Source organism: Gadus morhua, chromosome 13 (assembly GCF_902167405.1).
Source record: "Gadus morhua chromosome 13, gadMor3.0, whole genome shotgun sequence".
Lineage (NCBI taxonomy): Eukaryota > Metazoa > Chordata > Actinopteri > Gadiformes > Gadidae > Gadus > Gadus morhua.
In genome coordinates, this window is record NC_044060.1 from 5,012,646 (window position 1) to 5,081,385 (window position 68,740).

General features: G+C 50.1%; 5 protein-coding genes across 9 annotated transcripts in view; 4 read left to right on the forward strand and 1 right to left on the reverse strand.

Annotated features, from left to right (window-relative positions):
* Positions 1–5,487: 5,487 nt before the first annotated feature.
* cdk2 (cyclin dependent kinase 2) lies at positions 5,488–9,362 on the reverse strand. Its single transcript, XM_030375440.1, has 8 exons — positions 8,908–9,362; positions 8,306–8,383; positions 8,082–8,199; positions 7,578–7,748; positions 7,364–7,465; positions 6,711–6,914; positions 6,239–6,345; positions 5,488–6,150 (listed from the first exon to the last, which is right to left on the reverse strand). The coding sequence occupies exons 1-7, from the start codon at positions 9,021–9,023 to the stop codon at positions 6,241–6,243; spliced, it is 894 nt and encodes a 297-aa protein (XP_030231300.1). The 5' UTR covers positions 9,024–9,362; the 3' UTR covers positions 5,488–6,150; positions 6,239–6,240.
* A 2,339-nt stretch (positions 9,363–11,701) lies between these two features.
* Positions 11,702–18,510, forward strand: pmela (premelanosome protein a). 4 transcript variants are annotated; one of them, XM_030375774.1, is made up of 13 exons: positions 11,702–11,847; positions 12,809–12,904; positions 13,146–13,292; positions 13,967–14,107; positions 14,618–14,779; positions 15,014–15,298; positions 15,456–16,123; positions 16,160–16,451; positions 16,576–16,737; positions 16,850–16,952; positions 17,094–17,299; positions 17,683–17,773; positions 18,124–18,510. In XM_030375774.1, exons 1-13 carry the CDS (start codon positions 11,790–11,792, stop codon positions 18,269–18,271), a joined length of 2,559 nt encoding a protein of 852 aa, XP_030231634.1. In that variant the 5' UTR covers positions 11,702–11,789; the 3' UTR covers positions 18,272–18,510. The 4 variants fall into 4 exon arrangements, with proteins under 4 accessions (XP_030231634.1, XP_030231636.1, XP_030231635.1 ...); XM_030375776.1 differs by having other exon boundaries at positions 15,456–16,087; XM_030375775.1 differs by having other exon boundaries at positions 15,456–16,024; positions 16,061–16,451.
* Positions 18,511–24,240: 5,730 nt separating this feature from the next.
* Positions 24,241–31,151, forward strand: prph (peripherin). The gene is made up of 9 exons (XM_030375098.1): positions 24,241–24,935; positions 26,866–26,926; positions 27,381–27,476; positions 27,938–28,105; positions 28,727–28,852; positions 29,635–29,855; positions 30,022–30,086; positions 30,215–30,288; positions 30,414–31,151. The coding sequence occupies exons 1-9, from the start codon at positions 24,364–24,366 to the stop codon at positions 30,495–30,497; spliced, it is 1,467 nt and encodes a 488-aa protein (XP_030230958.1). The 5' UTR covers positions 24,241–24,363; the 3' UTR covers positions 30,498–31,151.
* A 427-nt stretch (positions 31,152–31,578) lies between these two features.
* Positions 31,579–51,079, forward strand: timeless (timeless circadian clock). Its single transcript, XM_030375097.1, has 30 exons — positions 31,579–31,666; positions 32,393–32,497; positions 32,859–33,012; positions 33,203–33,317; positions 33,423–33,485; positions 33,975–34,076; positions 34,899–35,054; positions 35,596–35,729; positions 36,081–36,168; positions 37,277–37,453; positions 38,487–38,704; positions 39,341–39,444; positions 39,673–39,842; positions 40,301–40,423; positions 40,846–40,997; positions 41,446–41,543; positions 43,014–43,134; positions 43,617–43,818; positions 44,371–44,510; positions 44,778–44,863; positions 45,252–45,372; positions 45,967–46,049; positions 46,578–46,774; positions 47,493–47,709; positions 48,194–48,262; positions 48,646–48,764; positions 48,876–49,116; positions 49,246–49,303; positions 49,767–49,855; positions 50,557–51,079. The coding sequence occupies exons 2-30, from the start codon at positions 32,416–32,418 to the stop codon at positions 50,673–50,675; spliced, it is 3,798 nt and encodes a 1,265-aa protein (XP_030230957.1). The 5' UTR covers positions 31,579–31,666; positions 32,393–32,415; the 3' UTR covers positions 50,676–51,079.
* Positions 51,080–52,276: 1,197 nt separating this feature from the next.
* Positions 52,277–68,740, forward strand: part of LOC115556731 (transmembrane protein 198) — a 16,592-nt gene continuing 128 nt past the window's right edge. Inside the window, exons 1-5 of one of the 2 annotated variants that reach the window (XM_030373993.1) lie at positions 52,277–52,762; positions 64,419–64,686; positions 66,186–66,761; positions 67,306–67,454; positions 67,599–68,740. The exon at positions 67,599–68,740 is cut by the window's right edge and continues 128 nt beyond it. In XM_030373993.1, the coding sequence (XP_030229853.1) occupies positions 64,533–64,686; positions 66,186–66,761; positions 67,306–67,454; positions 67,599–67,748 (1,029 nt within the window). In that variant the 5' untranslated portion in view covers positions 52,277–52,762; positions 64,419–64,532 and the 3' untranslated portion in view covers positions 67,749–68,740. The remainder of the gene's footprint in view (positions 52,763–64,418; positions 64,687–66,185; positions 66,762–67,305; positions 67,455–67,598) is intronic. The other variant, XM_030373994.1, reaches the window with a different exon arrangement.

Sequence of the window (68,740 nt, forward strand, 5' to 3'; positions counted from 1 at the left end):
TTGACTTGCCTTAGGACAACGGATGTAAATTAGCAACTAAGCTAACTCCGGCATATTTATATTGATGCTCTGGCTGACATTGATTAATGTGCACTGTCCTAATCAAATAAATAAATAATAATAACTACATCAAGAAATGCATCTTCAAGAACTAACACGCGGGTTCGAACCCGTTGTCTCGAGAGGCTGCTGTGGTTGGCCCGTTGGCTCGGGGAAGCCATGGGATTCGCACAGTGTCAGACGGGCCGCTACCCTGGAGGAAGAGCACCGCCCCCCCCCCCCCCCCTCCCCCCCCAGGGCAGCACACCTCTGGGAGCCCCCGGGGGACGTGCGGTAGAGCTGCAGCCCCCACTAAATCAACAGCGTTCTAATGAGGTGTCACACTTGACCCCCAGCCACCTCGGCCCCCTCACACGGGCGTCGGGGAGGGGGGGGGGGTGCAATGAGACGCGCTCCGTCTCCGGGGCCCGGCCGACACGTTTTGATTCATGAGCGCCTGGGTCCTGTCAGGTCAGAATTACCCCCATCAAAACGCCACCATCAACGCATTCATCAACTCCACCCCCCCTGGATCCCACCCCTCTTTCTGCTCCACGACACAAGCGCTCTGCAAAACCAACACGCCTCCGTAGAGCGGCGCTCAACACATGCCGGGCGGCCCTTACGCTGCACGTCCTCCCGGTTCAGCTCTGCTCTAGTCTGTCCTCCTCTGTTATCCCTGGTTCAGATCTGTTCTGCTCTGTTCTGCTCTGTTCTGTCCTCCTCTGTTCTTCCTGGTTCAGATCTGTTCTGCTCTGTTCTGCTCTGTTCTTCCTGGTTCAGCTCTGTTCTGCTCAGCTCCACTCTGCTCTGCTCTGTCCTCCTCTGTTCTTCCTGGTTCAGATCTGTTCTGCTCTGTTCTGCTCTGTTCTGTCCTCCTCTGTTCTTCCTGGTTCAGATCTGTTCTGCTCTGTTCTTCCTGGTTCAGCTCTGTTCTGCTCAGCTCCACTCTGCTCTGCTCTGTCCTCCTCTGTTCTTCCTGGTTCAGATCTGTTCTGCTCTGCTCTGTTCTGCTCTGTTCTTCCTGGTTCAGATCTGTTCTGCTCTGTTCTGCTCTGTTCTTCCTGGTTCAGCTCTGTTCTGCTCAGCTCCACTCTGCTCTGCTCTGTCCTCCTCTGTTCTTCCTGGTTCAGATCTGTTATGCTCTGTTCTGCTCTGTTCTGTCCTCCTCTGTTATTCCTGGTTCAGATCTGTTCTGCTCTGTTCTGCTGTTCTTCCTGGTTCAGCTCTGTTCTGCTCAGCTCCACTCTGCTCTGTCCTCCTCTGTTCTTCCTGGTTCAGATCTGTTATGCTCTGCTCTGTTCTGCTCTGTTCCGCACGGGCAGGTGACACTTATGGAAGTAAGGAGACGACTGGTTTTGAGACCTGACTGAACACGTTCAGGGAGACTGAACTTGTGCAGTGCTGGTGCCCTTGGATGGATGGGCTGAGCGTGTTTGTCGAGGTGTCTACTTAAAGACCTTTGTGTTTCCCAGGTCTCGCGGATTTCGTTCTTTGTACTTTTTAGTTCGCCCCTCCCTCTAATCAGACGCCCCTTTAAACATACCTGGGTCAGATCCCCTTTTCTACTGAAGAACGTTCAGGAGGCTTCTGAACCTGATGCGCTTCTGCAGCTTTAGTAGACTGACTTTAGTAGACTGAACATTGATCGGCCCAGGGAAACAAGACTCGGTAACAACTCTTTCTCTGTTCATTGTACATCTGATTTTAGATCAGATGGAGATGAGTTGGACTGGGACCTTCTCCTCCACCTTCATGGCCTGACGACCTCATGAGACTCCGTCAGGGCCTCAGGTAGGTGGAGCAGAGCTCATGGTTCAACAACTCCATCACTGCTGTCATCACATGACATGAGTAGGATCGATGTCATAACCAATCCCTGTCCGTTGTGTCACTCAATACCACGCCCCACCTCCTGGTTCTCTGAGACTGAGGTGGACTCCTGCCGGCCTGGTTCTGCAGAACACTTTCCGATCTGTAATCCTTTCGGGACAATACAATAGCTGCCAGGTCGCCTTCGCCAAGGAAATGTTCCCCTCTGAAGCAACAAAGACGGTCTCCAAACCTTTTTGACAAGGCCTTTCCACTCATTTAGAAGACCCGGTTCATCTAGATTCACACACCGTTAGGGTGAGATGCCTTGCTCAGGGACACCTCGACACTCAGCTAGGAGGAGTCAGAGATCAAACAAGCAACCTTCTGGTTACAAGTCAACAAAAAAACGACCTTCTGAGCCAAGACTCCCACTCCTCTCCTGCCCCCTTCCTCAAGTCCTCATCAGCGTTTGTTTCTGTTCAACGCTTATGAAAATATCAACTACCTTCATCCTAAAGTACGGGAATGTATGAAATGATGATTGGGTCCGCAACGTTTTAAACAATAATATCCATCTTAGGGGCATCGTAATGCAATATCTTTGATTGTCTGTGTTTCTCTGTGCCTTCATTGGATCAATCATAAATAACCGGTTTGTAAGAAATATGAAACTGCTACTACCACAACTGCCTACTGATCACAACTGCCTTGATCAGTAGGCAGTTGTGATCAAACTGCCTACTAGAGCAGTTTGATCACAATCTATATTCCTTTTATAAATAAGTAACGCACCCTGTTCTCTTAAAGCATGTTGCATCTTTGCAAAATGCACAGTATTACAATAATGCAATTACAATAAAGCTCTAGTTTTAATAACAAGACAAACAGAGCAACTCACATTGGAAATCCTGTGGAAAATGTGTTGTTGAGCCTGTTTAGGATACTCATAATCAAGTTCATGATTAATCTAACTTATCATTATGATTATTAGCGCCACTACAACCACTACCTTGTTTACGTCATTGCCAGGCAGCCATTTGTGCGGTCACCATGGTGACCGCGGTGAGCTCAACACCTGAGACTAAGCTTGCCTGAAGAACTCCGAAACATAACAAAGCAAATGCTTTGTGCCGAGTGATTGAGGGATTATGGAGGGACTGCTCGGGCATTGGGCTGATAATGAAGTGTTGACACGGGACTAAACCGGAGACACAAGACAGGAACAGAACTGGCTAATGAGGGCACAACTCTGGCTGTGGGGCTCGGATACTTTGGGGAAGGACTTTTCAAACGTCCACGCAACTCGTGATCTGAGCCTTAGATATATATTTGTATGGATGGTTGAAAATAAAACTTCCATACAACTAACGTGGAAAACCTCTCATATTTATAACCTCTACTCATCCCTTAAGGGCTGGGATGCTTTAGGGAATGGCTTTTCAAACTTCAATACAACCCGTGATCTGAGCACTAAAGTTGTATGGAAGTTTGAAAATAAAACTTCCACACAACTAACATGGAAAACCTCTCATGTTTTATAACATCTACTGCTCCCTTAAGGGATAGAGAAGTTTTCCATGTTCCAAGATGGCCTTAGCAATGCACGTGGCTGACTCGAGCTGTGAGAGCAGTTTGATAGAGGTGAGGCCCCTGCAGGAGACAGGGGGGGCGACAGGCCTTTATGTAAAAGCAGCTCCTGATTTAGACACACAGCAAAACAAGAACTGTTCAGTCCCAAACAATGGAGCGCTTTCCCAAAGCGAGCGCCGGACAATCTAGGAGCAAATTGTGAGTCGATTTGAGTGTGCACGTGTGTGCACGTGACTCCTTTCTCCTCACCCACCAGCACCACCCTTCCACCAGCACCCACCCCTCCACTACCACCACCACCACCACCACCACCTCCACCACCTCTCTCTCCCCACATCCAACAAACCCCTCCACCCAGTCCCCCCTCCCTCTGCCCAAATAAAAAAAAACTGTACGAGGAAAGGGGAGAGAAATCATCCCCCGTTGAAGAACTTTACGAGATGCTCCTTTACACGGAGAGACTATCTCCATGGGGATCCCGGCGCGTCAGAGAGCCTTTTCTCTCTCCTCTGCACGCTCCCTCGCCCTCCGAGGCTCTCCCCCCTCACACCCCTGGACCAACCCAATTGTTTATCTTCCTCCTATTGAGGAGTTTCTCCATTCAAGGGGCTTTCACGTCTCCTCCGGGACCGAGCGGAGAGACCTCACTTATTCCCGCCCCAGGAATGTAGCGTTCCTTTGACGAAGCGGCAAGAATGCGGAGGCCGTAATTAAACCGTTGGTGGGGTACAGCCGAGCACGAGGAAGTGTTTATGTCCACCACCACCACAATGGCCGGCCCGACGCGGACACCCTGGCGTGGCGGGTATACGCAGTACATCACCTTGACACCGGGAGTAAAGGACACCCGGGACCGGGCACAAAGCCGGCCGGCGGAACGAGCGTCCCGCGGGGAGCTCATTCATTCGGGCTCTGCTTTCGTGACTGCGAGCTCCGCACAGAGCGGGGCTGTGTTCTCCTCGGGCAGGCCCAATCTGGCCCTCTCTCGGAGATCAGTTTATCCGTGGCATTTCATTCTCCCTCTCAATGAGGCGGTCACCACCACCACCACCACCAGTGTGTCCTTCTCCTGTTACCATGGCGGCCAGGGTCCCCTCGCTCCACAAGGAACAGCAGAGTCCCCAGTGACTTCAGGGCTTGAGGAGAGGTCACAGGAATGAGTGACCCATCTCGGACGGCCATCTTTACAGTTCCTAAGAAGACTACTGCAGCTTTCTCTGCACCTCACGCTAATTCATTGGTTTTACATACCATTATTGCAGTATATTATATTTGAAAGTGGCTGAATACTAAATATTGTATTATCAATTGATATATTGTATTATACATCAAGTCTTAATATATATGCCGGGCCACATAACCACGCGAAGACGGCCTATTCAACATACAATCTAGTTATGCTTTACCGAAAAGGTCAAAGGAAATGGAAATGTTGGTCTCTATATTTGCTTAGTTTGTGAATCTAATCATGCAATATGCAGAGAGCTCCATCTCAGTAACCTCCAAATGTAGGCTCTTGTAAGAAACTTTAGACGACAAACCTTGGTCGCCATCTGCTGGTCGGAGCCAGACACTGAATGGATACATGTAGGATACTAGTTCTGTCCCCTCCATCTTCCAACCAAGGTGGAACCCTGATACAACAAGAGGATGACGAGTTTCAAGATTGATGCTCAAAATGTAAAGTTCTATAAGAGCTCAGTTTCAGCTGAATACGGCGTATATACTAGTTAATTGAGAAATATTGTAGAGTATTGCACAATTGTTTATTGAGAATCTAAAACATATACCAATCAATGCATAGCTGTATTTTACAAAAGAAGCAGCTTTTCCAATGTTCCTGCATCCATACATATTCAACACACCAGAGTAATCGTAGTAACTTGGTAAGAGATTCTGTTGCCTCTAGGTTGTGATTCTTCTCATCTGACTATTGATCTTAAAAAAGACAAATCCATTCCTTGAGAAACTGGAGAGGTAGACTAAAATAGCTTAAGATTTGATAACATAACATTAGGAAATATTAAATAAAATGCATGCCAGTCATGCTTAAAACAATCTTTTATTGTGTGAAAGATGTGACGGTTTATACAAAAAAGATATTAAGTTCAAAATTAAATATGTCCCATTAGTGAGCTAGACGTATCTACCAATATATAAAAACATTAACAACATAGTACTGTTGTAAACTTTTTTTATTTTTTTACTGTTTATTTTAAGCATTTGTAAAAAACAATTTTTTTAAAAGTTTACAAATTCTCTTGACAAATAAAACCTAGCACCTTTACACAAAGCGCAAAGCTGAATTACAATAACAATAATAATAAAACGATGAACTCTGCACATTCTCGGAAAACGGTCCGGCAGAAGGCTGAAGTTCTCATGCATCCAGGAACGCCCAGGAAAACGCAACCGAGGAACAGAGCAGCAACCGTATCGGAAAACTTCTCAAACAACGTTATCCACCAACGGGCGGAGAGGAAACACACCCACACACCCACACACACACAAACAAACACAACCACACGTTTTTTAGAACTCTTGTTACTTTAACTGGCATCAACAGCGGGGTCAGGGAACAACGCCAGCTCGGGACTGACTTGAGGAACGCTGATGGAACGTCGGAATGAAAACGATCGTAGGAATGAGCGGCGAGAAGGCACCGGTTGAGTCTTGTCGCGACGGCCCCCCGTCCCCCGGTGGCCGCTGGAGAGAGACCGAGGGAACACACTGAGGTGAAGCAGCAGGGTCCCGTATTGCTCCGTTGTCGTGGGAACCAGAACTAGGTTTTTACCCTCAGAGTCGCAGGTGCGGGACGGGCATAGTGACGTCGCGGAAGAACCGATGGACGAGAGCGTTTTTGGCCGATATCCTCTTGTTGGGGTCGTAACTCAACATTTGCTGCAAAGATAAAGACGGCAAAGGTGAGAGGATTACCATGAGAGGGTGAGACTACAGATCAGGGCGTGTGTTAATAACACGGTGGGCGACACTGAGGGCGAGCAGCTCGCTAGTGTTGTTGTAGTTCCCTACTCAACCAGGGCGTGGTGCACGGCATTAAGGAGCGTAGGCAAGTTGAGGAGTTGCAGCCTAGTTTCTATATCCGAAAATAACAAAACAGCACTACTCTTGAAGGGCGACACACTGTCTCATAAAGGAGGAGACTGCACCGGTCGGGTACGACGACCTGCCACTAAACAAACGAACCCGGGCGTTGAGACCGACTTATAACCCAGTACCCGCTGACGGACCCTAACGGAGCTTACCGCCAGCAGCTCGCGGCCGTCGTCGTCCAGCGGGGGGACCACCTTGTTCATGTCCTGCCGCGCCCACTTGGGGAAGGAGGGCTTGTAGTCGGGCATGGAGGTGACGCCCGGCCACACCGTCTCGTCCGGCGTTCCCAGCGTCCGGAAGATCCGGAACAGCTGGTCGATCTCCGAGTCCCCGGGGAACAGGGCCCGCTTGGTGATCTGGGGGAGAGGGAGGAGAGGGAGGAAAGGGGGGCGAGAGCGTGGCCGTGAGATGAGAACGTCAGCCTTCTGTTGGAACGTTTTCCGTTTGGAGAACTTTTTATAATTATTGTTATTATAATTAAGCTTTACGATTTGTGTAGAAGTTCTAGGTTTTATTTGTTAAAATAATTTGCATACTTAAAAGAATATATATGTTTTACAAAAGCTTAAAATAAAACATGTTAAAAAATACTCATGTTTTTATATATTTGCAGATTGTAGTCCAGCAAACGAATGGAAAATATTTGATTTTGAACGCAATATCTTTTTATATAAATAGTCACACACTTTCACACAATAAAAGAATATTTGAAGCACGGCTTGGCGTGGGTCGCTGGACCCTCGCGGTCGGGCGGGCGCTACAGACGGGGGGACAGCGCTGCGGTCCACACCACTGAAGGACGTACCATCTCAGCGAAGATGCAGCCCAGGCTCCACAGGTCCACGGCGGTGGAGTAGTATTTACAGCCCAGGAGGATCTCTGGAGCTCGGTACCAGAGCGTCACCACCTGCAGGGGGAGACATCAAAGCGGTGAGGTTTAGAAACAATATGGCGTTACCCCACCCTAGGAGATAACAGCGGAGCTGGACGGAGCTGCCGTGATCCCCGACCCCTCTGACCTCATGCGTGTACGTGCGGACCGGCACCCCGAAGGCCCTGGCCAGACCGAAGTCGGCCAGCTTGATCTCCCCCTGGGCGTTGATGAGAAGGTTCTGGGGCTTCAGGTCCCGGTGGAGGACCCGGTGGGAGTGACAGAAGGCAAGGCCCTGCAGCAGCTGGAAGAGGTAGCTCTGCCAGGAGGGACATGGGAAGACCGTAACATTTAAATTTGCATTTACATTCAGGGCGTTTAGCAGACTTTTTTATCTGACTAATGTGTTAATAAGTACATTTGTCAAGAAAGAGAAACATTATATCGCTGTCAGTACAGTAAAGGTATTCATAGAACAAGAAGTGTTGGACTTCGACATCACTAACAATCGTTAGAGGTTACTAACAAAAGATATAATATGTCTAAGTGCCAGGACGTATAACATACAATAATTCTGTACCGTTCAAACTACACGTTCCAGCTGATCGCTCTGATCTTCTAGAGAACTCATAGGGATGAAGGTCGTGTGTACCTTCACCAGGGGCAGGGGGACGCCGGTGATGGAGGAGTCCATGAACTTCTTCAGGTCCTGGTGAAGGAACTCGAAGACGAGGTAGAGCTTATTTTCCGTGTGGATGACGTCCAGCAGCCTAGGGTGGGAGGGGGAGGGGGGGAGGGGATGGGGGAAGACAGGTCAGCACAGCATTTCACCTCGGCGCTACACCTGGTGCTGGCTGGAAACAGAGGAGGACCTACTTGACGATGTTGGGGTGACTGAGTTCTTTCAGGAGCGAGATTTCCCGGATGGCCGTGCTTGGCACCCCCTCCGTTTCCCTGGTAACCAGGAAGTATAAAACAACATGTTGGACTTTGACATCACTGGACACCGCAGCCTACTCGCATTCTGTGGCTTATCAAAAGATAAAGCTCTAGAGTATATTTCCATTACGAGACAAATTATAGCGTAATGATATTAGTATTAGGCTTACCCCAGCCAGCAGTACTGTTACTCCAGCCAGCAGTACTGTTACTCCAGCCAGCAGTACTGTTACTCCAGCTGAGCCAGCAGCACTGTTAGCCCAGCCAGCAGTACTATCACCCCAGCCAGCAGTACTGTTACCCCAGCCAGCAGTACTGTTACCCCAGCCAGCAGTACTGTTACCCCAGCCAACAGTACCGTTAGCCCAGCCAGCAGTAGTGTTACCCCAGCCAGCAGTAGTGTTACCCCAGCCAGCAGTACTGTTAGCCCTGCCAGCAGTACTGTTACCCCAGCAGTAGTGTTACCCCACAGTAGTGTCACCCCAGCAGCAGTAGAAGTAGTATTACCACAGCAGCAGTGTTACGCCACAAGGACTTACGTGTCTAGTCGGATTTTCTTGAGGGCAACCGTCTCGCCCGTGACTTTGTTCTTGGCTTTGTAGACCACGCCATATGTCCCCTCGCCGATCTTCTCCACCTTCTGAAACGAGTCCATCCTGAAGGCTCCTGGAGTCAACACCTCGACAGACACTAGCTACAGAGCGGCGTTACAACGACCAAAACCACCGAAAAATTCCCCGTCTAACTTGTTGTTATATTTTATTCTTTTACTTAAACGGCCCACAGCTGTAATTCCTCTATAAAAGACACTTCTCATGAGTTTTTTTGGACAAACTCAAATTGTCGATAAGTGTATTAGCTCTGCCATGGGTAAATGCTAACGTGAAACAATAATAAAGAAAGAAACGGATAAGCGCGCGTCAACTCTGAACGGGGTGGAACCTATCATCGGTTCCCGCGTTCTCCCGGGATGCGCTCGTTTTTGTTCACTTTCGGGACGCCTATGCCAGCCAGGCTGGGGCCAAAATTAGACAAACCCTGTATTGCTACACCTTTCCGTTCGTTTGCTAAACTATACATTATAGTAAAGCTTAACTATAAAACATACTATAAATTAAATTAAAGTAGGAACGTAGTTTTAGACCTATAGCAAGTCATTGTAAAACATCCTAATTGTCGGAGTTAGAGCGGAGTGAGCTGCAAGTGCTGGAGTTAAAAACAAGCATTCACGGAGCTGCACTTTTCACGTGACTTCAGGCCCCGCCTCCCTTGGAAAACTTGAGCAGCTGTCCCGTGACGTCACCTTCAACACAGAGGACGCTGATCCCAGACCACAATATTAACAATAACTGTAATTAGTGAATGATAACTTAGTATAGGCTGCATTACGGTGTTCAAGAGGCCTATCGAGTTTAAGACTCCTCAATGACAGTATTACTTAAACTCCTCCTAAGGTCTGGTTTTCGGCCTATTTTGGAACGTTGGACTCTTTTCAAATAAGATTATATATATAGCCTATGTAATTTAATAATTATATAATGAAGCTATATACTACCTTATCCTAGTTATGGTCAATGGCTCCATACAGAGAAGCATAACATTTCACCACAATTATTATCACCTCTCATTATTTTAAATATTTTAGGAATATTCTTTCTAAAATATTCCCGAAATGGTAAGTTTTTCTTCCTTAACAAATATAAATAAGAATAGGAATTCACTCCCTTTTTTCATGCAACAACCCGTTCCCATTGAGCACGTCTTGTGGCGAATACTTACTCTGGGGTGAGGCCTGGGTATTCGTGGTATTTCAAGTCAGGTGCTTCGCGGGGAGGACTTACCACCAGTAAGCTCTGTTGTCAGAGAGGCACTCGAGGGATCACATGCAGGCCCGCCGCAGCGGTATCCCAGACATGAGACAGCGCTCAGCCTCCTGGTTCCGCAAATCGGCGGACAGAGTTCCCATTGAGCTCTGCTCTCCAGCGATGGCTGCTCCGCTCCAGGGGCCGGGTCATCTGCTCGGTCTAATGAGAACCGAGTTTGCCCATTTAGAGTTGACTTATAATGTACTCATTAAGATCTGGGTTAGAGGTTACCTGTTGGATAATTATTATTGCTCCATAATGGGTCTACTCTGACTTTTAAATGATTCTCATTAGATGGGAAAACCTACTCTTTATTTCATAGATTTAATTAAGGGTAGGCCTACATTTATATGGGTTTCTACCCACAGCATAGAAAAAACAATATTCAAGATGAGACATAACATGCATTATTATTATCGTTAGGAGTATTATCATTAAATTATGAAAACAACACTTTCTTATTATTAAAGATAACATAAATTGACCAGAATTATTAATTGGGGCTGCTTGATGGTGTTTATATACAATGACTTACATACATTGACGTTGATTCATAATAACATTCTTTAAAAAACTGCGAATGGGGAGCATTTAGAGCTAGCCTGATTACGGCCTCATATGCTCAATGAAGCAGCACGGATGTGTGGCGCTCACAACGATGTGTCCCCGCCTCAACGAAAGGCCTGCAGTTAGACGCTCCTGTGCTCGGGGAACAAAAGGAAGCTATTGATTGGCTATGCTCACCCTCATCTTGTGACCCTCTTGCGTACTCAAAGGTCAGATTTGATAATTTGCATGACTAAGACAGCTCTATTAACTCCTCGATGGGCCACAGACATGGCCCACTGTATTTACTGTATTTATCCACCATAGTAATGTGTCAAGCATTCTAGTTAAATTAAAAATAAAAATATTTTTAATTTTGAACTCATTTTTTACCGTTTGAATTCATGTACCTATTTTGGTCCACATCTGTTTATTGAATGTAATTCCTGCTTTAAAAAGTGTTGTATATATAGAAAGATATATTTTACATCTTCCTTTCCTAGCATAATGCCTTAGAACATATATCAATGCATCCATTTATTCTAATAGATCAGAAATCTGAAATTAATAAGAACGATTATTGAAAGAAGAAACTAATAACAGGACTGTGATTGCTCAATGAACAGTGATCAATAACATCTATCGGAGTACAGTACAGAACCAATCAGTTACAACAGAACCCAGACTTTATCAATGAATAGTGAACAATAACATCTATTGGAGTACAGTACAGAACCGATCAGTTACAACAGAACAAAGAGTTTATCAATAAAGATTGAACAATAGAATGTATTGGAGTAGAGTAGAACTGATCGGTTACAACAGAACCCAGAGTTTACCAAAGAGGGCGGGGCCAATGGGCAGCCTAGATGATGATGTCAGAGATGAGAGGAACGTTTATGCTAATTCAGGGCCAGAGGTACTCTTAAAGAGGCTCAGAAGTCCTTCCTTTCGTCAGTCTGGAAGTTGGTTAGAACAGGTGAGAAGTAGGATCAGACGGTCGTGCTAAAATGGGGACGGTAACTCTGTTGGTTCTGGTATTGGCTTTCACATCTACAACTGTGGCAAGTGAGTACATCTCCAGTTCCTAGATAGCATGGTTGGATCTGATCAATGGTTTGATGCTTATTTGTCTTGCTCACTAAGTTCCCAATGTCTGTCATTGATTTGTTTCGCCACTGTGACAAAAGAACTATGGTATTAGCACCTCCTCAACAAACAATACTGCTGCTTGTTAATGGTTTGAGAATTCGAGCTTCCTCATTTTGCTCAAAGGCATCATGTAGTTAAATTAGATGTGACCAATGCTACTAATCATCTTCACCTCCATGTCAACTAGTGGTCTCACGCTTGTTAGGTTATGTGTGTTCTCTTTGAGACTAAAGTAATCCATTGATTGAAGTGTGTGGTGAATTTATCTAAGATTTTAAGCTGATTTCATGGCCACACAAATCACCGCTCTTCACAAATTCAAATAAATTCAAAGCAATCATTTAAAAACTGAAACTTAGACTCTTTCTATTAGTTCACATTCAGGATACTTTTAATTAGTTTACTCTGATTTGGATACTTTGCGTGAAGCCAAATGATTAGAGTAAGGTTATGGATGAGGTTTCCCACACGGATCATCAATCAAGTTGAAGGGAAAGTGGCTGCACGTCTGAGCTCTCATTCCACCGCTGGGATTACCACCGCTCAGATGATGGTCACATGAAAAGGATTGGGGGGTTTCAGCCCGGTCTTGTGACTGGCGCCCCTAGACCTCCTCAACACACGTCATACCTTCACCATTTACCATTGTGCCATGTTCACTCTGCCTGCCAAGTTCACAGAAGACCACATTTAAAATCGAAACATTGAAGTGGGTTTGCATCGGAACATTTGAAAGACTAAACAAAACATCTCTTAGACATTGGGCCTTAAGGGATTTTCAAATAGAACATGTGATTTTTGTGTTACAGGCTCAATCATATATTGCGAAACCCTTTAGGTGCGTTCAGAAGGCCTCATCATGTATTTTGTCTTTCAGGGTCTAAGGTTCAGTTCACACGGTTTCGTTCATGGAACTCAAGAATGTACCCCGTATGGAGAGATGGAGACTCAAGACTCAGAAACTGTTGGACTGGTGAGAACACTAATTACAATCTGTGTTTAACTCTTAGAAGGTTTCATTAGGTGTTCTGACACTATGGGCCATTACAAAGTGGTCCAATGTTAATCCTTATAAAACTCTAATAAAACCCTATATTTCTTCAGCTCGATGTACACTATAATCCTGTGGGTTATTTCCTGTATGTGTAGAACTGATGTTTACCTAAATGTTCCACATTGATGTCGTTTATCTTCCTCCCACGGCTGGGTTCAAGGCGGTAACGTATCCTTTGAAGTCCGGAACGACGCGCCCACCCTGACGGGCGCCAAGGCGACCTTCAACATCGACCTCCACTTCCCCACCAACCAATCCGTGCTCCCCGACGGCCAGGTGGTCTGGGCCAGGAACTGCACCGTCGACGGTCAGCCATCTTCTCCTTTCTTTGACATCATTTTTTACGCTTTTATGACATGGGAAGACTGTTACATTTACATTTACATTCAGGGCGTTTAGCAGCCGCCTTTATTCAACGCGACTTAGAATAAGTTCATTTGTCAGAAGAAAGAGAAAGAACAATATACTGCTGTCGGTACAGTAAGGATGTTCATAGAACCAAGTGCCAAGCACTAACAATCGATAGGTTAACCCATTCCCCTTACACAACAAAGATAGCTAGGATAAGATGAGTACTATTTAAAAGTGCCAGGACGTACCGCACACAATAAGTGTGTTCATTAAGTGCCAGGACGTACAACATACAATAAGTGTGTACATTAAGTGCCAGGACGTCGTACAACATACAATAAGTGTGTACATTAAGAGGCACGATGTACAACATACAATAAGTGTGTACATTAAGAGGCACGATGTACAACATACAATAAGTGTGTACATTAAGAGGCAAGATGTACAACATACGATAAGTTTGTACATTAAGTGGCAAGATGTACAACATACGATAAGTTTGTACATTAAGTGGCAGTTCATCATTCTCTTGGTCATTCATCACCTTCAGGCCTTGCTCTCCGGACCTTGTGGCCTTGTGGCGTTGCATCCTGGTTCACTGTTTGTACTCCTCTGATGGGTCCCTTCCAGGGCGGGACTATGTGGAGGGGCAGGCGGTGTACGCTGACCGGGCCTCAGGCAGCAGAGGAGTCGGGGTGTTCCCAGACGGCTCCTCCTTCAACAGGACTCAGGATCGGAAGCCCCGCTACGTGTTTGTGTGGAAAACTTGGGGTAAAGATTATTATTTTATTTTTATTTCTTGGTTGATTTCAGAGACATGGCACATTAATCAACAGCCATCTTTAAGTCAGCCAGAGTTAGCCTAAGAGGCTTGTTTACATCCGTTGACCCCGGCCAGACATTAAAAACGATGACCCTAAGACTCGTTGTGGAAACGTAGTCATTCTAATTGGCATGATGAACATTGTATCTCTCTTTATCGTGCCATGATCTATCAGCATAGCAACGATTTTTAAAGAAAAATTATGTATTTTTATGATTTGCCCAATGTATTATCAACCCCGGTGAAGTAATGAAACATAAAAGTATTTTTGTTCCACTAATCTATCATCTTTTAACAAAATTAGATTTATAGAAATGGAAAATATCTGTGTATAGAAATTAATTGTACAGCTAGAGTCCAGAGACGATGTTAAAGATTCAGAAGTGTCGCTCAACTGACTGCTCCAGCTCAGTCGACAGCTTCTAGTGTTCTTATGAGTGGTTTGGTTTCCTCCAAAGGTCGCTTCTGGCAGGTGGCCGACGGCCCCTCCTCCTCCCTCAGCATTGACACCGACAACGTCCCGCTGGGCTCTTACAAAATGGAGGTGGTCATCTACCACAGCCGTGGAGACGACCAGTTCATCCCCCTCGGATATGCCTCAACACAGTTCTCCATCACCGGTTTGAACACTCATTACAATACATGTTCAACTTGACTTTAAAGATTTGACCAGGTGTTCTGAGACTACAGGCCTCTACAAATTTATAAAATGTTAATCCTTACAAAACTCATAAAACCTTATATAGCTTGGTGTACGTTATAATCCAACATGTTATACTCCTCTGTGATCAACACCCTGCAACTCCTCTATCATCTCATGGTTGTATCCTAACATCTCATTTCTTCACCCTCAGATCAAATCCCCTTCACCATCTCCCTCAACCAGATCAACGACGTCAACCAGAACGACCAGAGCTTCATCCAGAACCGAGCCATCGCCTTCAACGTCCGGCTCCACGATCCCAGCCAGTACCTGGGCTCCTCCGACATCACCTTCAACTGGGACTTTGGGGACCAGACCGGGACCCTCATCTCCAGGGACCTGAGCGTGACTCACACCTACCTGTCGCCAGGCGCCTACAAACCCAAGGTGGTACTGATGGCCACCATTCCCAACGCCTGTGCCGAGACCACCGCCGGTACGATGCCATGAATTCAACATCCAAATCCTCCTCTGTTTGTCCTCCCACTCATCCTCCTTTTACCACACTTTGCTACTTTTGAAATATATATTAGATATTTGTTATTATATGTATTGTCCGTCACCCATTAAACCTCTCCCTTTACCTTCCTCAGTGGCCCCAGTCGCCCCTGTAGTCGTTGTAGTGGCCTCCACCCCGAGCCCCATCCCAGCTGACGACCTGGCACTCGCTGCCTCCGTCCAGCCAGCGACCGACCTCGCTGTGGACACAGCAGCCGAGGCCGCCGTTGCCCCTGCAGCAGAGGGGGAGGCAGACGCCGCCGTGGTCCCGGAAACCGTAGAGACCGTGGAGGCCGTTGTGGCGCCTGGAGATGAAGAGGCCCTTGTCGTCCCTGCAGCAGGAGAGGCTGTTGAGGTCGTCCTGACCCCTGGAGATGAAGAGGCCCTCGTTGTCCCTGCAGCAGGAGAGGCTGTTGAGGTCGTCCTGGCCCCTGGAGATGAAGAGGTTGTTGAGGCAGCTGTCGCCCCTGCAGGTGAAGAGGCGGTCGAAGCCGCTGTGACCCCGGCCACCGTAGAGGCTGTGGAGGCCGTTGTTGTCGCTGGAGATGAAGTGGCCGTTGAGGCAGCCGTCGTCGTCCCGGAGGCAGAAGATGCTGTTGTGGCCGCTGTGGTCCCTGCAGCTGAAGAGGCTGATGAGGCCGCTGTAGCCGCTGCAGAGGGAGAGGTTGTTGAGGCCGCCGTGGCCCCTGAGGCAGAAGAGGTTGTTGAGGCCGCCGTGGCCCCTGAGGCAGAAGAGGTTGTTGAGGCCGCCGTGGCCCCTGAGGCAGAAGAGGTTGTTGAGGCCGCCGTGGCCCCTGAGGCAGAAGCGGTTGTTGAGGCCGCCGTGGCCGCTGTAGATGAAGCCGCTGTCCCCACCGACGCGGCTGCCGTCGCCGTCGCCGTCGATGGCGTGGCCGTGGAGGCAGAAGAAGCCCTGGTGGTGGAGGCTGCCACTGAGGCGGTTGCCGTGGTAACAGAGGCGGCCCCGGCCGTTAACGTCCTGGTACCTGCGGCCACTGAGAGCACCGCGGTGGTCGTGGAGGCCGCAGCCGCGGTCAACGCTGAGGCGGAAGTAGCAGAGGTCGAATTCAACGAGGGCGCAGTCCCAACAGGTGACCAATGATGTTCATACGTTACATTACACTCCCATTCCATCAACTTTCCAAACTTCTCAGCCCACATACCTCTGTTAAACATCTGAAAAACGATCTTCCATTTTCTCCCATTAAAAAAAAGTTGGAGTAGTCGCGGTGGAGTTGGCGGCTGAGGTTGAGGTCACCGCGGAGAACGAGCCCGCCCAGGTGGCGCTGGTCCTGACCAAGAGACAGGCCCCCGAAGCCCCCGCAGACTGCACCGTCTACCGCTACGGCTCCCTGGCCACCTCGGTGGAGATCATCCGTGAGTGAAGCCAAGCGTTTGTGGTCTGAATTCAATGCATGGTACTCGGGTCGCCATCAGTGGACGTGAAGGACTTCATGGTTGACTTCTTCTTGGCCTCTCTACACTACAGAGGGGATAGAGAGTGTGGAGATCCTGCAGGTTTCCAACGTGGTGTCCCTGACGACTGAGCTGGGGCAGAATGCCGTGGACCTGACCATCAGCTGTCAAGGAAGGTGAGGAATCACGACCGCAGCTTTCCTCCCGCTTCCCCGTCCTACTCAGTGCTGCTGGGTTACCCTCAGTCAGCAGGTACTTAACACAGGACTGGGGTTGGTCCGGATTGTATTCCCACTGTGTCATGTGACCTCCCGCAGCCTGCCCAGCGAGGTGTGCACCGTGGTCTCCGACGCCGACTGCGTGACGCCCGTGGAGACGGTGTGCGGCGTGGCGCTGCCGTCCCCGGACTGCCAGCTGGTCCTCCGCCAGTTCTTCAACGGCTCCGGCGAGTTCTGCGTCAACGTGTCGCTCACCAACGACGTGAGCCTCGCCGTGACCAGCGCCAGAGTCAGCGTCACCGTCGGTACGTGGGGTTTATTTTTTTATCTTATACTTATTTTTTTTATTTTTTTACAATATTTTAAGTGCAGTCATACAATACATCAATAAAAAAAATCAAAATGAAAGTAAAAAAATAAAATCCCCCATACCCAGGGCGGGTATGGGGGATTTTTATTTTTTACTTTCATTTTGATTTTTTTTTTATTGTTTTTAATTACTTTTTTCAAGTGCAGTCATACAATACTTCAGAACAAATCTTATTGATGGTACAGTGAGGTGCCCCCGGGTATGGTGGGATTGATTTTTTAATAGACTTATAAAAAGAGAGAGTGCCCATCCGCGTCTCCTCAGGAAGCTGAGAGCTCGGGGGTTATTGTTGTCTCACTCTGTGCACTGGAACCGCAGGTTCATCGGGTTCTCCTGCCGGCACCGCCGCTACTGTACTGGGAGTCATGGTCATCGTGGGCATCATGGGCACCATCGGACTGATGTACAGGTAGGCTATCCTTCGACCAAGGAGATTAATGTACATGTAGTCTATCCTTCAACCAATGAGATCAACGTACAGGTAGTCTATCCTTCAACCAATGAGATTGATGTACAGGTGACCTATCTTTCGACCAATGAGATTGGTGTACAGGTAGGCCATCTTTAGACCAATGAGATTGATGTACAGGTAGGCCATCTTTAGACCAATGAGATTGATTTACAGGTGAGCTATCTTTCGAGCAATGAGATTGATGTACAGGTAGTCTATCCTTCAACCAATGAGATTAATGTACAGGTGAGCTATCCTTAAGCCAATGACAATCCCTCACCTCACCTCCCCTCCCCTCCTCTCCACAGACGGGTGAAGCAGTACCAGCCCCTGCGGGAGGAGGGTGAGGGCAGTGGGGTCAACACCATCACGTCGGTGCCCCTGCTGCTGTGGAACCTGCTGAGCCGCCAGTCTCCAGGAGAGAGTCGTCCCCTGCTCCAGAGCCGAGGCGTCTAGGGCCAGGCTGCCATCACCACCCCCGGCCCCTTCCCCTGGGGACAGGCACACACTGTAGCCCAACGTGTAGGCCCCTGTTCTCACACAACCTGACGGAAACGTACCTTCACACAATCCCCTGTTAAAGCGCTCAACGACCAGATGCAGAAATGGAATTACTTCATTCACAGATGAAATAAAATAATTTCCATGGAACCCAGATGGCCGTCAATAAATGCTTCCGTTGTGAGAAAATCTTGTATTTATTTTGACTCCACTTATTTTTTATTCAATGGCACTAACTGTTTTGTAATTTATTTGTGAAGTACTAAGTCCTTAGAGAAGAATCACCATTATTAATGTTAACCTCTTTTCAATTCCTATTCCAATGTAGTTTAAATCATTTGCCCTTTCCAATGTTTGCCGTACTTAATAAAAGTTTAAGACTTACAACATCGTGTTTCATCATCTTGTTTTTATTAAAATTTCCTTCATTTCCTATTAATTTGATCATGCAGTATTTAAATAGTGACCTTTGTCCATTCTAACATTATATTAACGTAGAGTATTAGATTATTAGTTTAATCTATTAATTTACATTATGATCACGACAGCAAGGAGAAAATATGTGTACGCTCAACCGGTTACTGTTGGTTACCTCTCCATCTTCTCCTGCTTCTCCTCTTATCCTAACACTAACCCAAACCTAAACCTTACCCTAACCCTAAAGCTAACCCAAACCCGAACCCTAAACCAAACCCTAACCCTAAACCTAACCCTAACCCTGGCCGTAACCTAACCCTAACCCTAACCCTAACACCAACCGTTATCCGAACCGTGACCCTAACCCTGACCCTTAACCTAAACCTAAACCTAATCCTAACCCTAAAGATGTCATCCCTGACCTCGTCTCAATCCTTCTCCACGGCTGCCAAATCTTCCCTGGCCTCAGACTCACCCTGAGGGCGTTCTGATTGCGAGAGATCTGGTCCAAGGGGGGATGCAGAGTCTAGGCGGACTATCGATACAGCCGTATGAATCATTCTCAGAACTCCACTACAGGGTGGATGGCTGGTTTCATGTATTGTAGCGTATTGCCATCTTTGATCACAGTGTCACACCGATCCAAGCACCAGATATTTAGCTTTGGCACCAAAGCTAGCATCTTTTGGCAGAGCACTAACATATTTCAACAGAACGTTAACATAATTCCACTGACCATTCATACATTTGAAAAAACGTTAATATTTCCGGCCCCTGACCACATCCTCCTGGGCAGCAAACTGAAGGCAATAAACGTATCATTCGATTTTTTGTCGCGTTCCTTAGTTGAGCCACTAAGAGCAGCGTTGTGGTGAGTCCTCTCAGCCCAGATGACTGGGCACCAGAGCCAGTTTGAACAGGATATGAAGGGAGCAACTCAGCTTGTCTGGAACCCAGACAGATCAATACATAGTGCACCATCCCATCATCCACCAGCTATGGCACGGCCGGCCGAGGGGAATGGCCGGTAACACGGAAGTTCTCCACTCCCTACTCAGATTCCCACAAATCAGGCTCTCAAAACAGAAGAGGTTTGTTTTACATTTAATTGAACAAAACTTAGTCGGACAACTGAAACTCACGTGAACACAAACCTAGCTTCTCCCTGCCAAGCCAGTCAGTAGTATCGATTAACTCATCATCCAATCAACTCAAACAAACGTGTCAACAGGCTGGCATGCCAGGAAACCTGAACACAAGAAGGGACATCAACACAAGCTGCATACACTAAACTATGAGCACGGGTCATAACAAGCTCTCTCTAACATACATCAGAGGATCCAGGAGGGATCCAGGAATCCCTCTATGTTCTCCTTAGAAGATGGTGGTAGGAATAATGCATAATATAGAGATTTCCACATTTCAGAGACAGAGATATCACTGACATGCGTGTTGCTCCTGGGTTCCACGATGAGGGAGATGGAGAGATAACGCTCACATACTACGGCGGACATCTGAGCAGCGTGGTAAGATGAGAGCTCCAGCCCGACGCATTCTGCCGTGTTCCACAGATAAGTGCTCAGTCAGCAAGGGGGTGAAACCTGAACCACTAAAGAAGGAACCCATGAGAAGGAGTGAGGCTGCTGGGTGTGGAGACAGGAGACCCGTGGAGACATGATGATGGAAAATAATGAGTTGTACTTAAAACCGGGACAAGGGTGTGATTGGAAAGAGTCTTTTGCATATTTTGCATATTTCTAAAAATGAAAGCATTGCAGTATTGGATTGAGTTTGGAGGTATTTCCCCATCCCAAGACATCAGCGATGCATTTGTGTGATTGCAACATTTCCAAACAGTGTCCACACGGTGGCAGTGCAACAGTAGGGAGACGCCTTGGTTTAAAAGGGTGTGCCATAAGAGTCTGTACATACTGTATGTGCTGGCTGAAGACACAAAAGCCTTTATAAAGGACAGGGCTATAAGAGTCCTTACATCTGTTTGTGTGGGCTTGATACACAACAGTGTTTATAAAAGTTGTGGCTATAAGAGTCTTTTCACCTCTGTTTGTGAAGGCTTGATACACAACAGTATTTATAAAGTTGTGGCTTAAGAGTCCGTCCATCTCTGTTTGTAATGACTTGATAAACAAAAGTATTTATAAAGGTTGTGACTATAAGAATCTGTTCATCTCTTTTTGACACTTTTCACAGACACTTTTCACAACGTTTATTTCAGTGTACTTCGCACACGCGTTTTAGTTATGACCATGTGTTGAGAACAGTGTGCGGCTGACATGCAGGTCACATGACACACTGCAGTGCAGAGAAAGAGAGGACTGAATTCACTGCAGCAAATGGACCTTCAGATAAGACCAAGAAAGGTCCTTCAGTTCAGACCAGGAAAGGTTCTTCAGATCAGACCAGGAAAGGTCCTTCTGATTGGACTAGGTAAGGTTCTTTAGAAGGACCAGGAAACGTTCTCCTGATCAGACCAGGAAAGGTTCTTCAGATCAGACCAGGAATGTTCATTCAGATCAGACCAGGAAAGGTCCTTCAGATCAGAACAGGAAAGGTTCTTCAGATCAGACCAGGAAAGGTTCTTCTGAACGGACCAGGAAAGGTTCTTCAGATCAGACCAGGAAAGGTCCTTCAGACCAGACCAGGAATGTTTCTTCAGATCAGACCAGGAAAGGTCCTTCAGATCAGACCAGGAAAGGTTCTTCAGATCAGACCAGGAAAGGTCCTTCAGATCAGACAAGAACGGACCAGGAAAGGTCCTTCGGTTCAGACCAGGAAACTACGTAGTGTTCTGATCTTAATCTGCTAAAAGCATTTCCGGGGATTGCTTTTATAAGTGATTTTGTTTTCAGAGCGTCTTGTGATTTCCTTTTGCACAATACAAACAATCACTTAACCTTTCTTGAGCTCTGTTCACAAATCCAACATCCACAATGGCTCATTGATATTGAAGATCTAAAACTTTATTGATATCCAAAGAAGTTAGACACCGCGTGATGCCCTGTCGCAGGAGACAAAGACAGACAGAGAGCGGACAGACAGACTGAGATCCGTCAGATATACGGAGGGCAGACAGATAGATATAGAGTAGACGACAGACTGAGAACAGGCAGACCGACATAGAGCAGACAGACAGGCAGAGAACAGACAGACAGATATAGATCTGAGAGAGACGTAGAGCAGACAGCTAGGCAAAAAGCAGACAGACAGGCAAAAGGCAGACAGACAGATAGAGGGCAGACAGAGAGGCAGAGAGCAGACAGACAGGCATAGAGAGATTCAGAGTGGAGCCTTAGAAGAGTTATTGGCCATGAGGCTGATCTGATTAAAGCTCCAGAGGACGTTTGTTATGAGGAACCAGACGTCCTGAACAGCTTCCCCAGAACGCTAACAGGGACTTTGTGTTAGTGTGTTTGGGAAGTGTGTGTGTGTGAGAGAGAAAGAGAGAGAGAGAGAGAGAGAGAGAGAGAGAGAGAGAGAGAGAGAGAGAGAGAGAGAGAGAGAGAGAGAGAGAGAGAGAGAGAGAGAGAGAGAGAGAGAGAGAGAGAGACATCAATTCCCACATTCATAGAGACAGTTAGAGGTGAGATAGAAAGGAAATAAAGAATAGAGAGAGACAAAGAGGGAGAAAGGAGAAAGAGGAAGAGAGGAAAGACGGGAGGGATGGGGAGAGAGAGGATACAGAGAGGAAGAGATGAGTTAGAGGGGAGCGAGAGAGAGGAGACAGCGATGAAGAGAAAGAGAAAGGTAGAGAGAGGAGACAGAGATAAGAGAGAGGGGGGGGAGAGAGAGGAGACAGAGATGAAGAGGAAGAGATCCAGGGGGAGAAAGGGAGAGCTTTTATTGGCGTCACGTGGGCTGCAGTCCTCCCAGAGGGATGGGGAGGCCAGGAAGCCGGCCACTTGTGTGTGAAGCTTTTTCATTAAACTAAGGGCTCTAATGGGGCCCCCCAGTATAGGTTAATGGTGGAGAAACATGGCTATTGCCTGGCCATCAATTATCCTTCATATGACTTGTGTGGACGTTATAATTAATTAAAGTAAGCATGGAGAAAGTGCTGCATGCGAGGGGAGAAGGGTGGAGGAGTGGGAGAAAGGACCCCACCCAGTGAGAAGAGCGCATGTACTGTTACTGTATATCGGATCAGCAGCCTGTCAGCGTTCTAAATAGAGCCACATACACACACACAGAAACGCACAAACACAAAGGAACGCACGCAGGCACAAACACACACAGACAAGCATGCAGGCAGGCACGCACGCACGCACGCACACACACACACACACACACGCACGCACACATAGTATGGTACATCTGTGTAAACATGTATCATATTTGCTGCAATGCTGTACGTTGACTGGTTGAATGAGTAACTGCTTAATTGGTCTGCATTTTTATGTAAAAGCTACACAGGAGTGGAGCCAGAAGAGCAATTTTAATAATTAGAAATTCAAGAATTTGACAGTAAAAATAAATACTATTAGCTCTCCTACAGCTTTTTACCTAATATCACTAGCACTAATATTTGGAACCTTTATCACTAGCACTACTCTGTCCACTATTATCATTAGCACTACTATGTATTGTATAACAGCTCTCCATGGAGTGTACTTGTGACTTGTGTGTGTGCAGTTATCCTACTTATGAACTTCCCTTTTTTCCTCTTAAAAGTAAAGAAAGAAAAAGGTATTCTCCGGCATGCTAATATAAATGTGAAATAAACGTCCAATTCAATAATAGTTTCCTCTTCTTCTGCTGGAACTAAGCTCATTAAAGGCATGAGTTATTAAATATCAATAAACCACCAAGGATTACTGGATGTAATGCACACTAGTTCTAAAGGATAGAATAACTGCACAGTCATGGTTCTGCCATTACCCATCATAACGTCAATACTGCGCTCCATTATAGGAGAGAAGGGGAGACAAAGACGAAAAGGATGGCGAGAAGGATGGAAGGAAAGGGAGAAAGGCAGGAGAATTCAGAAGGAAAGAAAAGAATGACAGAGCACTTTAATCTGCGGTAGCATTTAGGCTCTATGAAGGCCCAAAGCCTCCCGGAGAAAGGCCTTAGTATGTATTGATAATAGTCGGAACTCGGCATTAGAGGAAGCATTTGATTAGGTGACCGTCCAAGTGGTGAGGACATGGAGACCTCTTTGGGTATCAGAGCAACGCACGGAGGACACACTGCCCATCTGTCCGTCTTCATGTCCCAGTGCCATGGAGACAGGATGGAACTGGCATAGAGCAGCAGAGAGAGAGAGAGAGAGAGAGAGAGAGAGAGAGAGAGAGAGAGAGAGAGACCGGACCGGCGGGGCTGGTCTCACCAGAGGACGAGGGGAGGGGTCGACAGGCAGCGGGGACCGAGAGGGAAGGATGACGGGTCTGAGGGTGGGGCTGAGAGCAGCGGAGGGGAGGAGAGAGGAGGAGGAGGGAGGAGGAGGAGGAGACGTGAGGCAGCAGGATACGTCCAGGGTATAAAACCCCAGAGCCTCTCTGCCGGACATCCCGCTGCTCCGCGCCTGCACTTCTCAGAGTCTCGCCTGCACCTCCGAGTCCTCCAGTCGTCCAGGTTCTGACCCCCTCAAAGCCGCCGCGTCCGGACCCACCATGAGTCACTCCTCCAGCCGCGCCACCACCTCCTACCACCGAACCTTCGGCGGCCCCAAAGTCATCTCCATGTCCTCCTACTCCCCCGTCTCCTCCCGCATGTCGGGCGGCGGCGCCAGCGGAGGCGGCGGCGGCCGCTACATGCGCTCCATGTCCCCGGTGGTGTCCTCCCGCTCCACCACCACCTACCAGCGCGGGCGGAGCAGCGGCGCCAGCCACCACCAGCCGCGAATCTCCTACGACAAGGTGGACTTCAGCCTGGCGGAGGCGGTGAACCAGGAGTTCCTGGCCACGCGCAGCAACGAGAAGCAGGAGCTGCAGGAGCTCAACGACCGCTTCGCCAGCTTCATCGACAAGGTGCGCTACCTGGAGCAGCAGAACGGCAGCCTGCAGCAGGAGCTCAACACCTTCAAGGGGCAGCAGCAGCAGGGCCAGCCCAGCCGCGCCACCGACCTCTTCCAGGAGGAGCTGCGGGAGCTCAAGAGGCAGCTGGACGACGTGGGCAAGGAGCGCGACCAGTTCCACGTGGAGCGGGACAACCTGGCCGAGGACCTGGGCCTGCTCCGGCAGAGGTGGGCCACCCCGTGATGAGTCAGGGGGTTAAGAGGGAGGCACTGCTGCCGCCGGTCGAACGGGGTACAGCGACAGGGGGGACAGACTGACTGACCGGCCCAGTCGGCAGACAGACAGACAGACAGACGGATAGAGCAGACGCAACTTTGCTGCTTCTGGTTGAATGGGTACAGCGACAAGACAGGCAGAGAGACAGACAGAAACACCCGGCCCAGTCGGCAGACAGACAGACAGACGGATAGAGCAGAAGCACCTTTGCTGCTGCCGGTTGAATGGGTACAGCGACAGACAGGCAGAGAGACAGACAGGAACACCCGGCCTAGTCGGCAGACAGACAGACACACAGACGGATAGAGCAGAAGCACCTTTGCTGCTTCCGGTTGAATGGGTACAGCGCCAAGACAGGCTGAGAGACAGACAGAAACACCCGGCCGGTCAGCAGACAGACACACAGATAGAGCAGATGAACCTTGACCCGAATGTGGACATGTAATCCAGGGATGTGACATTCGATGGGCGTCGCAGCGCCCAGAACGTTCATCGCAGCGATGTAGGGCGTGGTCCGGGGGGGAGGACATGCAACAGATCCACTGAGCTTTGTGTGATCTCTTGTAATGCACTTAGCGCCGTAGGACCTCTAGTGAGGCCCTCACGTTATTGGCTGTGTGATGGTGGAGCTGAATGACAAAGCGCCGCATGGCATTCAGGCCACGATTTGTCATAGTTCCGCCCTACTTGATTGCATTACACAATGGGTACAACAGGCTAATAGGATTGTTTCTGAAGTTGATTGAGTTTAATAATGATTAAGAAGAAAACATAACTGTGGTTATAATTGGATAATTCCTGAATAGATGAGACTGTAGCAAAGCAGGGGGAATATCGAGACAAAGGCGACGTTTTTTCCGTATTATTATGTCTATTGTGAAGGCTTGATAGCAAATTGGACAAACTAGAGACTGGGCGGAGCCTCCCAAGGAAAGGGGAGGGGTTATGGGAGTGGTTAAGGGAGTGGTTTCAGGAGGGAGGGGGAATGAAGGATGGGCAGGGGAGAAGCAAGGTGTGGCTATGGTTTAGAGCAGTGGTAGAAAATAGCTTGTGGAAAAATCAATGCGTCTGATGGCTCCATTAGGGGTGGGGTTAGGGGGGGGGGGGTCTGGGGGCGTTCATCTCTCCCTCTCCGGTGGGACGGTGCCAGAGACCCCATTAGGGAATGACAACCCTGCATGGGACAGGGCATGAATTAAAGATGAGGAGGCCCGACCACACCGGTGATGTCATGCCACTAATCTGGTTTATGTCCTCTTGCGTCTTCGCTGGGTGACACGCGACAGCAGCAGCCTCACGGTGCAGACACACCCAGCGCCTATTGAGAACCACCAGGAACAAGATGCTTTTCAGCCTCCATTGTTTCCACTGGTTACACTCATATTAACGCCTGTAGGATGTCCAGTTCTCCACGCTTTCACTTTTAATCTGGGGTGTAGTTTAGTGGCCCGAAGACGTAGTTATTGAACCCAATAATGCATGAAATAAAACCTAATTTCTATCTGTGTCGTCTCTCATCACGCTGATCGGTTTGAGATGATAACCTTTATGATACAGCAGAAAAGGGAGAAAGTGAGATGGAAGTGAGCTGGGAGAGGAAGTGCTGAGGAGAGGTTTTGTCCGGACAGACGACCCCATCAGCAAACCAAATTAGCTGAAAAGGCCGGCCGGAGATCCCAAAGGACTCGGTGTAATTCTGGGAGTAGGGACACCGCAAATTGATGAAATTGATTCACAGGCTTTTCGCCAGCTGGTGCATGCATCGTAAAACGGAATCACAACGAAACCTTTTCCATGTCAAGAAGGTTTTCCTGGGCCTGAAGGAGGTCTTGTGTTAAACCCGTTGCCCTTCCTCTTCCTCCTTCATCCTCCTCACTACAGGCTGGACGAAGAGGCGCAGAAGAGGGCCGAAGCTGAAGGCAACCTGATTGTCTTCCGCAAGGTAAACAACCGGATGCTTGTTCTATACCAGTGGTTCTCAAACTTGTGATACTAGTGTACCCCCACTAAGATATTTTCTCAGCTGAGTACCCCATACACCGACGCAAAACATTTCGGGAGATTTTTTTGTTTTTATTTCTCCCGACAAAAGAAGCACATCGCAAGGGGAGTGTCAGAGCATTAAGAGGTGAATCCATTAAAATATATTTATCCTGAAACTGACGACATTTTGTTGATACTCGATGAGCTATCTGTGTTTTCAGATTCACATCTCAACCACTTGTCCATTTTCTATCGTCTAGCTTTTAGAATTTAGTGTGTACTTTTTTTTTTGTGTGTACCCCCACTTAAGAACCCCTGTTCTATTCAGTGTTCCATGAATCCCCACGGTTAAAGAGTCGTATCTTTAGGAAGATAACGCTAAACCCCCCAACACGTCCTCCTCTGTCCCCCAGGATGTGGACGATGCCACACTGGCCCGCCTGGAGCTGGAGAGGAAGATCGAGTCTCTGATGGACGAGATTGAGTTCCTCAAGAAGCTCCATGATGAGGTAACGTCTCTGCAGGGACGCCCAACCATATTGGAGCAATAGTTCAAAACAGAGGGCATTGAATTCAGGGCATTGCTTTTAACCTCAACGCACAGCATAGAAAATAAGAGAATATTGACCTTAGATAATCTCCTATTGACCTGTTATTGGTTTGTGTGTGTTTGTTTGATGTGTGCGTGTGTGTGTATTTGTGTTTGTGTGTGTGTATTGGTGCGTGCGTCTTTGTGTGTGTGTGTCTGGTGTGTGCGTCTGTGTGTGTGTGATGGCGGGTGCTTGTTTGTGTGCATGTGTGTGTGTGTCCGCCTGCGTCCATGTGTGTGTGTGCGTTTGTGTCCATGTGTGTGCGTGCGTCTGCCTGTGTGTGCGTGCCTGTTTGTGTGTCTGTGTGTGTGTGTGTGTGTGTGTATGTCTGTGCTGTGTTTTTCTGCGTGTGCCTCCCCTTCCCGTTGGCGCGGTCCCAGGAGATCCAGGACGTGCACGTGAGCGTGCAGACGCAGCACCAGCAGATGGAGATGGTGGAGCAGACCGCCAGGCCCGACCTCACGGCCGCCCTGAGGGACATCAGAGCCCAGTACGAGACCATCGCCAGCAAGAACATGCATGAGTCTGAGGAGTGGTACAAGTCCAAGGTGTGGAGGAACGCAGCGCTGGAGTGTAGAGATGTTCCGATACCATTTTCTCCTTCTCGATACAGATACCAATTCCTGAACTTGATTATGGGCCGATACCGAGTATATACCGATACAGCATCAAGCATTGTGACGACTTGTAGATCTTATTCTTATTGAAGGGTTCTCTTCCGATGACCGCAATGTATAGTCGGTTCACTAAATGTCGACAAATTATTTTTACCTGAACTAGATCATTTACATTTCGAATCTAGGATTATAATAATACATTTGTGTTCTTGTAGTTAAGCGTGAGCATCCATGTTTTTCCGACTTGATAGCTCGATCGCACGTAGCGTCGTGGATGACGTGTTTCCCCTTTCCGACTTTCCACCTCCAACCGTTAACGAACGCAGCATAGCACCGTGGTGTTTGAGATGTTCTCTGCCTGGGTAGTGAATGAGCTAGTCACGTGGTGGAATGGGATCGGCGCATAGACTCGCATACTCACCGATACCCAACGCTGCATTTTAGGAAGTATCTGAGGAATTTCCGATACTGGTATCGGTATCGGAACTGCTCCAGAGCGGTGAGCGTTGGTTCCTTGTGTTGACGTGCGGGCCGTGTGGTTCCCTCCTGCAGTTCACTGACCTCACCGAGTCGGCCAAGAAGAACAACGACTCCATCCGACAGGCCAAGCAGGAAGCCAACGAGTCCCGCAGGCAGATCCAGTCCCTCAACTGTGAGGTGGACGCCATGAAGAACACGGTGAGACACACAATACTGTTATAATGTACTACACAGTACTGACCATTACTATAGTATATACAATTATCCAGTCCCTCAACTGTGAGGTGGACGCCATGAAGAACACGGTGAGACATTACATTACTGCACATTACATTACTGTTATAATGTACTACAGCACTAACTATAGAAGTGTACTAATACTATAGTATATATATATTTTTTTTTATAATATACTACTATTACAATTCTATATTACATTCATTACTATACTGTTTGTAGTACACTAGAATACTATATTACATGCTATACTATACTGCTTGTGGTACACTAGAATATTATATGCTATACTATACTGCTTGTGGTACACTAATATACTACATTACATGCAAAACTATACTGCCTATACTACCCTACAATACTATATTACATGCGATGCTATACTGCCTATACTAAACTACAATACTTTATTATATGCTACTATACTGCTGGTAGTAGACTACAGATTACATGCGTCACTATACTGCTTGTAGTACACTACAGATTACATGCGTCACTATACTGCTTGTAGTAGACTACAGATTACATGCGTCACTATACTGCTTGTAGTAGACTACAGATTACATGCGTCACTATACTGCTTGTAGTACACTACAGATTACATGCGTCACTATACTGCTTGTAGTAGACTACAGATTACATGCGTCACTATACTGCTTGTCGTACGATACAATACTATGTCACCACCTGCGTTACCATATTGTTCATACTCTCCCCTTCTCTCCCTCCCGTGCGGTGTTCAGAACGAGTCCTTGCTGAGGCAGATGCGTGAGATGGAAGACCAGTTCGGGAACGAGGTCGGGAACTACCAGGACAGCGTGGGCCGTCTGGAGGACGAGATCCGCCACCTGAAGGACGAGATGGCCCGCCACCTGCGGGAGTACCAGGACCTGCTCAACGTCAAGATGGCTCTGGACATCGAGATCGCCACCTACCGCAAGCTGCTGGAGGGAGAGGAGAGCCGGTGAGAGCCGTAAACTCTTCACTTTTTAACAAATTATTTAGCTCCAATAAACTTGGCTTTTTAGTTTGAGTTTCTATTGTTTTCCGTGGTTCATGGTTTAAGTCCCGGTGTATTGGACTTTTGATTGACACATTTCCCTGACCTATCACCCTCCTCTGCCCCACAGGATCACCATCCCCATGTTCAACATGAGCAATCAGTTCAGCATGAGCAACCAGTCAAGTGACAGAGGTGAGATCTGATTCAAAGTTATTTAGGCTTTTAACACTAGAATAACCACCAATAAACCAATCTCAAGTATCAAGTGACACAAAAGTATTTCATTGGATTATTCATTACTTTTCTTGTTGTATCCACAGAGTATGAGATGATCCCAGAGGTCTCCAGCAAACGCACCGTGGTCATCAAGACCGTGGAGACACGCGATGGAGAGGTGGGTTCACCTGCAGATCAGACCTGCTTCTCACATCAAAGAGATGAGCTCTCCAGGAACAAGGGGAATAAGTATCGGACGAATGGATGAAATACAGTATATCTGACTGGTTGTTTTTCCTGCAGGTGATCAAGGAGTCCAGGAAAGAGCAGGAGAGAGAGGCAGACCAGCGTGACTCCAAGGACAAGGACTCCTCCAATGAGGAGTAGCTCATGACTCCACACGCTCCAGCTTCCAGGGTTGCACTAATATAGTATAAAGCAAAAGTTGCCTAAAAGGTTTAAACAATCAGTAGAAGGTTAGCTCTTCATTTCCCGCTCCTTGTTTGTGTGAATGTCTAGCTTACTGTTTACGGTGCAATATTAAAAAACATGAACGTGTCTTTAGGCAGGGTCACCTTGGTGCTACTTAGTAATAACCGCTCATTTTCGCTGTAGAAACGTGTCCTCAGTGCTGCGCAACGAGCCGAACAACTACCGGGCCACCACGGGGCCTTGTTTACGTGCATGCCCTGAAACATTCGCAGGTCGGCACTAATTCTTTCACAAAGACAACCTCATGAAAGAAGGCCAGGTGTGAGGGGGGCAGTGAAGGACAGGGTGCTTTGAGGTGGTCGTTGAAGACGCGTCTGTGTGACTGATGACATGACCGTTAAGGGTTAACCACGTTAAGGCTGATGTCACACGACGACGGTGATCATGTTTGCGTCTGTGTTTCTTTAGACATGCGGAGCTCTCATTTAACTGCATCCTGGTTAACCATAACCAGAAAAACAATAACCACACCTTACAGAAATGAAATGTGTAACAATGTCTACTGAGCAACCGGAAGCAGAGATCTAAATAAAGTCATTAAGAGCAGAAGTGTGTGTTGTGTCATTAATTATAAATTCCTCATTGACTCAATAAGATTTTTATTTAAGTGTGTGTGTTTTGGAACAACCAGTCTCAAAACGGTGTTGATTTTATTATAAATTATTTTAAAATGTAAAATATAGGTCAACAAGTTAATTGTTTAGTGTATCATTGTACTTTCCTGAATATCTGGCACACTCAATTGAATCTGCATCTGCAAGACATAGGGAGGAAAACATAGGTTTCACATATCAATTGTATTTTGGAGGGTTTCAAATAGCCCCAACACCACAGACAAATTGCCTCTGCTTCAAAGTTAATTAGATCAAAATAGATATGAGGAACAGCGCCCCTACAGGTAAAAAGAGTAGTGCGTCAAGCGGGGAAGGAACACCGCCCCCTACAGGAACAAAATGGTAATGCGTGAGCATTGGCAGCCGGAAGGAAGTTCGCGTCTTTCCGCGGGAGTTTGGATCCAGTGTTCGGACACTCACTACTCACCAGCTGAGCTGTTACACTACATGGTAAGACGTGGTTTAATGTTATTTTAAAGTCTGTTTGGGCATACACCAAGCTCTGAGGTCAACAGGCTCTAGTTCCAGGCTTTATTTCGGACCTGAAAACTGTGACTATAGACAGATTATGTGATAGTATTAAGGACTTTGATGTTGTTGATGGTTTCTTCGTCCTGCAGGGTAGACCCTGATTATCGCGTTGTGGGGTTATTTTTAATATCAGTATAATGACTATTATCAGTATTATCGATATTATCTTATAGACTGTTATGATTCCATGACCCGGTTTAAAATCTGAGATTCATGTTCAGAGAGTAAAGTAAACACTGCTGCAGAGGTGGGTCAGTGTCTAGAGTAGTGGATTACGGCTGGATCAGGTCCAGTCTGGGTCTAGTCCGAGTCCAGTCCGAGTCTAGACTCAACTGTTGACATTCTTCCCCAACATAATGCCTCTTATGGTTTCTCAGCTGTCCTAACTTAAACATGACTGTCACATGTAAAATTACATGGCGTCAGACCGTTAGTCCCATTTATTAATAAAACAACACGATGTTTACAACATGCAATAACTAGAGCACTGAATTCGAAACTCCCTCATACCTTCTTCCTTGTGAGCATGTTGTTCTGTTGTGGTTCTGTCTACTGGGTCTGACTTTCCTTCCGTTTGCCGTCATCCATGGAACCTTCTGGAACCCCCTGAACCCTGAACCCTGCGCCCCACCGTGTGTTCCCCAGCGGTAGCTGATCTAGACCACAGGATGAACTGCGAGGTCCTGGCCACGTGCAGCGCCCTGGGGTACCTGGAGGGGGAAACATACCACAAAGAGGCTGACTGTCTGGGTGAGTGTCCCAACATGTCAGGGGGAGCACGCCGGGAAGGCATGGGGCTCAGGACAGAGGTAGAGCGGGTTGGCTGGTAACCCGAAGGTTGCTAGTTCGCTCCCCGGCTCCTCCTAGGAGTGTCGAGGTGTCCCTGAGCAAGACACCTCACCCTAACTGTTCCCGATGAGCTGGCTGTCACGTTGCGTAGTTGACCACATCGCGGTGTGTGAAAGTGTGCATAAATGGATAGTATTGTAAAGCGCTTTGAGTGGCCACTGGTTAGATAAGCGCTGTATAAATGCAGTGCGTTTACCATTTAAGAAGGAACAGGGCCTGGTTCTACCACGCTTCTGACACCTGCTGGCCGGGTCTGTTGCAGAGAGCGTGAAGGACCTCATCAGGTACCTGAGACACGAGGACGACGCAAGGGACATCCGGCAGCAGCTGGGGGCGGGACATATCCTGCAGAATGATCTGCTGCCAATCATCTCCCAGCATGGCGGAGACAAACCCCTGTTTGACGCGTGCATCAGGTACTGGGCCGTCAATCATAACACTGAGTGTCTGTGTTTGTCTATTAGTCCTTGTGTGTTTGGCTCTGATTGTTTGGCTCTGATTCTCTGTTCGTTTGGCTCCGAGTGTCATTGAGTTTGTCTCTGAGTCTCAGTGCTCTGAGTCTCTCTTTTTGTCTCTGAGTCTCAGTGTGTGATCTGCGATCCTCAGGCTCATGGTGAACCTCACCCAGCCGGCTCTGCTCTGCTTCGGGAAGGTCCCAGACGACCCGGCTTTAAGACATCACTTCCTTCAGGTCACCTCCTACCTGCAGGCCTACAAAGAGGTACCGTGATGTTCTTACTAATGTCATGAAAACTGTAAATACATTGTGCTAACATTCAAATGGATGTCTGTGTCTTCACCTCCTTCTTCGTGTGTCGTCCTGCAGGCGTTCGCCAGTGAGAAGGTGTTCGGGGTTCTGAGTGAGACCTTGTACAACCTGCTACAGCTGGTGAGCTCATGGTGATGGGAGGGGAGACTCTGACTCTGAGTCCTGATAGGATGACTGACCCCAGTGGCTCCTCCTACTCTGAGTCCTGATAGGCTGACTGACCCCAGTGACTCCTCCTACCCTGAGTCCTGATAGGCTTACTGACGCCTCTTCCTCCTACCCCTCCCCCTCATCCTCCTCCTGCTCCTCCATCTCCTCCTCCCCCTCCCCCTCCCCCTCCTCTCCCCCCTCCTCCTCCCCCTCCTTCTGCTCCTCCTCCTCCCTCGCCTCCTCCTCCTCCCCCTCCCCCTCCTCTTCCTCATCTTCCTCCTCCTCCTCTTCCTCTTCCTCCTCCTCCTCCTCCTCCTTCTGCTCCTCCTCCTCCCTCGCCTCCTCCTCTTCCTCCTCCTCCACCTCCTCCTCCCCCTCCCCCTCCTCCTCCTCCTCTTTCTCCTCCTCCTCTTTCTCCTCCTCCTCCTCCTCCTCCTCCTCCTCCTCCTCCTCCTCCAGGACTGGGAGCAGCGGCAGGAGGAGGACAACCTGCTGGTGGAGAGGATCCTGCTGCTGGTCAGGAACGTCCTCCACGTCCCCGCCGACCCCTACGAGGAGAAGGTCTCACGGAGCCCGTGCTCAATACAGATATAATAATATCCAGACATCACTGGGGAAAACGCATGAATGATAATACATGTTTAAATGTTTAAAATAGATATCACTATCCAAAAATACATGTATGATGCTGCATGATTAATAATGTATATAATGATATTAATAATGCATATTATGATATAATGACACATTAATAATACATGTTTAATATAGATCATTATATAATGATATGCTTCCAGAACGTTGGCGACACAATAATGTCCTCCATCTCGCTCTGTCCTCTCCTACTGACCCTGTGTTCTGGTGACTTCAAGACACCATGATGTCCTCTCTCCCTCTGTAATGTCCTCTCTCCCTCTGTAATGTCCTGTCTACATCTGTAATGTCCTCTCTCCATCTGTAATGTCCTCTCTCCATCTGTAATGTCCTCTCTCCATCTGTAATGTCCTCTCTCCCTCTGTAATGTCCTCTCTCCATCTGTAATGTCCTCTCTCCATCTGTAATGTCCTGTCTCCATCTGTAATGTCCTCTCTCCATCTGTAATGTCCTGTCTCCCTCTGTAATGTCCTGTCTCCCTCTGTAATGTCCTGTCTCCCTCTGTAATGTCCTGTCTCCATCTGTAATGTCCTGTCTCCATCTGTAATGTCCTGTCTCCATCTGTAATAGTCTCCTCCGTCATCTCTGACACTCTGTCCTGACCCGGTGTCCTGGTGGTGTGACCTTTGATCTCTGACCCTGTGTCCTGGCGGTGTGACCTTTGATCCCTGACCCGGTGTCCTGGTGGTGTGACCTTTGATCTCTGACCCTGTGTCCTGGTGGTTGCAGAACGTGGACGACGACGCCAGCGTCCACGACAAGCTGCTGTGGGCCGTCCACATGAGCGGCTTCGACGACCTCGTCAAGTTCCTGGCGTCGGCCCAGAGCGAGCAGCAGTGGTGCATGCACGTGCTGGAGGTGGTCTCGCTGCTGTTCAGGGACCAGGTGGGGACCCCCGTCTGTCGGGGCCGCCCCGAGGCAGAACCTCACGCAGGGGTTCACGTTCACATTCAGGGCATTCGCCAGACGCTTTTATCCAAAGCAACTTCAAATAAGTCCCATTTGTCAGAAGAAAGATAAACAACAATATATCTCTGTCGGTACAGGAGGGATGTTCATAGAACCAAGTGCCAAGCACTAACAATCACTAGGTTAACCCATTCCCTGAACACAACAAACATAGCAAGGATAAGATGCTACACAATGCTAAGTACTATTATAGTGCCCACATGTACAACATACAATAAGTGCGTACATTATGTGCAAGGACGCATAACATTCAATAACAGCGCACAGCATACCAATAAAGTTTAGACATTCGATGAACGTACATTAAGTGCATTAACCATTTAAGATGGTTTGGTCCAAAACCAGTACTCTCCTTTAAGGAGCAGTGCTCTTTTAAGTGCATCTTTCTCAAAGTCACCCCCCAGTCCCCATGGTTGATGAGTCGGACCCTAACTCCCCCCCCCCCCCCCTCCCCCAGACGCCAGAGGCCCTGGTGAGCGCCGGCCACGCCCGCTCGACCCAGGAGAAGAGCCGGGACCTGACGGAGCTGGAGGTGCTGCGGCAGAAGGAGCAGGCTGAGAAGCGCAGCCGTACGCTGCAGAGGGGAACCAGGTGAGCGGACAGGTGCTGGTTCCTCTGGGTCTGGGTTGGAGGACGACTGGTTTCCAAAGAGGGGGGGGGGGGTCCATCTTTGCAGTAGTGCATCACAGAAATGTATATCATTATGGTTTATATGATATATTATTATATGTTATTGTTATATATATATTATACAGATATAGTAATACTGAACTAGCCTATAAACATTGATGAGAGCTGCAGTAGAAAGAAATATATATCTACATATATATATTCTTCCTTCTACTGCCTTTGTCTCTTGACATGTTTCAGGGGTTGTTCAGTATTATAATTTCCTTTGAATGACCCCCCCCCTAAAGAACTCCCTCCCTGCATCTCTTTCAGACACTCCCGCTTCGGGGGCACCTACGTCGTCGCGGGCCTCAAGGCGGTCGGGAACGAAGACGTCGTCTACCACAGAGGCATCCACAACGTGAGTTAACGCTAGGACCCAGAGCCCTCCACAACGTGAGTTAATGCTAGGACCCAGAGCCCTCCACAACGTGAGCTAACGCTAGGACCCAGAGCCCTCCACAACGTGAGCTAACGCTAGGACCCAGAGCCCTCCACAACGTGAGCTAACGCTAGGACCCAGAGCCCTCCACAACGTGAGTTAACGCTAGGACCCAGAGCCCTCCACAACGTGAGTTAACACTAGGACCCAGAGCCCTCGACAACGTGAGTTAACGCCAGGACCCAGAGCCCTCGACAACGTGAGTTAACGCTAGGACCCAGAGCCCTCCACAACGTGAGTTAACGCTAGGACCCAGAGCCCTCCACAACGTGAGTTAACGCTAGGACCCAGAGCCCTCCACAACGTGAGTTAACGCTAGGACCCAGAGCCCTCCACAACGTGAGTTAACACTAGGACCCAGAGCCCTCCACAACGTGAGATAACGCCAGTACCCAGAGCCCTCGACAACGTGAGTTAACGCCAGGGCCCAGAGCCCTCGACAACGTGAGTTAACACTAGGACCCAGAGCCCTCCACAACGTGAGTTAACGCTAGGACCCAGAGCCCTCCACAACGTGAGTTAACGCTAGGACCCAGAGCCCTCCACAACGTGAGTTAACGCTAGGACCCAGAGCCCTCCACAACGTGAGTTAACACTAGGACCCAGAGCCCTCCACAACGTGAGTTAACGCTAGGACCCAGAGGCCTCCACAACAAGAGTTAGCGCTAGGACCCAGAGCCTTCCACAACGTGAGTTAAAGCTAGGACCCAGAGCCCTCCACAACGTGAGTTAACGCTAGGACCCAGAGCCTTCCACAACGTGAGTTAGGGTTAGGACCCAGAGGCCTCCACAACGCGAGTTAACGCCAGGACCCAGAGCCTTCCACAACGTGAGTTAGGGTTAGAGGCGTCTTGCTCAGGGACACCTCGACCCTCCTTGGAGGAGCTGGGGATTGAACTAGCAACCTTCCGGTGACCAGCCGACCCGCCCTGTCTCCTGAGCTGAGCCAGCCTTCAGACTGTACACCAGGTGAATCAGTAACCGATGGCTGCTGTCTGTCTGTCTGTCTGTCCGTCTGTCCGTCCAGTTCAAGAACTACAGCCACGACGCGGGCAAGGCGGTGCGGCGCGTCCACAAGAGGCACCGGCGGGCGCGGGACAGCGAGGGCCAGCGCCGCTCCGCCCTCAACGTCCGGCTCTTCCTGCGGGAGTTCTGCGTGGACTTCCTGGAGAACTGCTACAACCACCTGATGTACCTGGTGAAGGTGAGCCCGGCCGGGGGGACGTCAACATGCCGTGGTGCATCGGTTTTATCGACTGAGCATTGTGTCCGCCACACCACCGCCGTAGCTCCACCGTCGTAGCTCCACCGTCGTAACACCACCATCGTGACTCCACCACCGTAACACCACCATCGTAGCTCCACCATCGTAACACCACCGTCGTAGCTCCACCGTCGTAACACCACCATCGTTACTCCACCCTCACACCATCACCTGCATAACACCACCTAGTAGGAGAGCATCAGTTTCATCTTCTGAGCATTGTGTCACCGACACCACCATCATATCGGCGCCAACACAGCCACGGTATCATTACACCAATAACACCACCACCACCACCCCAGCACCCTGATAACACCACAACCCCACCACCACCATCATAACCACACCCCCCCAGCACCACCATCATAACCACACCCCCCCAGCACCACCATCATAACCACACCCCCCCAGCACCACCATCATAACCACACCCCCCCAGCACCACCATCATAACCACACCCCCCCAGCACCACCATCATAACAACACCACCCTAGCACGCCTCTACTAACCCCAGGAGGGGCTGGTCTGGGAGCAGGCCTCATAACGCCACCATCTTTACACCACCACCATCATTACACCACCACCCCCCCGCCGCCCCCCTAACCCCGCCCGCCGGCTCTGTCCCTCAGGAGGGGCTGATCCGGGAGCAGGCCTCATAACGCCACCATCTTTACACCACCACCATCATTACACCACCACCCCCCCGCCGCCCCCCTAACCCCGCCCGCCGGCTCTGTCCCTCAGGAGGGGCTGATCCGGGAGCAGGCCTCATAACGCCACCATCTTTACACCACCACCATCATTACACCACCACCCCCCCGCCGCCCCCCTAACCCCGCCCGCCGGCTCTGCCCCCAGGAGGGGCTGATCCGGGAGCAGGCCTCATAACGCCACCATCTTTACACCACCACCATCATTACACCACCACCCCCCCGCCGCCCCCCTAACCCCGCCCGCCGGCTCTGCCCCCAGGAGGGGCTGATCCGGGAGCAGGCGCAGCAGCACGACGAGACCTACTTCCTGTGGGCTCTGAGCTTCTTCATGGCCTTCAACCGCGGCAACGGTTTCCGCGCCGACCTGGTGTCGGAGACCATGTCCATCCGGGCCTTCCACTTCATCGAGCGCAACATCACCAACTACTACGAGATGATGCTGACGGACCGCAAGGAGGCCACGTCGTGGTCCCGAAGGTGAGCCCCACGGCCTGGTCCCCCAGGTGAGCCCCACGGCCTGGTCCCCAAGGTGAGCCCCACGGCCTGGTCCCCCTAGTGTGGGCCATGGCCTGGTCCCCCAGGTGAGCCCCACGGCCTGGTCCCCAAGGTGAGCCCCACGGCCTGGTCCCCCAGGTGTGGGCCATGGCCTGGTCCCCCAGGTGTGGGCCATGGCCTGGTCCCCCAGGTGAGCCCCACGGCCTGGTCCCCAAGGTGAGCCCCACGGCCTGGTCCCCCAGGTGTGGGCCATGGCCTGGTCCCCCAGGTGTGGGCCATGGCCTGGTCCCCAAGGTGAGCCCCACGGCCTGGTCCCCCAGGTGTGGGCCATGGCCTGGTCCCCCAGGTGTGGGCCATGGCCTGGAGCAGGTCCCCTGAGCAGCTCGTTGGGGGTGCCCCAGCCCCAGAGAGAGGACTACATTGGGGTCTGGGTTTGGAACCAGAACCCTTAAACCCAGAGTCAATCGCCCTAAAGGGAAGACCCCCCCCCCACCACATTAATAAGAATGTGATGTGATTAATGAGTGCTTACATTTACATATACCCCTCCCCCCCACGCACTGAGGTCAGAATCCTCTGTGATCTGACACAGGCTTGTTCTCCGTGACCCCCCGCTAGGATGCACCTGGCGCTGAAGGCCTACCAGGAGCTGCTGCTGACGGTGAACGAGATGGACCGTTCCCGTGACGACACCATCCGACAGAGCTCCAACGTCATCAAAAGTACCACATCCGAAGATAGATAAACTATAACTGTAAAAGTAACATTTTAGGGCTTTATTAAGGCAGCAGTTATTCAGCTCGTTTTATTTCACGTAAAGTTATTATTGAAAAAAAAAAGGTTAGTGATGGAAAAAAGGATGGTATATTGTCATTAAATATGTATTTTAGAGGCGTTACCCTGCCGTAGCTGTAGTGGTTTCATACCTTTCATACCTCCACCTCCTCAAGGTAACATCTTCTACATGATGGAGTACCGGGAGATCTTCCTCACGCTCCTCCGCAAGTACGACGAGACCAAGCAGCCGCAGTCGTTCCTCCGGGACCTGGTGGAGTCCACGCACCTCTTCCTGCGCATGCTGGAGCGCTTCTGCAAGGGCCGCAACAACCTGATGGTGCAGGTGAGTCCCCCCCGCCCAGACGGAGCCCAGATGGAGCCCCGACACCTACACCTTCGCTGATGGGGTCAGGGGATCATGGCTCTGTAGGGGGGATTTCTCTGGAGTCACTTTAACACACGTCACTGTTTACGTTTACCTTCAGGGCGTTCGGCAGACGCTTTCATCCAAAGCGACGACCAATAAGTGCAGTTGTCAGAAGAAAGAGAAACGATAATATATCGCTGTCGGTACAGTAAGGATGCTCATAGAACCACGTGCGAAGCACTAACAATCACTAGGTTAACCCATTCCCCGTAAACAACAGAGATAGCTAGGTTAAGATGCTACACGATGCTAAGTACTATTTCTGAGTGCAAGGACGTACAACATTCAATAAGTGCTTAAGAGGGGTATGGGGGGGAGGGGGGGGGCTATACGGAGTTTAGCTGACCTCTGAACTGTTGTTTCTTCTACCACAGAAGAAGAAGGTGAGGAAGAGAAGAAACCGGCCCCAGAAGAAGTCCACCCCGGAGACGGACCCGGAGGTGCTGGAGGAAACCTGGAAGATTGTGTCCGAGGAGCTGAGGGCTGCTGGCTTCCAGGTAGTTCCACCATGTCGCCACCAGGGGGCGTATTGCTACCTCCGCCTCTGTGTTAACTACGAAGTGCATTCTCAGTTCAATCCGTCAACATTTTCCCCCGCAGGGCCTCAAGTTTATCTGAGGCTCCGAAGTAAGTGTTGCATTTGTTTGCAGTATTGATACCGCTCCCAGTGAGGAGATTTAGATTTAAGATTTAGATGGTTTAAGTTGATGTAATTCAGTGTATAATATGTTGGGCTTTAACAGGCTTATGTCATGAAGGTGAGTAGCAATGGCCTCTACAGAAAGCATCTGCGGACAGATGCTGAAACTGGTCCGGGCCGGTTCCGTCCGTCTGTCCGTGCTCTGTCTGTAGGAGCGGGCCCCTCTGTGTGGGGCGTCCCGTCCGCTGACCCGCCGCGCTCTCCCCCCTCTCCCCTCAGCTGTCTGCCGGGGTGACGGAGGCCGTGGTCCCCTTCGACGCCGCCTCGGAGGTCTCCCTGGAGGACCAGCGGAGCCAGACGGTGGTGCGCGTGCAGGACGCGCTGATGGCCCGGCTGGGCCCCGAGGCGCTGGGCCTGCTGCGCGCTGCCAGGTCAGCGACCCCCTCAACCCTCTCACCCCGTGGGGACAGGTTGGCCTGAGGCTCTAACTGGGCCCCAAGCGCTCTCTCTCTCTCTCTCTCTCTCTCTCTCTCTCTCTCTCTCTCTCTCTCTCTCTCTCTCTCTCTCTCTCTCTCTCTCTCTCTCTCTCTCTCTCTCTCTCTCTCTCTCTCTCTCTCTCTCTCTCTCTCTCTCTCTCTCTCCCCCCCTCCCTCCCTCCCTCTTTCGCCCTATCCCTCTTCCTCTCCCTCCATGGGGCCCCGCTGGCCTGTGACTCTAACTGGGTCCTTATCCTCCACTCTCTCTCTCATCCCGTGGGGCCCCATTTAGGGGCCCCACGGGATGAGAACGACCCGTGGGGTGGTTCTAACTGGGCCCCTCGCTGGGCCCCGTCCGCCTGTGGCTCTAACCGGGGCCTCCCCCTGCTCCCCGTGTCCCCAGGGAGGTGTGGCCGGAGGGGGACGTGTTCGGGCCAGCCGACGTGGAGCCGGAGGACGAGCTGGAGCTGCTGAAGCAGATCCTCCACGCCACGCTGCCCCGTGAGTCCCTGGGCGACGGCTCCGACTAGAGACGATCCGATAAAAACAAGAATCATTCCAGATAGGCGTTTCCCATTCCGACTTGTCCACCTCCAACGTCAACGAACGCAGCACAACGCTGCACGTGTTTGTGATCTTCTTTGCCTGTGTGGTAAATGAGTCGCGTGATGGTAATCTATGGCGTCACATTAGTGCCATAATTCACTAATGTGATAAAAGATGCATTCGGGCGTATTACATTATTCCACACGCGTAGATATTAACTGCGAGCGTGCAAATGATCTCTGCGCGCGCAAAACAGCCTCTCGCGCGCGCAAATTACCTCAGCGCGCGCAAAACAGCCTCTCTCGCGTGCAAATTACCTCAGCGCGCGCAAAACCTCTCGCGAAAGATGTTTTTACACTCTCGCTCGAATTTAATTTTGGCACTATGGGGGAAGGAACCAAGGCAGGGCAATACGTGAAACGGCCAAACGTGATTGGCCGTTTCTGAAGCGCGATATTTGATTGACAGCCCTCCTCACATTCAATTCTGAATTGTACAGTAAATGGCTGAACGTATTGTAACTCCAGATTCTATGAGTATAGGCGCAGCCTTTGAAGTGTCGGCCTCATTGTCCTTTAAATAGCTGAAGAAAAGCGGTTTATTGGGAGCAGAACGTCCGCCGGCGCCCGGCTATATCTGCGAAATGCGGACGTCGTTGAGGCACGCCGCACGCGGACGTTATTGAGGCCCACTGGTGTTTGTGGTCGGGGATTACAAATTTTCAGTGCTACGGCTCACGCCTAGGGATAACCCAATATCGATAGCCTTAAAAGGCTGCCCCTATACTCATAGAATCTAGAGTTACAATAAGTAACTATCGTTTCAGCCATTAACTGTACAATTCAGAATTGAATGAGAGGAGAGCTGAGGAGGGCTGTCAATCAAATATCGCGCTTCAGAAACAGCCAATCTTGGAAAGCCCGCCCTGCCTTGGTTCCCTCCCCCATAGTGCCAAAATTAAATTCGAGCGAGAGCGTAAAAACATCTTTCGCGAGAGGTTTTGCGCGCGCTGAGGTAATTTGCGCGCGCGAGAGGCTGTTTTGCGCGCGCAGAGATCATTTGCGCGCTCGCAGTTAATATCTACGCGTGTGGAATAATGTAATACGCCCGAATGCATCTTTTATCACATTAGTGAATTATGGCACTAATGTGACGCCATAGTAATCCGATCGGAGCATAAACTTGTGTACGCGCCGATAACCGATTTTGCATTTTAGGCAGATATAGAGACAAAGATATATGGATATAATTGCGATTCTGGCATCGTTGTCGGAACAACTAGTTTTGATCCACCCCGTATCGCTCCAACTCCAGTGAAGACCTCCAGGTGTCCCTGATGAGTCACGACGGCGGCCACTGCGTTGACATAACGGTGTGTTCCAGCTGTGATCTGAGTCGTGGCATCTCCCCCCCCCCCCCCACCAGGGTCCGCCCCCCCGGAGGTCCCGGCTGAGGAAGACGAGGACGGACCGGAGTACGAGGAAGAGGAGCTGGAGTCTGTTCAGGTGTCTGAGACGGACTTCAACTTCCTGGACTTCATCAAGCGGTAAGGAGCAACCCCCTGCTGTAAAATAACTTCCTTTTGTATAATTAGTCTCCTAAATATAATGTACCTGTCAGCTCCCTTTGTTTACATTTACCGAAGGGATTTACAATCAGTCCATTTGTCAGAAGAAAGTCGATCCAGGAAGGATGTTCATAGAACCAAGTTCCAAGCACTAACAATCACTAGGTTAACCCATTCCCCGTACACAACATAGCTAGCTAGGTATTAGAGAGCTGGGGGGTGGGGGTAAAGGGGGAAGGCTATGCAGAGTCTAGGTGGACTCTGAACAAGCGAGTCTTGAGTCTCTTGAGGCAGCTGACGAGCGATCCTGTGGTCCTGACGTCGGCAGGGAGCTCGTTCCAGCACTGCGGTGCCAAAACAGAGAAGGGCTGTGCCTTGGACGATCAAACCTTTTGCCCGCTCTTAGCGATGGCCCTCCGTCGTCTCCTGTGCTTCATCCCCCCCTCCCCTGGTGCTCGTAGGTTCGCCCAGCCTGCCATCGTGCGGCCCTACGTGCTGCTGCTGAAGACCTACTCCACCAACTCCCCGCACACCAACCACTGCATCGCACGCATGCTGCACCGGCTGGCCGTGGACCTCAAGATGGACGCGCTGCTCTACCAGCTGTCGGTGTTCAGCGCCTTCAACCGCATCCTGAGCGACCCGGCCGCCGCGGCCTACAAGGTGCCCTAGGAACCCCTCGCTGGGGGGCTCCTCGCTGGGGGGCTCCTCACCGGGGGCCTCCTCGCTGGGGGCCTCCTCGCTGGGGGCCTCCTCACTGGGTGTCTGTCTCTCCTCACTGGGTGTCTGTCTCCTCACTGGGTGTCTGTCTCTCCTCACTGGGTGTCTGTCTCCTCGCTGGGTGTCTCTCTCCTCACTGGGTGTCTGTCTCCTCACTGGGTGTCTGTCTCTCCTCACTGGGTGTCTGTCTCTCCTCGCTGGGTGTCTCTCTCCTCACTGGGTGTCTGTCTCCTCACTGGGTGTCTGTCTCTCCTCGCTGGGTGTCTCTCTCCTCACTGGGTGTCTGTCTCTCCTCGCTGGGTGTCTCTCTCCTCACTGGGTGTCTGTCTCCTCACTGGGTGTCTCTCTCCTCACTGGGTGTCTGTCTCTCCTCACTGGGTGTCTCTCTCCTCACTGGGTGTCTGTCTCTCCTCACTGGGTGTCTCTCTCCTCACTGGGTGTCTGTCTCCCCCCTGACCCGGTCTCTGTCCACCCTTACCCTAACCCTAACCCCAGGAGCTCGGGACCTTCGCTAAGTTCGTGGTGAGCCGGTTCCTGGTGGTGGCGGCGCGGAACGACAAGGCCTTCATCGAGCTGCTGTTCTGGAAGAACGTGGGGACGGTGCACGAGATGACCGAGGGCTACGGCAAGGAGGGGTGAGAGTCACTTTATTGTCTGATCATTATCATACTATATATATAATCACCGTTAACTGTGTGAGTGGGGCTGTGTGGAAGTGCTTGTTGAGGAACAAAGTGTGCGTTAGGTGAAACGGGACACTGACGACTCGGCCTCATGCAGTGTCTGCATGAGGGTCTTACTGAACAGAACCACTGAATGCCCTGCATCCATCTGACCTGGTCTTTCCCCCCTCGGTCTCCCCCTGGTCTCCCCTCGGTCTCTCCTCCTGCTCTCTCCCTCAGGGGCGGCTCCAAGACGAAGGTGGCCTGGACGGAGGAGGAGGAGGAGGAGCTGCGGAGCCTGTTCCTGGAGCAGCGCGACTCAGAAGGTGCCGGTTCTCTCCAGCTCCAGTGCTACGGTGTTCTGGTGCGAGGCTCTGCTCTCTCTGACCCCGCTGTCCCTCTCTCTCCCTCCCTCTCTCCCTCTCTCTCCCTCTCTCTCTCTCTCTCTCTCTCTCTCTCTCTCTCTCTCTCTCTGTCTGTCTGTCTGTCTGTCTGTCTGTCTGTCTGTCTGTCTGTCTGTCTGTCTGTCTGTCTGTCTGTCTGTCTGTCTGTCTGTCTGTCTGTCTGTCTGTCTGTCTGTCTGTCTGTCTGTCTGTCTCTGTCTCTCTCCGTCTCTGTCTCTGTCTCTGTCCCCCTCCCTCCCTCCCTCCCTCTCTCTCTCTCTCTCTGTCTCTGTCTCCCTCCCTCCCTCTCTCCCTCTCTCCCTCTCTCCAGTGCCCGACCCGGTGGAGGCCCTGCTCCCGCTGCTGGGGGCCACGCGCTCGCGGCGGCAGGTGGTGCTGCAGCTGGTGCACATGGGCCTGGTGGAGAGCGCCAAGCAGCTCAAGAAGCACAAGTAGGTCCTGCACCGCTTTAGCCCCCTCTAGTGGCCAGGTGGGAGCTGGCGGGCGTTCCACGGGGCTCAGTGTGGTTCCTTAATGTGTGGATGCATTTATAGACACGCACTCTAGGAAATAACTGCATTCATATTCATGCTCTCTATGAAACACCGGAATGCATTTTCACGCACTGTAGGAAACACCTGAATTCATAATCACACACTCTATGAACACCTGAATTCATATTCAGGCACTCTATGAACACCTGAATTCATATTCAGGCACTCTTTGAACACCTGAATTCATATTCACGCTATGTAGGAAACACCTGAATTCATCTTCACTCACTCTATGAACACCTTAGTTCATGTTCACGCACTGTAGTCAACCCCTGAATTCATATTCATGCACTCTACGAAACACCTGACTTCAAATTCCCGGACTCTATGGCCAATCCCATTTCTACCCCTTACCCCTTCCCCTTACCCCTTTAAAACAAGGGGGAGGGGTAAGGGGAAGGGGTAAGGGGTAGAAATGGGATTGGGCCTATGAATGAATCCGCGGTTGTCCTGCTCCTGATCTGCCGACCTGACCTCTGATTCCCCCCTCAGGGTCGGCACGGGGATCGTCCTGTGGACGGAGCAGCAGGAGGACGAGCTGGAGATGCTGTACGAGGAGTTCAAAGACTCAGACGGTGAGACGGTTCTCCTCCCTGAGGCCAGGTTCTCCTCCCTGAGGCCGGGTTCTCCTCCCTGAGACCGGGTTCTCCTCCCTGAGGCCGGGTTCTCCTCCCTGATACCGGGTTCTCCTCCCTGAGACCGGGTTCTCCTCCCTGAGACCGGGTTCTCCTCCCTGAGACCGGGTTCTCCTCCCTGAGACCGGGTCAGGTTCTAGTGACCCGACGAGGTCTTCTGTGCTCGGGCCCGTCTGTCCAGACTAGATGTTCCAAGATCCTCTCGATACGATTCAGATCCCTGATATCCAGTATATACCGATACAGCATCTAGCATTGTAGCTACTCATAGCACTTGTTCTTATTGAAGGGTTCTCTTACGATGACAGCCGGTTCACTTACTGTCGACAATTTTACTTTCAGGCCTAGATCGTTTACATTTATAATCAATAATTATATTGATTCATTAGTATCGTTTTAGTTAAGCGTGAGCATCCATGTTTTTACACCTTTTCCGAAACCGATACCATATTATGGTGTGCTGTGCAGACGTGCTGGGGAACATGCTGAGGAAGACCACGGCCAAGCGGTCGCGGGCCCGCGTGGTGGACAAGCTGCTCAGCATGGGGCTGGTGTCGGAGAGACGGCAGCTCTACAAGAAGCGCAGCGGCGGCAGTGGTGGTCCCCGGAAGACCGCCGCCAAAGGATCCGGGAAAAGCTCCGGTAAAAGCTCGGGGAACAGCATGGTGAGGACTTTTATTGTAGTTTTGTTTGTTAACGTTAACTCTAAAATGTCTGAACGTCTATCACACGTTTCGATATGACCGCCTTGGATGCTCTTATGTATGAGGGAATCCTCAGTGCTGTGTGTTTGAGGGATTCCTCAGCGGTGTGTATGAGGGAATCCTCAGCGGTGTGTATGAGGGAATCCTCAGCGGTGTGTATGAGTGAATCCTCAGGTGGGTGTGTGAGTGAATCCTCAGGTGGGTGTGTGAGTGAATCCTCAGCTGTGTGTATGAGTGAATCCTCAGCTGTGTGTATGAGTGAATCCTCAGCGGTGTGTATGAGTGAATCCTCAGTGCTGTGTGTATGAGTGAATCCTCAGCGGTGTGTATGAGTGAATCCTCAGCTGTGTGCGAATGAATCTCCAGCGGTGTGTATGAGGGAATCCTCAGCTGGGTGTGTGAGTGAATCCTCTGCTGGGTGTGCAAGTGAATCATCAGCTGGGTGTGTGAGGAAATCCCCAGCTGGGTGTGTGAGTGAATCGTCAGCTGGGTGTGTGAGTGAATCCCCAGCTGGGTGTGTGAGTGAATCCCCAGCTTGGTTTGTATGAGTGAATCCTCAGCTGGGTGTGTGAGTGATTCCCCAGCTGTTTGTGCATGAGTGAATCCTCAGCTCGGTGCATGAGTGAATCCTCAGCACTGTGTATGAACGAGTGAATTGATTGGTGTTCCTCTGTGGCAGACTGAAGAGGACTTCCTGGCCGACTTAACGGGCGAGGGGGCTGATGAAGATCAAGAGGAAGAGGAGGAAGGTTCTTCTGAGAGCGATGAGGAGACGTTTGAGGAGCGGAGGGAGAGGGTCAGCTCCTCTGATGGAGGAGCGAGGAGGAGAACCCAGGAGCCCGGCGTGGGGAGGGGGCCGGACGTGGGCCCCATGCTGCACTCGCTCAAACAAGAAGGTGAAGCCCCTCAACTCAACCTGAATCAAACCTTTTCCTTTCTCCGTTTCCTTCAACATCTTCTTGTTTCGAAGTGTGAATCGCACTTTTTGCGTAGTTAAGTGTTCGGTCCGCTGGAAATATATCGACCACCTCTTTCGAGAAATGCACACACGTACTGTATCTGTAATCATAACAGTTAACCACAAAATGTAGGCAAGGCAAGGCAACTTTATTTATATAGCACTTTTCATACACAAGGCAGACTCAAAGTGCTTCACATATAATCATTGTCATACAATAAAATAAAATAATAGCTAAGTAAAAGAAAACATATGCAAAGAAATTAGTAAAATAGAAAGTGCAATGTATTTAAGATCAGATCAACAGTCTCTCTGGTATCCGCGTCGGGACTTACTTCCAAACTTTTACCTGTTAACCTCTTCATGTTACTTCTAGAGTGTCCGGATCTAATTTGCCCGATGATGTTTGTGGTTGTGTCCAGGTTTGGCTGGACCCTTGCTGTGGCTGCAGAACTGCCTGAACCGGACGGCCGACGACCGGGAGGATGATTGTACGTGAGGTCAAAACAAAGGACACATTCACAATCATTCTTTGTTCCCCCCTGTTTGCAACGTTTCAGTGAAATGTTCTTGTTGCTGGATGGGTATAGATAGATAGAAACAACTTTAGTAATTCCTTCGTTACAGCACATCCGCAGTGGTAGACGCAGGATATACTGCAACACTATAAAAATACAAAGTAGTGCTAAGGAAAACAAAAAGAGATGCTAAAGTAAGCACTAACCAAACAAACGCTTTAAACAGGATGAATTACAAAGTGGCCCGGTGCGTCCTCTTCAGTTAAAGACCGTGGTGTTGTTACTAACGAGGCATGGCTGTGATGGCGGGACATCTGACCTCTGGTGTTGCTTCCGCCCCCCCCCCCCCCCCCCAGGTCTGTCCCAGCCCGTGCCTCTGGTCCCCCTCTCGGAGGACAACGAGGACGCGATGGAGAAGAGAAGCTTCAAGAAGCTTCTCCGCAAGCTGGGCCTGCGCGGCCCGGCCAATGAGCAGGTCCTATTCGACACAGTTTGCCACAAATCCCCTCGACTATAGGACAGGAAGTGGAGCGATATCACATGTCATGAGCGTCACGGTGAACATCCTGTCCTGCCGTCCAATCAGGAGACCTTCTGGAGGATCCCGGAGAGGCTGAGCCCCGCCCAGCTCAGAGGGGCGGCTGCAGCCCTCACCCCCGGAGAGGAGCTCCCCGCTGGGGGGCCGGAGCCCCAGGAGGAGGAGGAGGAGGAGGAGGAGGGGGAGGTGGTGCGGGAGGTGGGGGCCTCCTCACATGAGCAGAGATCAGAGGCCATTCGGGCTCTGCTCCTCGCGCGCAAGAGGAAACCCCCCCCCAAGGAGACCGACGGTAGGTTTAAACCACTGGTTTAAACATACCTGCACGTGTTTAAACCAATGAGCGTCATCCTCAAACCACAGTTCACACGGCCACAGCTCTGGATCGATGTCATAACGTGTGTTTTGGGGGTTTTCCTAGATTCCCCCCCAGTGGAAGACCGTGCAGAGACCCCAGTCACAGAGAGCCCGCATGGAAGGTGAGCCAGACCCCTGTCGGCTGGTCACTAGTAACCGTCTGCTTTTTCACCACCACTACCCATGACCTCGTTCACTAGTACCCGTCTACTCGTTCACTACTACTACTACACGTATGCTCGTTCACTTGTACCCTTCTGCTTGTCCACTAGTAACCGTCTGCTAGTCACTAGTGAGCCCTGTACAGTCTAACCCCAGTCATGTGGTTCTCTAGTGAACCCTGTACAGTCTATCCCCAGTCATGTGGTTCTCTAGTGAACCCTGTACAGTCTAACCCCAGTCATGTGGTTCTCTGGTGAACCCTGTACAGTCTAACCCCAGTCATGTGGTTCTCTAGTGAACCCTGTACAGTCTAACCCCAGTCATGTGGTTCTCTAGTGAACCCTGTACAGTCTAACCCCAGTCATGTGGTTCTCTAGTGAACCCTGTACAGTCTAACCCCAGTCATGTGGTTTTCTCCTGTAGCCGCAGGTCCAAACAAGAGAAGCCGTCCGTTAAAAGAAGAAGAGTTCTAGACGATGAAGATGAGGATGAAGATGAAGACGAGGACATGGGTATGTTCACGTACTGTTGTGATCTTCACTGAGTTTAATGTTGGACAGTTCTGGGAATGTTGAAATGGAAACTGGTGAACCTTCAAGATATTACACAGACTGCTAGATCCTGTCTAACTCGCTGGGAGAGCATGTCAACACAACACAGTGCCAGGGTTAGGGGTACGAGTCCCACTGGGACCTCTGAGCAAGGCATTACTACATACTGCCAGGGTTAGGGGTGCAATTCCTATTGTGACCCAACGTTCAAGGACTATACATTTATTATTATGAAAATGTTTAAGATGCTTTTGATTAATGCGTCAACCATAAATGTACCGTAATTTTCGGACTATAAGCCGCGCCTTTTTTCCAAATTTTTCAAACCTGCGGCTTATATAACGGTGCGGCTAATCTATGGATTTTTACAGCCAACGGCCACTAGGGGACCTCCTAAATCTATGGATTTTACAGGTTACAGTCCACCAACTTTAACTCTATGGGCTCTATGACCGGTCCGCGCCCCCCCGCCTTGAAGAGGCGGGCTCAAGTGCGGCTTATATATGTACACATCATTCAATTTAGCTGCTGCGGCTTATACTCCGGTGCGCCTTAGAAAATACGGTATATGTTGACTGTGACTGCGCTTAAGGGTTTTTAATGAACCTGTGCTGGGATGTCATCTCCATGATGCCTCATAACGTCGTCCGTGATGTCTCCAGCATCGCCCGGCCCCTTGGTGATGGACAGCGGCGGAGACTCCGACAGAGAGACGGTCGCCGCGCCGGCCAAGAGACGGAGACAGGCGGCCCTCATCGACGAGGATGATGAGGATGAGTAGGGAGGCCCCGGGTCTGGGCTGGGCCCCCTGGTGAAGAGGAGGTCCAACATGAAGCCTGAGGACGGCTCAAACTCACCTGGTGGTTTTCCTGTGAAGACGAGTTGTACATAACTGTTTTAAGGTCATGTCATCTCTGTTAAGTTAAAAATGACAGTTATGCTAGGTGTGTTTTTGTGTTGTTTTTGTTCACGGCCGGCATCGTTAAAAGTTAAACAGTTTGTCCATCTGCATACTTCCTATATATTCTTACACTTTCCATTATGATGAGGTAATTACAGTTACATGTCCTTGTTGCATTGATATATTTGTATAGGAAATAATTTTGTGTCTTCGTTTTGCCAAGTTAATTTGAAACCCCCAAAAAAGTGTATTGATTAATAAATTGTTACTGTTTTGATAAGAAATGTACTTTCTGATTTATTTCATGACAGTTGAAACACTAGAGGGCCATTCCGGGGAAGGTTAAACCTGAATTGAGATTCTGCATTTATGTTCTGTTCTTATCAAACAGTCCTAATGTAATAAGCCCTTATTGCGTCATTTGGGATTGTGATTACATCTGTGTTTTAAACCGTGTGGGATATTCTATACATCACGTGTATAAATTGGAATTTAAAACACATTTCAATCTATTTAGGTGTATTTTTCCAGTATTGTTCCAGTGCTGCGGGACAGTACATCATAAAGGCTTTAACTTTATTCACAGGCTCATGTGTTTGGTTTGATCATGAGTTCTGCCCAGGGGCCCTTCATGTTTACATCACTGCACTCAGACCCACTCTCTCCAACTGTGCGGGGGGCAGGGGTCTACACATGTGGACCATGTTAGTGACTTCCTGTTGGGGGGGTCTACACATGTGGATCATGTTTGTGACTTCCTGTTTGGGGGGGATCTTCACATGTGGACCATGTTATTGACTTCCGGTCACAGCGTTTGGTGAAGCAGAGAGAAGAGTAGAGATGTGTGAATCCAAAGTGTCACGACTGGGGATGTGAGCTATTCTAAGAGACGGAAGTTTATTATGAGGAAAACAAAAGGAGACTCGAACCTGGAGCATGTTGCAACACGTTGGTGGTTCCCTCAAACGTCCGTTGACAATGCACGGCGTTGGCAGTAGATCATGTTACATTAGTCTGTGTGTCTTTAACTCATGGGTATAATCGACCTCGAGTCGTTGCCAGATGAATGAGATTGAGGTTTATGGATGGATTTGAAATGAAGTATGATTTGAGGGCCCTCTTCATCTCAATCAGCGTTGTGAAGACGCGTTGAACAACAACAATGATGTCACTATGATACATTTGATTGGTTTGAAGTTTAACATTTGAAAAGAACACAATTACAATTCACAAAGTTACAATTCATCACATTATTATTCAGGAAAGAACAAGATCATTTAAAGATGTGAAATATTTGTTTATTAATGTAAATAATATGAATGCTACAGAAACAACGTCCATTTCATCTTTCTTGGGAAGGCGCTACTCGGGGACTTAAGGTAAAAAAAATACAACTTTATTCAAAGTAAAAATACAACTTTATTTGATCTTATTTGAACACATCATTGATGACCTAAGCAGTGTGGTGTGTCGCAACGTGGAGACACAGACATCTGGAGGAGGGGCCCATACGGATGGGACAGGGCGAGAGAAGAGAAAAGTTGAGAAGCCTCCCATTGCTGATCCAATAGCCGATCCCACAGCCACCCATAGCCTCCCACAGCTCTACCTTATGAAGGAAGGGAAGCGTCAGTCTAGCCCGGTAGTCCCGACCGGTTCAGGGCGGGGAGCCTGTACTTGTTGACAACGTGTCCGTCGGTTCGAGCTCCTCGGCTTTGAGGAAGAGTTTAGAGCCGAGCTCAGCCCTGCAGCGAGGAGAGACGGGCAGTGCGCTGGAGGGATCTGGATCAATACTCTGGATTTGAGATTTCGACCGTGTCAGATGAGCGGTCGGGGCCCCCCGAGTCCACAGAGGAGAGCTCGTCCGGCTGGAGACCACCCGGTCCTGCCTGGAGCCCACCGCCGCTCTTGTGTCTCTGAACCGCGGTGCGTTCTGCAGTAGGACGCCGCCGACCCTTGGCTCACGGGTGAGTTAAAACGATTCATCATACCTCACAAGTTTTTCGTAGTGGTGGTCTTCAGACTGTCCCCAAGAAAACGATGACGCTTACCCCCCCCTCTAGAAACTTTTGGGATTTCTAGTCCTTGTGGCGACAATGACGACGAATCGACTGTTTTCCGTTTAAGTCATGCAGCAATACGCTTTATTCACTGACGTGGATATATTTATAATTGATTGTACGGTCCCACCCAAAATCGAGAGAATAAAATGATAACTCTGTTGGCGAACGTCTACACACGGCGTGGCGTGATGTCATAGTATCCCCATTGAGAAAACAATGCCGCTCATCTCTCCCGGTTTGAAATCAACAACTCCTTTATGCACTGAACCGTGTTGGTTCCCACCAGACCCCTCACAATGCGTTAATCTAGTGATTACTGACTTGGCAGCATGCAAGGGTTCCCCTCATGCATAAAGTCTAGTTAACAGTTTACATAGGAAGACAGTATATGTGTGGTGGTCGATGGTCATATGTGGCTCATTAATATTTCCTATACATTTCTTGTCCTGTGTTTGACTTCTTTAGTATCTCACTGTGAAGTAAACCCCCAAATCCTTTCTCTGATCTCCGCTGTCCTCCAGAGTGGGAGAGACGGTCTATTTCTGTGTTCAGGCCGTTGTGATGATAGGCTTGGAGTCCTAGTCTGTAGTTACTCTGCTCCCCTGCACCCCCCCATCCACTGGAGCTAAACGCTATTCTGCTAGCGGGAGCCAGATGTGATGTCCCTGGGAAACGGCCCAGGAAACCCAGCCCTGCTCTGGCCGGGGGGGAGAGGGGACGGATGTGAGATGTGGAGGAGCAACTGTTGGCTCACCTTTTTGACATTGATCCATGTGTGTGTTGGCGCGGTATACTTCAGTGAACGTGCGTGTACACACAAGTATACCCCTACGCATGAGTGGATCTAATCTACATCGTGACGCGTGTGTGTGTCACTTCAAAAAAAGTTTCCTTAACGTGCTGTAACATCAACAACAACACGCTGTCCGGTGTCCCGGGTGTCGAGGTGTCCCTGAGCAAGACACCTCACCCTCACTGCTCTTGACGAGCTGGCTGTCGCCTTGCATGGTTGAGTCCGCCGTGGGTGTGTGAAGGTGTGCATGAATGTGAGGCAATATTGTAACGCACTTTGAGTGGCCACTGGATGGAAAAGCGAGGTATAAAAGCATGAGGGTTTATTTACAAAGCTTGTTTTTTGCCCTCCCATCGGTTTGTTGTTGAGGAGCAGTTACGGGTTTTGTGTGGCACTGTATAATCCAAATAGTGTAGTCGTGACTCTATGTTTACGAGAACTCTTCCAAAGCAAAGAGACTCAAACGGTGATGAGTAAGTCGCTCCAGACATCTCCCCCTTCTCCTCCTACCCAGAGAAAGTATCATTCCTCTTCAGAGTCCGATGGAATCGAGTCGTAAGACGATCCGACCTGTTCCAGCTCGGCACATTGCTACACCGTCAGAGGTCAGAGGTCACCTGCTGCTTCTGCTCCTGCTCTCCAGGATGTCGGCCGTATAGGGAACACAGTGGGAGGTTGGCAATTAGACAAACGAGGGGGGAAGACCAAACTGGTCATCGTTGAGGAGTTTGGTTCAGTTTGTTTAGGAAGGAGAAGGCCGGTGTTGAGAATGTCTTGGATGATGAAGAACATAAGGTGGGGGGGGAGGGGGGAGGGGGGGGGGGGTTGGTCTGCTACAGTATGGAAGCCTCATTAGTCACAGATGGAACGGCTCCGAGCTGATGCTAGGAGTATCATTCAATAGCCTACACAGGGGATCTATTACTGGAGCCCTGCGATACGACACGGCCCGCTGGAGCCTGAAGACCCCTCCCCCCCCCCCCCCCCCCCCCCCCCCCCTTTCACTTCATGTCTTTAGTCAAGATGTTTGTCCCTTCTTTGATTCGACTTACCCTGACACCAACGCGACGCTCGGCACCTCCGCGAGTGACGAATGGTGTGAGCAGGGAGTTCGTCACGGTCGATGACAGTTGCATTTTGCTCTCGTATCTCAGTGAGCCGGTTTTGTCACTCGGCTAGATGAGATAAGATAAGATAATACTTTATCGTCCGTTTGCACGGAATATGTTCTTGCAGTACATCCCAACAATTATACATGAGGACATGAAACAGCATTAAAAACATAAACAATGACTAATAAATATGATGGGGGGGGGGGGGGCCCTTAAAAGCCTAACCCTTAAAAGTCACTTCTTCGCCTTCCTGCACTCTGGAACCCGATAGCTTTGTTCCCGTGCGGTCCATCCTGATTCACCCCAAGCCCCCACGAGGGCCGTCCAGACCAGGGGGTCTTTGGGACGCCCCAGCAGAGCTAAAACCCCCCCCCGCCACATCTCACCCTGCGCCTCACCCTGCACCCCCCCCCCCCACACACACACACACACACACACATACACACACATAGCTCACCCTGAAGCTCACCCTCCCCATACACACACAGACACACACACACACACACAGCTCACCCTCCGTCTCACCCTCTGCCCCCCCCCCCCACACACACAGCTCACCCTCCGTCTCACCCTCTGCCCCCCCCCCCCCACACACACAGCTCCCCCTGCCCCCCCACACAGTTTACTTACTGCGCCTCAACCAGCGTTCTGAATACTGATGAGCACCGCAATGGAGACCGACACCTGTGTGTGTGTGTGTGTGTGTGTGTGTGTGTGTGTGTGTGTGTGTGTGTGTGTGTGTGTGTGTGTGTGTGTGTGTGTGTGTGTGTGTGTGTGTGTGTGTGTGTGTGTGTGTGTGTGTGTGTGTGTGTGTGTGTGTGTCCCAGCATGCAGAATGAGGCATGTGACCCTCTTGAAACAGACTCATTGTGCAGCCGGTCTTTTACTGACTGTAATTTTCTGCCTTTTTTCTGTGAGCATCGCCCAACGGCTCTGTGTTGAAAGGCCCCTATTGTTCCCCATCAGCTCTCTAATCATGGATCCAGGGGATTATGAGGCGACTGCTAATGCCGAACGGCTCTGGGCTTTTTCGGTCGCCGTGAGTTCACTGAATTCTCCGTTTCACCCGACAGCTTATTTGGGTTTCGATCCATTATGAGTCTGGTTGTCGTGAATCTGACGCTGTGCATTTCTCAAAAAACGAAATCACTTAGAACTTTATAGAGAGTTTTTACTTTAACATGACAGTTGCAGCAACTTGATACCATACATACAGATAGAAGTTGGCAAGAGAAATAAAAGAAAAGCTAATCGCTAAATCAAACTGCCTGAGAAGTGCCTTTTTTACTTTTGCATCCTGAGGATGTAATTATCTCTTAGTTATTGTTCCAATCCAATGTCTTCATTTTGAGTCCTGTAAAGAACCCATTTTTCCCATTTCTGTCTAATTGTGCTTCTTGAAGCCTCAGTTTGTGTGTCCGTTTCTACATTACAAATATCTCTTAAACCAATCAAGTTAGCCTCAGATTTTGCCGTTGGCGGACCGTCGTGTATTTCTGACCACCTGTAGACTCCTGGTTTACCTTGTTTGGGTTCCTTGCCGGTGGTGGTGGTGGTGCGAGACCGCCCCCCCCTACCGCCCTCTGTTGTTCCGCTCTGTTCTTTCCTCAATGTCAGCCAAAGCTTCACCGGTCATGGTAAATGGACTGCATTTATACATTCACCCATTCATGCACACATTCACACACCGACGGCGGTGTCCGCCATGAAAGGCGACAGCCAGCTCGACGGGCGCAGTCAGGGAGAGGCGTCTGGCTCAGGGACACCTCGACACTCTCAGCTAGGAGGAGCCGGGGATCGAACTAGCAACCTTCCGGTTACCAGCCAACCCACTCTACCTTACATATATGCCGCCCCCATGTTGATTGTCCTCTAATTTGGACGAGTTGCTCCTGCTCATACTTAGAGGGCAGATGTAGGGCTACTCGATTATGGATAAAATCATAATCACGATTATTTTGGTCTATATTGAAATCAAGGTTATTCAAACGATTACTTTTGAGTTTGAAAGCATAATGTATTTATTCAACATGTCTCTCCCGAAAACAATTTGTAACTGAGAACTTACTTACACGCGAGAAATACACGATCAATAAATGATCAAAAAGAAAATGGTCAAATCTAAAATGATGCACGGATATGTATCCAGCTGTTCTGCACTTTCTATAAAACATTTAACAAAAATAAATAAAAATAAATAAATAATAATATTAATCTAAAACTCGATTATATTAGTTTTGTGATCGTTTGACGCTAAAATCGAAATCGAGATTGAGATTCGATGAATTGCCAGCCCTAGGTAGATGTTCATAAGACTCAAGGCTCACTTGTTCAGAGTTCACCTAGACTCTGCATAGGCCCCCAAAACACCCTCTTACACAAGTATTTTATGTTCTACGTCCAGGGACTTAAAAATTGTACTTAGCTAGGATAAGATGTTACACAATGCCATCTTTGTTGTGTACGGGGAATGGGTTAACCTAGTGGCAACTGTTAGTGTAAAAACAACTGACAAATGTAAGTCACTTCGGAAAAAAAAAGCGACTAACTAACCTAAATTTAATTGTACATGGCTGAGACAGACACCCCCCCCCCCCCCCCTCAGGTGAAGGAAGGTTTAACGCGAGGGGATGAGAGGAGCTATGTTCCGGGTGTTGTGTTACGATGCATATGTCATTTAGAGACTTGCAAATCTTATCGTGACAGATGCAGAGGAAATCCATACCCTATAGCGACACCCGATATGGTCATTTATTTGGTGTGACCTATATTCAGGGTTTGAACCATAGACAGGTTCAGACCAGAGACGCACATTATTTTTAAAAGCTGTCTGTGTGTTGACAAATCAGTTTGACGCCTCCATTTAAAGAAACCTAGTCTCTCAGACTTTAGATTACCCTCTAAAGTCTGAAGGATCTGTGAGTGGGAACACAAACTAGGCCCGCAGCAATCAACTTTACATAAGTGTCTGTAGAGGTTTCAAAGCAACACAAATCCACCGTTTAGCCCAGAGAGCGAAGAAACCGGCTCAGTTCCGATTAGTTTCATGAAAAAGGTAATAATCAGTATGATACCTTTCTTTTAAAGCCTATAATCGGTCTGCATGTATTTATACAGTCAGGCCTGAGGCAGGAGGCCTATCCTCTGTCTGAAATGCAATTTTCTCATCAGATGCCAAGTGTCATAAGTCTTACTGACGGTGCCTAATGCATTCATGTAAAAGATCCCTCTCTGTTTCTGGATCTGCCCTGATTGCTGGAAACGCAACGCATCATGCCTCCTGCTTGCCCAGTATTTTAATATTTTCCAGGAAGCGCATGCAATGCACCAGGCCACAAATTCAAACTAGCACACAATGCGAATAATATTTAATTATTGCTGCAAAACCTGATGTATAGTAGTAATAGTTAGCCCATTTCAATATGATGAGCACTCTTTTGATATAGACTAGTATCAAAAGAGTGATTTGCTGTGAAACGCATTCAAGTACGGTATACCCAGTGAACGGAAAGACTGCTACGGATAGAGAGGTTCACCTCGTTAGGGGCCCACGTCCCTAAGCGAGGGTCACCAGGGCCTGGAAGTACGTCTGGAAGGTCAGGACCTGAGGCTCAGGGCGGGGTTCTCTCAGTTCAGGGTTCTCTCAGGTCAGGGTTCTCTCAGGTCAGCGTTCTCTCAGGTCAGCGTTCTCTCAGGACAGGGTTCTCTCAGTTCAGGGTTCTCTCAGTTCAGCGTTCTCTCAGGACAGCGTTCTCTCAGTTCAGGGTTCTCTCAGGACAAGGTTCTCTTAGGACATTGTTCTCTCAGTTCAGGATTCTCTCAGGGTTCTTTAAGTTCTGGGTTCTGAGAGGTCAGGGTTCCCAGGCTTTGGGTCGTTGTTATTCAGTCTGCACACTCTGCCATGTTGTTGTTACATCACTAATGAGGGCATCATGGAGGGCATTCAAATATCAAACCGGCAGTTGATCGGGGCCATTAGTGAAGATCCTGTTTGCATGTCTTCACATGAGAAGGACTCTTTTCAACTGAAGGTTGGTCTGATCTGAGCATTGGGTCTGTGTTCAGAAGCTTGAGAAGCTTCCTCTGTACAGGTTATATCCTTTCTTTGGTTTGATTTAAAAGTATTGATTAGAGCCAGGATAGATAACTGTCTTTTCCTATTAAATCATAGTATAGTATTATATACAAGATAAGTTTGATCAGTGTCTGTGCATGAACGCGGTAAAAGGGTGGCGGTGACCTGAACGTGACCAGAACGTCGGCAGCCACTCAACGTGTAGGCGAGCGTCGTTCACTCTCCGAGGATTGCGCGATAGTGAACAGCGCTCACGCAGTTTACAGGCACCTGATGATTCACTGTAACCGGCTGCCAGCATGGCTTTAAAAAAAAGAAGAACAACAACGTAGCTACCGCTGAAGCCAATAGGTCATATGAATACTTGAAAGAAGATTATGATCAAACAAGCACAGATTTGAACGGTTTAAATCAATCGTTTAAATGCAAATGGTTCCCTCCGGGTCTGAAGTTACGAGTCTGCACGTCATCGGCAACAAATTAAAAAGACGTATCGAATTGAAGTGTCCGACCGGTCTGGCAAAATATTTGTGTAAATACTTAATGACGATCATTCACAAGAAGGGTAAGGCCTTGAGCAGGGCTCCTCCACCCAAGACAAACATTTTGTAAATTTATTGGTTTGGTTTTGCACTTTCTGCATCATATTACTCATTGTTTAAGTGGTGAAACATACTCTTGCATTGTTTTATCTTGGCTTTTGAAGTAATCTTGATTCTACAGTAGTACACAGTGATTCATTGAGTTTGGGCAGTGGGCAGTGATTGGGGGCCTGGGGGTGAATGGGGAGGAGGAGGTTCTACTGATAAGAATATAATAGAATAATAAAAAGAAGAAAGTAACTGTTAATTTTCCTTGACGATGAACTTTTTAATTGTTAGCTATGAACGTGAACGAGTTCACTTTTAGTCTGTGTGTGAACTGATCTTTGAGCTGGCTCTTGTGGAGGGTGACCTTGCACAACACTGAGTAGGCTATGATATACAAGTACGCAACACTGAGCGTGATATATATAGTATTCTGAGTATTGTCGTCGGACAGCCAGGAAGCCACCAGGTCGCTGCTGCGTTAGCGATGTGGCCCGACAGGAAGTGCCTGCTGCAGCACGCGGTCCTGATGAGCTCCACTTCCTGTGGCGCCGCTACCCTGTGGCGCAGCAGAGGAAGTGGCGAGCAGCTACGCCGTTTGAAGCGTGACAGCAGACGAGTCCGGCCCGAAGCCTCTGTAGGTTCAGCTGAGCGCCACGGGAGAACACAAACGATTTTAGAAGACGTGTGTGTGTGTGTGTGTGTGTGTGTGTGTGTGTGTGTGTGTGTGTGTGTGTGTGTGTGTGTGTGTGTGTGTGTGTGTGTGTGTGTGTGTGTGTGTGTGTGTGTGTGTGTGTGTGTGTGTGTGTGTGGACCCCAACGGCTGGCCCTCAGCATGCCGGCAGCACACAGCCAGGACATCTGCAAGGTCTCAGGCTTCTTGGTTCAGCTGGTGTTGGTCCACACACACACACCCACACACACACCCCTAAACAAGCTATGTGGGGAACTCGTCAGGCCGGTTCAGTCCCCCCCCCCTCGTATGTAACGGCCATATAACAGCCGATAATAGATTTGATAAACGATAATGCGTCTGGTAAACGATAATGCGTTTGATAACCGATAATGCGTTTGATAACCGATAATGCGTTTGATAACCGATAATGCGTTTGATAACCGATAATGCGTTTGATAAACGATAATGCGTTTGGTAAACTATATAATGTGTTTGATAATTGATAACGAGTTTGATAAACGATTATGCGTTTGCTAAACGATAATGTGTTTGATTATCGATGACGTATTTAACCAACGACAATGCGTTTGATCAACGATAATGCGTTTAATCAACGATAATGCCTTTGATTAAACCCAGCATGTCGTTGGGGACCCGAGCCCCCCCCAAACCTTCTCGCTCCTCTGCTGAACCCGCCGTTCGTACCGCGGAACAAAGACCCTTCGCCGGACTTTGTCCGTGGGCATTGTTGTGCGTTGCCAGGGCGACGTCTGCTTCTTAAGCAGTCGGCCTGGGAACCGCCGCGACGCTACGACGCAGACGTCTCTGTTCCCCTAAGCGCTCCGTCCCCCACGAGCACGCGGAGGTGCCGCGGCGTCCTTCCCAGGCCGCGGCCCATGGAGCTGTGGGCTCCCTCAGCCGCCCCCCCCCCCCCCCCCCCCCCCCTGGCCCTCACTGCGCGGCCCGTCTCTCCCCCGGCGCGACCCTCTCTGGGTGCCAGGGGGGGGGGGGGGTCAGGCATCGGGCCCCAGAGTCTTTGTTCGGGCCCCATAATGGCTCCATTCTCCTCGCGAGGCACGGACCTCCAGTCCTCGCAGACAGAGGACACCACTGTGACCCGCCGAGGGCCGCCGACATCAAGCATGCACACACACACGGCGCCTTGGAAACGATCGGTTTCTCATCGCCTGTGGTGACGGCAAACATCTCAGTCGACCGAATGGATCCTAATGGATCCTACTGGGGAGATTGAGCTGTTGACTCACAACACGTTGGGAACCCTGGTGAACACTAGAGGATGGACTCGTTCCCTGTGTTGGAACGGGTTTATTCATCACAATGCTGCTTCACCGGGGCTGTTAGGACTACCCTACAGTAGGACCCATGCGCTAAACTAGATCAACAATGGAGCAGGATTAGCAACATGATCTTCCCTTCCTGTTTTGGAGATGGGGGGGCAGAGGGTTTGATTTGCTGCTCCCCTCACGCTCCAACGAAACGATCACTGGAGCAATCCTGGCCCCTTGTAGAAGTACAACATACTAGTTTACATCGCTCCTTGGGACAATGTCCCGGTTTAGCAGCTCAGAGAGAAGGCTGTAACTCAATGCTAGGCGGCAGTACTACTCTCAAGCCATTAACAAGTAGCCAGCGCTTAGAGTCCTCCAATTCCCTCCGTGGAGAAATGAAAACGAGCCCTGACGAATGATTTAAATAACAAAGGGTCATTTGACTGCCATAAAGAGGGGAGAGGAGCACTGGGCTCTGAACTGCGCCCTGTGAAGAGGCATCCATCTCCCCGCAGACGGCTTTGCAAATGACCTCAGGCCAGCTGGCCGGCAGCACAGGTGTTTGAGCCGGGGGCCCCGGCCAGGTGGCCCCCGGCGGACAGAAGGGCCCAAACATGAGGCCTCCCTGGAGCCGTAGCTGTGGTCGGGCTCTGGGGGCAGAGAGGGCCGATGAGAGAGGAGGGAACCCTTTGGCTCTAAAGTTAGCCGGCATACTCCTCCATTTATGCCGGGGCTGTTTTTGTCCACGGCGATCGCTTCCTCCTCCTCCTCTGCATGTTGGAGTCTCGCATGAAGATTATACCGTAGGCCTGATTGTGTAAACATTTCTCTCGGGCCTCACTGATTTTCTGGTCGGAGTAAAGACCGTAAAAATATGCTGTTTTGCTCGAAGGGTACTTTGTGCACTTTCAGCCTTGACATGTTGTGCCGTTTTAGGGTTTCAGACCTGTTATTAGAATGACTCCAGATGAGAATAATCCAGTGTTCTGCAACGTTTATGGGTAGGCCCAAGGGCTTTATTTCACAATCCTTCCCCGTGAGTGGCTCTATAGAGGGAGGGATTGAAAGCCCTTTTGAATGTGAAACCACGGTAACGCACAATAAGGGTACACTCATTAGCATTAGTTAATGCCGTAATCATCGTTAAACAACGTGTAAACAACATTAACAGTTAAGTGATAGTCGAGTAATCATTTACTAATGGTTTTGTTGTTTACTAACCCAATGTTTACAGTATTTAATAGTGCTAAGGTTAACCCTAATCCCACCCCTAACCCCTAAACTAACAAGCTAATGTTGGATGATGGTAAATAGACCATAAGTAAACTCTTAATTCCCTGTTAGTTAATTGTTAGGTAACGCTTCTAACCGCGTTAACTGATGTGTGCACCCATGGTTGATCCATGTCTCCTTATTGTGAAAGGGTTACCGGGAACCCCCCCCCCAGACCAGCGTCTGCTCTCGGTGTTCTGCAGCAGCAGAAGAAGAAGAAGTGATAGCAGACAGAGGAAGGAGACTATCAGAGCAGGCAGGGCGGCGCCGCCTCCTCACTCTTTCCATGTGGAGGCGGGCTCCGTCGGCGCTACGTGTCCGCGTGTTGCGGAGCGAGAGGCACACACACACACACACACACACACGGCACTGGGGGCCTCTCTCCTCTCCTCTCAGGAGACACGGGGGACGGGTTCATCCATACATGAGAAGGGCCCCGCACAGAGGTCTGTGAGGGGGAGGAGAGGGGGAGAAGAGGGGGAGAAGAGGGGGGAGAGTCTGTTGTTGACCGGACCAGGGCGGAGGGGGTTTGTAATCTGAGCCGGGCTTCTGGTGAGCTCATGTAGGAGAGAGCCGAGAGCTGACGTGGAGCTCATAGTACTCCAGAGTAGTACTCCAGAGTAGTACTCCAGCCCAGTTGTCTAGGGTAGTGGTCTAGGGTTATGGTCTAGGGTAGTACTCCATCGTAGTAGTCTAGCCTAGTGGTCCAGCCTATTAGTTAGTACGGCATAGTGGTCCTGCGTAGTAGTCTAAGGTAGTAGTCTAGGGTAGTAGTCTAAGGTAGTAGTCTAGGCGGGTAGTAGTCTAAGGTGGTGGTCTAGGGTTGGGGTCCAGGGTAGGGGTCTAGCCTAGTGGTCTAGCCTTGTGATCCGGCCTAGCGGTCCAGAATAGTAGTACGGCATAGTAGTACGGTAGTAGTAATGTTCCTGCGTAGTAGACCTGCGTAGTAGTCTGGCGTAGTAGTCTAGCCCAGCCTAGTCCCAAACCCCCCCCAGGGCTGTCTGTGGGAGGCCCCTCTGAACCTCCTCCAACATGTCAGACGGGTTCTGCGTGTCGGTTAGGAAGCACAAACAACCCCGTCAGCTGGAGGCACCGACCACGCTGAACCGCTGAACTGCTGAACCGCTGCGGGCGGAAAACGGAATAGTTGTCAGGAAGACCCACCGTGGGGAAGCCATCGCTACCCTCCCCCCCGGCCTCCTGGTGTCACTGGTTAGGGGGGGTTACCAGGTGGGGTCATGACCTATGACCCCACCTGGTAAGGGGTTTGAGAAAAGAAATGAGAACCACCTTGTGATCCATGAGATGTGGACTTGCCTATACTCCCGTGTGTGTGTGTGTGTGTGTGTGTGTGTGTGTGTGTGTGTGTGTGTGTGTGTGTGTGTGTGTGTGTGTGTGTGTGTGTGTGTGTGTGTGTGTGTGTGTGTGTGTGTGTGCGTGTGTGTGCGCGTGCGTGCGTGCGTGCGTGCGTAACCAGGGAGAAGTCCCAGTTGACATGCAGCTTTCACACCTCCCTCTCAGCCCCGGGTACCCCGACCCTCGCAGGGCGGTTCTGTGTCTGGGAACACCGAGCCCTGTTTTGTGAAGACCGTGTGAAAAGAAGGAGGTGAAACAAAACGGCATTCCTAACAGAGGCAGTAACCAGAGAACCTCGTTTAATTTTGCCCTCAAACTTAATCCAAAACCGTCGTTAAAAACGTTGATGAACCAAAAACATCCGTCTGACGTCCGTCCCGAACGCTCTCTGTCTCAACAGCCGGCGAACCGGATGGATTTCAGATAAAAACCTCATCGCCAGTTGGAACCACATCCTCCCCTCAACACCCCCCCCCCCCCCACCCCCCTCCCCGTCCCTGATCCACGCCCCAGCATGGCAGATCCCACGGGGCCCGGTCTGGAGGGGTCCGGGGCCGGCGTGGCGGAGGTGGACGTCTGCAGCCTGGAGCCCGAGAGGAACTACGAGGTCATCCCGGCGGTCATCTGCTCCATGTGCTGCCTGTTCGGGATCATCTACTGCTTCTTCGGTGAGGACCACACACCCCCCCCCCCCCCCCATACACACACACCACACCCCGCTGGCTGGGAGCCCGGGGAGCGGCGAACCGGGGGACATGAGGCCCCATAAAGAGCATCTGCCCATTCTGAGCATACTCTGAAACACAACATCTCTATGAGCTTATGTTACAGGGCGGCCATTAGAGCCGGATGGTCTAGTGTTGGCCGGTCTCTGTTAAAGGACTGATGGTCTAGTGTTGGCCGGTGTGTCTCTGTTAAAGGACTGATGGTCTAGTGTTAGCCGGTGTGTCTCTGTTAAAGGACTGATGGTCTAGTGTTGGCCGGTCTCTGTTAAAGGACTGATAGTCTAGTGTTAGCCGGTTTCTCTGTTAAAGGACTGATGGTCTATTGTTGGCCGGTTTCTCTGTTAAAGGACTGATAGTCTAGTGTTAGCCGGTTTCTCTGTTAAAGGACTGATGGTCTAGTGTTGGCCGGTCTCTGTTAAAGGACTGATGGTCTAGTGTTAGCCGGTTTCTCTGTTAAAGGACTGATGGTCTAGTGTTGGCCGGTCTCTGTTAAAGGACTGATGGTCTAGTGTTAGCCGGTTTCTCTGTTAAAGGACTGATGGTCTAGTGTTGGCCGGTTTCTCTGTTAAAGGTCACAGCCTCATGGTCTAGTGTTGGCCGTTGTCTCTGTTAAAGGACTGATGGTCTAGTGTTGGCCGGTGTGTCTCTGTTAAAGGACTGATGGTCTAGTGTTGGCCGGTTCGTCTCTGTTAAAGGACTTGATGGTCTAGTGTTGGCCGGTTCGTCTCTGTTAAAGGACTTGATGGTCTAGTGTTGGCTGGTGTCTCTGTTAAAGGACGCAGCCTGGGTTGAACTCAACAGATGTTCAATGAACTGTGTGTTTGACTTGTTTAAAGCTAGCAAAACCTACATTGAGCCCAGACATCCTTGCTTAAAGATTATGAATTGTCCCTGCATGAGTTCCAGTATGATGCATTGTAATGCATATATCATTGCAAAGTGTGCAATGTTGGTTTTAACACAGCGAGCTGATATTTGTGTGTTTTTATTATTGTGAACTGCACACACACGACATACAGTCTCTCACGGCTGTGTTGACTCTGTAAGTTGACCACTTCATGCTCTCAAGAGCTTCCCAAGACTCCCCCGTCCCACACCTCGCCAAAACCATAACACTCTCTCCTCCTCTCCTCTCCTCTTCTCCTACTCTTGCCTCTCCTCCTCCTCCTCTCTCCTCCTCTCCTCTCCCCACCCCATCTCCTCTCTTCTTCTCCTACTCTCGCCTCTCCTCCTCCTCCTCCTCCTCTCTCCTCCTCTCCTCTTCTCCTACTCTCGCCTCTCCTCCTTTTCTCCTCTCTCCTCTCCTCCTCCCCCAACGCCCATCTCGCCCTCTCCTCCTCCTTCTCCTCCTCCCTTTCTCATCTCCAATCTCCTCCTCCTCCTCCTCTCTCCTACCTCCCCTCACTTCTCTCCCCTCTCCTCCCCCCCCCCCCCCCCTCCAGGCTACCGCTGCTTCAAGGCGGTGATGTTCCTGTCGGGTCTGATGTTCGGCTCGGTCATCATCTTCCTGCTGTGCCACAAGGAGCGGGTGCTGGACACCCAGCTGAGCGTGGAGGCCTCGGCGGGCATCGGCCTGGGCATAGGCCTGCTGTGCGGCCTGGTGACCATGCTGGTGCGCAGCGTGGGCCTCTTCATGACCGGCCTGCTCCTGGGCCTGCTGCTGGCTCTGGCCGGCCTGCTGGCGGCGCAGCAGTTCGTCGCTCCCACCACGGTGTGGGTGCCCCTGGGCTCCCTACTGGGCACCGGCATGCTGTTCTCGGTGCTGACGCTGCAGTGGCAGAAGCCCCTGACGGTGCTGTCCACGGCCGTGTTCGGCGCCGCCATCATGACGGTGTGCGCCGACTACTTTGTGGAGACGCTGACGCTGACGCTGCACGCGTACGGCGTGCTGCGGCTGGCGCCCGGCCCGCCGCTGTGCTGGTACAGCTGGGTGGTGCTGGGGGTGTGGCCGCTGCTCAGCCTGATGGGCGTGCTGGTGCAGTGGAAGCTGACCGACGCGGGGTACTCGCACACCGAAGGTCAGAGGGCGAACGGGGAGCGGCGGGCTCTGTTGGGGGGGGTTTGATGATGATGACGATCGTTGTTGGGTTGTGACGGCTCATATGTTCGAAGATTGGATTTAATTTAGAAAATGTAAGATAACTTGAGATTACTTTGTTATCCCCATCGGGAACGGGAGTCACAGCAGCAGAACTGCAGTGTGTTAAAATATTAAAAACAAAATAACTACAATAGATATTAGTAGAGGAAATGAAGTTAAAGGGTCGGCTTTGCTCAGGAGGTAGAGCGGTTTGACTTGGAACCGGAAGGTTGCTAGTTCGAGTGTCGAGGCGTCTCTGAGCAAGACGCTTAAACCTAACTGCTCCCGACGGGCCGGCTGTCGTCTTAAACGGCAGTCTCCGCCATCGGTGTGTGAGTGTGTGTGTGTGTGTGTGAACCGTTGTAAGTCTCGTAAGATAAAAAACGTAATGCCTTCGATGTAGTTGTAGATGCTAAACGCGAGCGTCATTGAACGTGCTGCCCGCTGCCTCACTGAGCCTCCCTCTCTCTGCCGCCCCCTAGTGGTGATCAGCCGCCGGCAGAAGCGCGTGCAGCTGATGCGGATCCGGGAGAAGGAGGCGAGGAAGCGGCAGCAGACAGGTGGGCAGGAAGGAACGTACCGCCGCAAAGCCCCCCCGGTCAAACGTTACGCCGGGGACCTGCTGGCGCCGGTCAGTCTCAGACCCCCCCCCCAGCCCCCCAGACCCCCCTTCAGCCAGCGTTGCCGTAGACCCCGGAGCACATTGATGACGTCCTGTCCCGCGCGCCCTAACCCTTGTCTCCCCCCTTGTCTCCCTGTTGTCTCCCCCCTCCAGAGTTACCTGCAAAGTCTGCGGGACCGGCAAAGCGGTACCGGGACATCCCTTAGCAGCCTGGGGGCCACCAACCACAGCATGATCGACATGGACTACGACACGGGCTCCACCGCCCCCCTCACCGCCACCACCCCCGTGGTGCGGGTCTGACCCCCCCCCCCCCCCACCACCGGGCCCCCGCCACGCCCCCACCCCCACCACCAACCCCCGTGGTCCGGGTTTGAAGACCCCCCCCCCATCTGGCACCTCACCACTCCCAACCTCGTGGACCGGGTCCTGACCCCCCCCCCCCCACCGGGCCCCCATCGCCAACCCCCCTGTGGTCCGGGTCTGAGGGGTCCTGACCCCCCCCGCCCCGCCCCATCACCTGGACTACAGGGCGGGAAGGGAGAGAGAGAGTCTGTTGGACACACTTCAGAACCACTAAAGGAGAGAGGGAGAGAGACACTGAAGGAGAGAGAGAGAGGGAGAGAGACACTGAAGGAGAGAGAGGGAGAGAGACACTGAAGGAGAGAGAGAGGGAGAGAGACACTGAAGGAGAGGGACGAGGGGGGGGTTAGAGGGGACATGACATTAGAGGTAGATACTAACCCAGCTCCCATCTTTCTTTACCTGATGATGGAACAGGTTTTATAGTGAGGGGCGATGAAGAACGTTATGGAACCGATTCCTCAAGTTATTCACTCTGGACAACCGGTCACACTGACCCTGTCTCCCTGACCCTGTCTCACTGACCCTGTCTCCCTGACCCTGTCTCACTGACCCTGTCTCCCTGACACTGTCTCCCTGACCCTGTCTTATTGGAAGTTGTGAACAAACTGTCTCACTGACCCTGTCTCACTGGCCGTGTCTTAATGGAAGTTGTGGACAACCCGTCTCTCTGATCCTGTCTTACTGGGAGTTTCTATCTTTTTAAATATTTCTAGATCGAGAGAGGAATAGGTGAGTATGAATAGGTAAATGTAGATGTGTTTTGCTAGTTCTTAATGTCTGCGTGTAGGGGCCGTTATCAGTCGAACCAAAACCCCTGGACTCAGAACGTTCGGTCATCTCACGCCCCGACACCGTGCGCAATAAGGAAAAAGGAAGAAACACGACAACCTCAGAAAACGTTTTGCTCTTCATTCGTAGATTGTGATAAT

Excerpts from the sequence above, each read along its gene's own strand:
- timeless (XM_030375097.1), top strand. The coding sequence starts at position 32,416 with ATGAACTGCGAGGTCCTGGCCACGTGCAGCGCCCTGGGGTACCTGGAG. Across the intron at positions 32,498-32,858 it reads CAAAGAGGCTGACTGTCTGG|AGAGCGTGAAGGACCTCATC; the intron begins GTGAGTGTCCCA and ends GGTCTGTTGCAG. Across the intron at positions 33,318-33,422 it reads ACCTGCAGGCCTACAAAGAG|GCGTTCGCCAGTGAGAAGGT; the intron begins GTACCGTGATGT and ends GTCGTCCTGCAG.
- cdk2 (XM_030375440.1), bottom strand. The coding sequence starts at position 9,023 with ATGGACTCGTTTCAGAAGGTGGAGAAGATCGGCGAGGGGACATATGGC. Across the intron at positions 7,466-7,577 it reads TCCGCACGTACACGCATGAG|GTGGTGACGCTCTGGTACCG; the intron begins GTCAGAGGGGTC and ends CTCCCCCTGCAG. Across the intron at positions 6,346-6,710 it reads ACGGCCGCGAGCTGCTGGCG|CAAATGTTGAGTTACGACCC; the intron begins GTAAGCTCCGTT and ends TTATCTTTGCAG.
- pmela (XM_030375773.1), top strand. The coding sequence starts at position 11,790 with ATGGGGACGGTAACTCTGTTGGTTCTGGTATTGGCTTTCACATCTACA. Across the intron at positions 14,780-15,013 it reads AACACAGTTCTCCATCACCG|ATCAAATCCCCTTCACCATC; the intron begins GTTTGAACACTC and ends CTTCACCCTCAG. Across the intron at positions 16,953-17,093 it reads ACCATCAGCTGTCAAGGAAG|CCTGCCCAGCGAGGTGTGCA; the intron begins GTGAGGAATCAC and ends GACCTCCCGCAG.
- prph (XM_030375098.1), top strand. The coding sequence starts at position 24,364 with ATGAGTCACTCCTCCAGCCGCGCCACCACCTCCTACCACCGAACCTTC. Across the intron at positions 26,927-27,380 it reads ACCTGATTGTCTTCCGCAAG|GATGTGGACGATGCCACACT; the intron begins GTAAACAACCGG and ends TCTGTCCCCCAG. Across the intron at positions 29,856-30,021 it reads CTGGAGGGAGAGGAGAGCCG|GATCACCATCCCCATGTTCA; the intron begins GTGAGAGCCGTA and ends TCTGCCCCACAG.